Here is a 72089-nt window from a genome sequence, read left to right as displayed (position 1 = left end):
CGAGGCACAGGGTTACTTCAGTCTAGTTTTGTGGACAGAAATGCCTTCATAACTTTCTCTATATGCATCTGTTGAATATTTTTAATGCTTATTTTTATATTTATTTACTTTTGAGAAAGGATTTCGGTGTGTCGACCAGGTTGACCTTAACCCAAGAGATCCACCTGCCCCTGCCTCCTGAGTGCTGAGATTAAAGCTGCCTGCCCCGCTTATTTATTTATTTATTTACTTCTGATTTTATGGAAGACCTCTTTTGTCTCTGGATCGGACTGTTTATCTTGGATTCTCTCCTTTGCTTGCTTTCTTTTCTGAGATCTAATTGTGATCATATGTAAGAGCAGAACGGATTCTGACAGCTTTTAGGAGTTTCTGACTATTGTATTTACAGATTTGTTTTCTTGCTGGCAGTGGGAGAACTATCCATAGGAACTGCCTACACACAGGAAGGGTCATCATGATCATGCCAATGACCCAGGTAAACCTCCAAGTTTCAGTGGCTTTTAAAATACACATGCTTTTCTCCCGTCCACATCAGAGTCTAATGTGCGTGTTCCCACTCGGCAGGTGCTTTCTGACATTCAGAGACCCAGGCTTCTCCCACTGGCACCACTAGCATCTCCGTGGGCCTTGGTACCTTCTACTTCTGGCTTGTCAAAAAGTAAACTGAGTGTTAAAAGAATCCTTGCTTCCTTCTTTGCTCCCTCCTTCTTCTCTCTCTCCTCCTCCTCTCCCTCCCTCCCTCCCTCCCTCCCTCCCTCCCTCCCTCCCTCCCTCCCTCTCTTCCCTTTCTTATATCGGGGACTGAACATAGTACTGTACAGGCTAAGCTTGGGTTCTAGCCCAGAATTACTTCACTGGCTCCACCCTTGTTTTCTCAATAAATGTCACACATCACGTCTACTAGCATTCCATGTAGTAAGATGTTACCCGTGTCTGTGACCAAGGCCACGGAATGAAGGTCCTGTCCTGGTCTGTCTCAGGGTTAAAGAATGAGGAATACAGGCCCTCGGGGGAGCGCTAGGCTCTGCTTTCACAGAGTCTCACTCATTGGTTGTCTGTGCTGTAGAATCCCGGAGCAGTTAGCTCAATGGTGGTGGTGGTGGTGTCAGTGCAGGGATAGCGTTAGGAGTCCAGAATGCAAGAACAGGGAGAGATTTACCTGGGACACCTGCTCTCAGTACTTCTAAGTTTTCATCGAGGATACTCAGTTTCTCTTCACCTCTCCATCCTTTACCCCCCTTTCCTCTTTCTGTTTTCTTCTCGCCTCAGCCGTTCCAGGAGCTAGGATGATGGGAGGACACTGGCCAGAGCCGGCTCAGCTACTTAAAAACAGTTACTGTTGTGAATGCGTTGGCTAGTCCTTGGCTTAGCTCTCCCTGTTCCTGAAAACGCCTCAGCTAAGTTGGGCTTTGCCACTCTGGTCCTCATTTGAACAAAACAGTTGGCAAACAGCTCCCTGTTGTTGCAATTATTTTAGGAATCTAGAGAAGATGTGGCGTGATCTTTGTCACTCAGTGATATGTTGAAAAAGAATTCATTGCTTATAAAAACCTCGGCTGTGTCCAGGAGGTGGTGCATTGATTCCTTTTGTGAAAACGAGATTTAGAAAACTGATTTTAGAATCATGTGGCATAACAGTGTTTTGCTTAACAGCAGACAGACCTCACACACTAAATACGGCTAAATGCAGCAGCCTGGACCTGTTGTCGACTATAGTGTAGGTTTTTGTGAGAACACTTTGATGTTTTATGGAAACTTTCCATTTCATTAAGTGACTCATGACTGTATTTTCTCACGTCCTGGCTCTACTCAAACTAAAAATTGTGAAAATGTTTCTAGGGTAATATGAATAAGAATTAGATTAGAACTTCGCTCCCAAACTTCATTTCTATAAAATTCTTAAGTGAGGACTGGCTAGTGGAGTTTTCTACAGGCGAAGGGTCAAGAAATGTATGTTGTGGTTACTTGGGGTTATTTTCTTTTTTTCATTCATTAATTATTAATTCAGTTTACATCCTGATTGCAGCCCCTCCCTCATATTCTCCCAGTCCCCCTCCCTCCCCCCCTTCCCCCCCACCAACCCAACCTGGCACATCAAGTGGCATCAGGAGTAAGCATATCCCCACCCCCCACCCTGAGGCTGACAAAGCAGCCCAGCTAGGGAAAAGGGATTCAAAGGCAGGCAAAACAGCCTGAGTCCAAGACAGCGTCCGTTCTGGTTGTTAGGGACCCACACAAAGACCAAGCCACACATCTGCTCCATATATGTAGGGGACCTAGGTCAATCCTGTGCATGGTTTTTGGCTGGTGGTTCAGTCTCTGTGAATCCCAGTGGGCTCAGGTTATTTGACTCTTCTTGTGGTGTCCTTGACCTTTCTGGCTCCCTTAGTCCTTCCCCATACTCTTCCACAAGACTCCCGAGCGAGCTCCGCCTAATGTATGGCTGTGGGTCTCTGCATCTGTTTCCATCAACTGCTGAATGAAGCTGTTAGATGACTGTCATGCTAGGCTCCTGTCTGCAAGCACTGCAGAGTATCACTAATAGTGTCAGGGGTTGGCTCTCTCCCATGGGTTGGATCTCAAGTCGGGCCAGTCATTGGTTGGACATTCCCTAAGTCTCTGCTCCATCTTTATCCCTGTGTATCTTGTAGGCAGGGCAGATTTTGGGTTGAAGGTTTTGTGAGTGGTTTGATGTCCCCCTCCCTCCACTGGAAGTTTTGCTTGGCTCTAGGAGGTGACCACTTCAGGCTCCGTATCTTCTGCTGCTAGGAGTCTTACTTAGGGCCACCAGTTGGGGTTATTCTCAACTCAGTGTGCAATATAAATTGTAACTATTGGTCTATTTTTTTCGTAGCTTATAAAACAGAGTAAAACACACATTCACTGAAAGACTTCTTGAGGCACTCCCTGCCAGCCTTTTAATAAGGTGAAGGTGAATTTTTATAGATAAACTCTGCATATTGTAAGGATTTTGTTGTATCTTCCTTTCTAACTGAATCATCATTGATCCTCCAGAGCTAATAAAAAGTACACACTAATTGTAGACAATGAATAGCATTCATTTTATATTGTATACAGTATATATTAATTATTTTATAAGATACTTGAAAACCTCTGCAGAACAGGCAACAAATAATATAAACATAAGAATTTAAAATAAAATTGAGTCTGATTGAGTGTGGTGGCAAATGGCTTTTATTCCATCACTTGGGGCAGACACAGGAAGAACTCTAGGAATTTAGGGCCAGCCTGGTCTAAACAGTGAGTTTCACATTAGCTAGAGCTGCACAGTGAAGACCTTGTCTCAATAAATAAATATGTAAATAAAAATAAAAAATCCACTTATTTGAGTATATGTTGCATCTATTCTGAAAATAAAACACTCGGCTGTCCACACTACTTCCATCGAGGCCAGCATTAGTTTTCTCTTTCATTATTTCTTCAGAGGGATAAAAAGTCTTACTTCTTGTGCTGGACTAAATAATGAGTTTCCTCAATATTCATGTCTACCTGAAACCCTAGGATTTAATCTTACCTGAAAATAGAGCCTTGAAGGAGTAATTAGGATGAGGCGACAGTGGATTTGCGTGAGCGCTAAATCCAGCGATGAAAGTTCTCAGAGGTCTTCCGAGGAGAGCGACACACACAGGGTTAGCGCCTGGGCACCGGAGGCAAAGCTCAGAGTAAGGCAGCTATAACCCAAGGGCAGCCAGAATTTACCTCAACTGTGGGAAACCAGAAAGTCTGGGGTGACATTCTCCCTCAGAGAGTCTGATTGCCTTGATTTTTTTCCAATAACATTTTAAAAATTCTCTTTATATCCCAATCACAGCTCCGCCCCAAGTCCCACCCTTACAAGTCCCTCTCCCCCACACCCCCACTGCTTAGATTTTGATCTTCTGGCCTCCTGAACTCAGAGTACATTTTCTGTTGTCTTAAATCACCCGTTTCTGGTAATTTACTGTAGCAGCCTGAGAAAACTGCCTTAACTCAAACTTAAACAATCCCCCACCCCACCCCACCCCAAACCAAACCAAACAAACAAAAACAAACAAAAAAAAAAAACAAAACAAAAAAACCAACCCAAAGAAACCCAAACCAAACAAAAACAAAAACAAAAACAAACAAACAAACCCCCCAAACCCAAAAAACAAAACAAAACAAAAAAACCCAACTCTTTCTGAATATTCATAAACTCAGAGTCAACTGGGTACACCACAAATGACCGCAGTAGATGCACTTCCCACGTGACCGTGAACGAGAGCGGGGCTTGCACAACAAGTTTGAACAACAGAAGGACAGTTTCTCTTCTCCCTCAGTACAATCGGTTAACACACAGCACTTTGCTACAGATGAAACCTTAAGACCACGTGGGTATTCTCTGTATGAAAGACAGCCAAAGGAACCGATACAAGTAAGGCTTATCACTTTCCAGTGCTGTGGAGATCCACTGCTCACAGAGAAAAAACCTGGGGATTTTCGTCTTTCAGCCGCTGTAGTTGGCTTGATGTTCCTAACTCTGGCTTTCACTTGATCATTAACTTGGAAAGATAGCAGTAAAACGAATAAACTACCACCTTTGTGAGAAAACTGATCAATGCATTTCCTCGGTTGATCAATTTTCATGATATTACAACGTAGAGAGAAAAATATAAAAAAAATTAATAAAACAATAACAAAAATTACTTTAAAATTTACGTTGGCAAATCGTGGGTGCATCTTAATCAGAACAGCTTTACATACTTTCTATAGTTATAGCTAAGCTATGCCATTGATTCTGAGGGGAAAGTCATTGAATGAATATAGAAAAAAGTCTGTGGTGGCCCACAGAGGACTCCTTAAGTTGTCGTTCTGTTGCTTTGGTGCCCTCTGGTGTCCAAGATACAAAATTACACCTAGTCTACTCGGCCCTAAATTGTTTCCACAGTGCAATAAAATTAAAAAACAAGATTGTTCATTTGCTAAATTTATAGAATCTGTTCACAAACAAAATAAATAATACTTCAACTAAGCATACACAAAATAGCATCTCTGTTGTCTCCATAATGTTAGGGGCCCTTGTTTATTCTTCTTATACCTATCAACAGCATTCTGCTTATATAGTGCTTTTTTTAAAAAGCCAGATTAATTAAATTCTGAGACAATTTCTCAACTTATTGTTCTCATTTTTCATCAAAAGCTGTTTATGCATACATAAAAATCAATGAAACATATTTCTGACATACTAATTCCATTAAAAACACTATAGTTATTTGAGCAGTTTCACATTTGTAATTAACAGTCACATTGACTGTAATCTAAATTTTGTGCTTTTCTGTCATTCTGGAGAGGTGTGTATTAATAATGGAGATTTTTCTTGGTTATATTTGGGTTCATCCACGGGAGACAGAAAATTCCAGGGGTTTAAAGTCTGAGCCTATCTGTCACACGGCCATTTGTTCAGGTCTAGGGCTGAAGTGACCCTTCCATTGTCACCATGGTCCTGTGTCCTCCTGATGTACTGTTCCTTTTGTTTCTATTTGTCCATATTATTTTAATACTTCTCCACTTTTAAATACTGGTTTTAATTTTGTGATTGTAACATGGAAGATCCATCTTTTATATTTTAAAAAACATCATCAGGATCATAAAGCTATGATAGTTACACTCTACACACTCCCAAGGTACTTTAAAATGATTATGTTTTGAGTCTGTAGATGAACGATGACAACAATCCAAATACATCGTCTGTACAGGCTGGACTACATACTGGTCACGTGTCTGGTCGGACATACAACTGATGTACTGCTCCATCACATGAATCAAGGAGAACAAGTAGGCGCACAACCTCCGTGGAGTAGACTAGGTGATGTCTTAGCCAGGGTTTCTATTCCTGCACAAACATCATGACCAGGAAGCAAATTGGGGAGGAAAGGGTTTATTCAGCTTACACTCCCATACTGTTCATCACCAAGGAAGTCAGGACTAGAACTCAAACAGGTCAGAAAGCAAGAGCTGATGCAGAGGCCATGGAGGGATGTTCTTTACTGGCTTGCTTCCCCTAGTTTGCTCAGCCTGCTCTCTTATAGAACCAAGACTACCAGCCCAGAGATGCCCCCCCCCCCAAGGGGCCTTTTCCCCTTGATCACTAATTGAAAAAATGCCTTACAGTTGGATCTCATGGAGGCATTTCCTCAACTGAAGCTCCTTTCTCTGTGATAACTCCAGCGGTGTCAAGTTGACCCAAAACTAGCCAGTACAGGTGAGTGCATCTCACAGCAACGTGGAACCGGCACTTGCATTTCTGACAGAAGCTCCTGGTATAGTGGTCCATGACCTCTATATACTGATGGGCACATGCTCAAATCTGAGCTACACAGTGTTCTGAAAACCGATGTCCTATCAGTCCACTACCACAAATTAGTGCTCCCAGTGGCTGGAATTTTACCTGGTTTCTTTTGTACCACAGCCTTCTCACTCTGCATAATAACTGCCTCTGGTTTCTTCTGTCTTCAAACTTCTGGTCCTTGATGTCCATCCTTCTGATGTTCTTTTCTGTACTTTATTCTTCTCTGAAAGAATAGAAGCCACTGGAATCATTTCCATCGTCTACCATGTTCACAAGCTCTTACTGGGCCTTGCCCCTGCTCTTTGGTTACACTGGAAGAGTGTCTGTAGACAATGACAATGAATTCTCAATAAGTATGGAGAACCAAGGGTATGGTTTTGTCAAATGGGTAAAGAAACGAGAGCAGGGTCATGGAGTGAAGGGGTGTGGGAGACACTGATTAAGATGATGAAGGGCAATACTGTGTGAAAGGGAGGGAGGAGGGATAAACAACACTAAGGAGGTTTGAACATAACATAGGGTGACATATTTATGCTTATCCCAAAGCTGTATACGTTTAAGTGTATGTGTAGCTCATCTACTGTAAAGCTGTGTCTTCCATGTGTAATAGGGAAGCTGTGCCCACAAACTCTCAACAACACCACAGTTTAACTGAGACTTGAGCGATGGCATGGTCAGCTGACATGCAACGATGGCTGACAGAGATCTCACAAGACTCAATTCCTAGAGGAAGATCTGGAGGCAATTAATGACTGCCGACAGGAAAGAATCAGCCCTCCCCAAGGATGCGGCCCTGATTGGTTATCCAATACTAAGTGCTTAGCTCTAAAAATTGTGTCCATATAAGCAGCACTACATGGACTCATCAGGTGGTGTTTATATATAACTCATTCTATATGTGTAATAATAATAATAATGGAAGAAAGAGAGGGAACTGATCTGGAAAGAAGTCAAGGGGATTAGGAGGAAATGTGAACATTGTGTACTTATATGAAATAAAAGTCAGATGTTAGGATATTTGTCATGTTTTTCTACTTTCCTGTTAAGTTGTGAGACTTATAATTATATCCAGGTAGTTGGTAGGCAGAATTATATAAAAGTAACATTCATTAAATACTATATATAGAAAAAGATGACTCTTAGTTTCTTAGTGTTTCATTGCTATGAAGAGACACCATGACCAAGGCAACTCTTATAAAGGCAAACATTTAATTGGGGCTGGCTTACAGGTTCAGAGATTCAGTCCATTGTCATCATGGCAGGAAGTGTGGTAGTGTGCAGGCAGACATGGTGTTGGAGGAGCGAGAGTTCTACAATTTTTTTTTAAAATTAACTTTATATCTCCATAACTGCTCTCCTTCTACTCACTCTCTCCCACAATTCCTCTCCCTTCCCCTCCCCTTCTCCTCTGAGAGGGTAGAAACCCCCACTGGGTATCCTGCACCCCAACCCCTGCCCCAACATCAGGTTTCTGCTGGGCTAGGCACATCCTCTCCCTCTGAGGCCGGATAGGGGAGCCCAGATAGAAGAAAATACCCCATAGACAGGCAACAGCTTTTGGGATAGGCCTCACTTTAGTTTGGGATCCATATGAAGACTGAGCTGCACATCTGCTACATATATGCTGGGGTGGGGGGAGGGCTCTAGATCGAGCCCTCGTGTATGCTTTTGGTTGGTGTTTCAGTCTCTGAGAGTCCCAAAAGGGTCCAGGTTAGTTGACTCTGTTGGTCTTCCTGTGGAGTTCCTATCCCCTTTGGGGCCCCCAGTCCTTTCCCCAGCTCTTCCATGAGAGTCCCCAAGCTGCATCCACTCTTTGTCTGTGGGACTCTGCATCCTTCTGAGTCAGCTATTGGGTGGAGTCTCCTAGCAGATGGCCACGCTAGACTTCTGTCTGCAAACATAACAGAGTATCATTAATAGTGCCAGGGATTGGTGTTTGCCCATGAGCTGGGTCTCTAGTTGGGCCAGATACTGGGACATTCCCTCAGTCTCTGCTCCAACCCTAATCCCTGTATTTCTTGTAGACAGGATAAATTTTGGGTTGAAAGTTTTGTGTGTGGGTTGGTGTCCTTATCGCTCCATTGGGGTTCCTTCCTGGCTACAAGAGGTGGCCTCTTCAGGTTCTATATCCCCAATGCTGTGAGTCACAGCTGAGGTCACCCCCATTGATTCTTGGGCACTTCCCCTATCTCCAGATCTCTGGCATGTCCTTGATATGAACCCCACCTCCCCACCCCCACCAGTTGCAGATTTCTATTCATTCTTATGGCTATCTCTCCTGTCCTTTCCCATACCCAATCCTGAATGCCCCCATTTCCTTCCCCAAATCCCCACTCCCACCCAGAACCCTCCATCCCTCTGCCTCTTGTGACTATTTTATTCCCCCTTCTATGTGAGATCCAAGCATCCTTGCTTGGGCCTTCCTTCTTGTTTACCTTCTTTGGGTCTGTGGAGTGTAGCATGGGTATCCTGTATTTTATGGCTAATACCCAGTTACAAGTGAGTCCATGCATGTCCTTTTGGGTCTGGGTTTATTCTAAAGTTCCATCCATTTATCTGCAAAATAAATTTTGTCTTTGTTTTTAATAGCTGAATAGTATTCCATTGTGTAGATGTACTACATTATTTTTTATCCATTCTTCAGTTGAGGGACATCTGGGTTGTTTCAAGTTTCTGGTGATTACAATAAAGCTTCTATGAACATAGTTGAACAAGTGTCCCTGTGATATGGTAGAGCATCTTTTGGGTGTATGGCCAGGAGTGGTATGACTGGGTCTTGTGGTAGAACTATCCCCAGTTTTCTGAGAAATTGCCAAATTGATTTCCAAAGTGATTGTACAAGTTTGCATTCCCACCTGTAATGGAGGAGTGTTCCCACCAGTAATGGAGGAGTGTTCCCTTTAATCTATACCCTTGGCAGCATCAGCTGTCACTTGAGTATTTGTTCTTAGCCCTTCTGCTGGGTGTGAGGTGGAATCTCAGGGTTGTTTGGATTTGCATTCCCTGGTAACTAAGGACTTTGAACTTTTCTTTAAGTGCTTCTCAGCTATTCGAGAGTCCTGTGTTGAGAATTCTGTTTGGCTCTGTACCCCATTTTTTAAAACAAATTTTTTTTAGATATTTTCTTCATTTACATTTCGAATGCTATCCCGAAAGTCCCCTATACACTCCCCCTGCCCTGCTCTCCAACCCACCCACTACCACTTCCTAGCCCTGGCATCCCCTGTACTGGGGCATATAATATTTGCAAGACCAAGGGCCTCTCCTCCCAATGATGGCTGACTAGGCCATCTTCTGCTACATATGCAGCTAGAGATACGAGCTCTGGGGGGTACTGGTTAGTTCATATTGTTGTTCCACCTATAGGGTTAAAGACCCCTTCAGCTCCTTGGGTACTTTCTCTAGCTCCTCCATTGGGGGCCCTGTGCTCCATCCTATAGATGACTATGAGCATCCATTTCTGTATTTGCCAGGCACTGGCATAGCCTCACAAGAGACAGCTATATCAGGGTCCTGTCAGCAAAATCTTGTTGGTATATGCAATAGTGTCTGTGTTTGGTGGCTGATTATGGGATGGATCCCTGGGTGAGGCAGTCTCTGGATGGGCCTTCCTTCCATCTCAGCTCCAAACTTTGTCTCTGTAACTCCTTCCATGGGTATTTTGTTCCCCATTCTAAGGAGGAACAAAGTATTCACACTTTGGCCTTCCTTCTTCTTGATTTTCATGTGTTTTGCAAATTGTATCTTGGATATTCTAAATTTCTGGGCTAATATACACTTATCAGTGAGTACATATCATGTGAGTTCTTTTGTGATTGAGTTACCTCACTCAGGATGATATCCTCCAGCTCCATCCATTTGCCTAAGAATTTCATAAATTTATTGTTTTTAATAGCTGAGTAGTACTCCACTGTGTAAATGTACCACATTTTCTGTATCCATTCCTCTGTTGAGGGACATCTGGGTTCTTTCCGGCTTCTGGCTATTATAAATAAGGCTGCTATGAACATAGTGGAGCATGTGTCCTTATTACTAGTTTGTACCCCATTTTTTACTTGGGTTATTTGGGTTGTTGGTGTTTATCTTCTTGAGTTCTTTATAAATGTTGGATATTAGCCCTCTGTCAGAATTAGGGTTGATGAAGATCCTTTCTAAATCTGTAGGCTGATGCTTTGTTCTATTGACAAGAACTTCAAGTCCCTGAAGAAAGAAAGTGAAGAAGATATCAGAAGATGAGAAGATCTCCCATGCTCATGGATAGGTAGGATTAACATAGTGAAAACAGCCCTCTTACCAAAAGCAATTTACAGATTCAATGCAATCCTCATCACAATTCCAAAACAATTCTTTACAGACCTCGACAGAGCAATTTTCAACTTCATATGGAAAAACACAAACAAAAACAACCAAACAAAAAGCTCCAGGATAGCTAAAATAACCCTGAACAAGAAAAGAGCTTCTAAAGGTATTGCCACCCCCGACCTCAAGCTGTACTACAGAGCAACAGTTATAAAAACCATGTGGTATTGGAAACAGACAGGTGGATCAATGGAATAGAATTGAAGACCCTGAAATAAACACACTCCTATGGACACTTGAATTTTGATAAAGAATGCAAAACCATACAATGAAAAAAAAAAAAAAAGAAAAAGAAAAACCCAAACCATCTTCAACCAATGGTGCTGGTCTAACTGGATGTCTGCATGTAGAAAATGCAAATAGATCCATACCTGTCACCCTTAACAAAACTCAAGTTCAAATGGATGAGAGACCTCAATGTAAAACCAGATACACTAAATCTAATAGAACAGAAAGTGGGGAACTGCCTTGAACTCATTGGTACAGGAGACAACTTTCTGAACAGAACACCAATGGCTGTAAGATCAACAATTGATGAATGGGACCTCATGCAACTGAGAGTTGTACATCTTGTTCTGCCAGCAGTAGGGAGACTTTGTTCCACACTGGATGGAGCTTGAGCATAGGAAACCTCAAAGTCCATCCCCATGGAGACACCCTCCAACAAGGCCACACCTACTTTAACAAGGTCACACCTCCTAATAATGCCACCTCCCATGGGCCAAACATATTGAAACATATGAGTCTATGGCAATCTTCCTATTCTTTTTTTTATTGGATATTTTATGTACTTATATTCCAAATGTTATCCCTTTTGCTATATCTATTCAAACCATCAAACTTAGGGATTTTTTAGTACAAGGCCCTCAGTTCAGTCCCAGGTACCAAGAAAAATTAAGTAGATGTTGGAGCCTGTTATCAAAGTTGGAGCGAAGAGGAAATGAGGGCATGCTGAAGTGAGTACTGTGGCTATGTAGAAATCTTTGTAGGCTATGTGGGCCCTATTCAGATTGTTTATTTATTAGATCATTCGCCTTTTTCTTACTAACCTATAGAACTCCTTATGTTTTTGGAACACTACTATTATGTTATAAGTAAGGCCTGTAATTTTTGTTTTCTTTGTGGCTTTTATTATCATCATCATTATCATCTTTTGCCTTACAGAAGCTTTTCAGTTTCATGAAGTCTCGTTTATTAATTGTTAATCTTAGTGCTTGAACTATTAGTGTTCTGTTCCGGAAGTCGTCTCCTTGGCCAATGCATTCATGGCTATTCTCTACTTTCTGTTCCATCAGATTTCATGTATCCTGTTTAACATTAAGGTATTGATCCACATGGACTTGAGTTTTGTACAGAATGAAAGATATGGATTTATTTGCATTCTTTCACCACGCAGACACTAAGGAACAATGAGGGCCCAAGGGAGGGCCTTGCTTATTGCTTTACCTTTATCACTGATGAGTCCCATGGGGTGTGGCTAGGCAAGGTGCCTTAAGCTATTTTGAATGTGGTTGATACCCTCTCCTTAAAGTGTCTATAAAATTTTAAGGTATTTGACCCTGGCTGATGGATATTTGTTATGTGTAATCTTACCTCCAATTAACTCTAAGGCCAGGAGCAAACCTTTGTGTTTAGGGATAAACTATTCATCTCAGCATTTGCAGTGGTTTTCTTTATTATCAAGCCACATTAACTTATTTATACATAAGCCTACTCAGGAGTCTATAGGAAAATAAGTGTTGACTATGTTAATTTGGGTCACATTAGATTTCTTATTAATACTGAAACGTAAGTTATGTTTTGTGAATTACTTGAATCTCACTGAGAAGGGGAAATAAATTAGACATAATGGGTGGATAGAGGGAGGAAAGTAGGTGGATAGAGAGAGGGGATGAGAAGGGGAACAGGAGGGATCAAGTGTGGGGAGGATGGATGGAGAGAGAACTAGAATCAATGTGTGTGGGGGGCATCTCTGGGCTGAGCTAGAAACCTAGTACAGTGGAAATTCCCAGGAGTCTATGAGGATGACCTAAGACTACTCCTAACAATAGGGGATATAGAACCTGAAACAGCCTTGTAACTAGGCAAGTCTTACAAGGAAGGGATGGGGACACAAACTTACGCACAATTGTCCTGATTACAAGATGTGTCAGGATAAAGCTGGAGCAGAAATTGAGGCAATGGCCAACCAATGACTGGCCCAACTTGAGGCCCATGCCAGGAGAGAGAGCCCACCACATGTTATTCTGCTATGCTTGCCAACAGGAGCCTAGCATAACTATCATTTGAGATGCTTCATCCATCAGCTGATGGAAACAGAAGCAGAGGCCCACAGCCAAACAATAGATGGAGCTCGGGGAATCTTATGGAAGAGGGAGAGGAAGGATGGAAGGAGCCAGCGAGGTCAAGGACACCACAGGAAAACCTACAGAATCAACTAACCTCAGCCTAGGGGGCTGAGACTGAACTACCAGTCGGAGAGCATGCATGGGACTGACCTAGGCCTCCTACACACATGTAACAGATGTGCAGCTTGGTCTTCATGTGGGACTCCTAGCAGCAGGGACAGGGGCTGTCTCTGGCTCTGTTGCTCTCGAGTCCCTTTCCCCTAACTGGGTTGCCTTGACTATTCTCAACAGAAGCAGATGCACCTAGTCCTACTGCAACTTGATGTGGCAAAGTGGATTGATATCCAGGGGGGATATATTTTTTTAAAAAGTTGCTGCTATGAGATATCTCTCTCTCTGTGTTTCTCTCTTTCTAAATGTAAGCACTTAGTGCTATGAACTTTCCTCTTCGTATTGCTGTCACTGAGTCCCATAAGTTTGGGTATGTTGTGTATTCATTTTCATTGAATTCTAGAAAGTCCTTAATTTATTTCTTCTTGACCAAGTTTCCACTCAGTAGAGAGTTGTTCAGTTTCCATGAGTTTTTAGGCTGTTATTTCACATGTGCAACTGAAAGGAAAAAAATAGATATTCTGCTATTGTTACATGTAGTGTTCAGGAAATCTTAATTGGTTGGTATTGTTATTGAAGTTTCCTATTTTCTGGATGAAAAGTCAGCCACCACACTGATACACACACACACACACACGCACACACACACACACACACACACACACACACACACACACACACACATATATATATTGAAAACAGATATACTTTACATATAATGCAAAGAGGTTTTAGCATATATTTTCCTTTACAACTTTTTTATTATTGCCATACATTTAGTTCTGACATGTTATAAACTACACAATATGCTGTTTATGTCTTACAATTATCTTTTAAAGAAAAAAATGGTCTTTAATAATTATAAATGCCCAGCACTTACATTTTTGAAAGTTGTTTTAGTAGCTTTGTTTTATTGTTGACTTATGAATTTATCCAATGATATAATACAAATACATATTTTATGACATTTTTGACTACATATTTATTATAGCACTTAGGATGCATTTCACTCTAGAGTATATTAGATGTTGACTGTTTATGAGAGCTGATTCAATGTTATGTTATTTATATTATATTTTAGCACTGAGAAAAAACATGTGGTATAACACGTATAAATAACATAAGAAAACACATGTAAAGCAGTGCTATTTTAAGAAATAAATGAGCTTCATGACGTAAGATTTAGGCTTGAACAAGAAAACATAATTCATTTAAAAACACGTGTCACACACTTCCCCCTCCCCCAAGTGTCAGGGGTTGGAAAATCTTTCAACTGTTATTAAGAGCTGTTGTTGCTCTTCCAGTTATCAGAGGTCTGCTCTCAAGTCCACAACTTCTGGTAACTCCAATTCCAGGAGATTCCACACTATTTTCTGGCATGTGCTGGCACGCGCGCGCGCACACACGCACACACGCACACACACACACACACACACACACACACACACACACACACACACACTAAATTTACACAGACACTTACATATAAAAAGATAAAGCTTTAAAAACAACTGGGGCTATTATACTCTGCTGCTAGCTTTCAAAGAACCTGATCAGAGGGTACAAAACTTCACTGCAATATTTACTGAGCTATCTTTCTGTCCTTAAGTGTATCTATGGCAAATTTTCAAGGCCTCATGTTTAGAATATCTTGGGCTCACAAAGGAGCCGGGGGTGTAGGAGAGAGAAAGAGGAGAGTCAGAAGCTCATAATGTCCCAGAAGGCGCAGGAGATGTCTCAGGACGAAGAGCATGGCCAGCAGCTTGTAGGCAAGACCTGGGTCAAGAAATCAAAGCATTTTGAGTATGTATTGAGTTTTGTGATATCCGGAGGTTCAGTAGGCAGGTGGTGGTGGTAATGCGTGCACTCCCCAACCCCTGAAGGTTTTTCTGTGTAGCCCTGGCGTCCTGGAACCAGCTCTGTAGACAAGGTTATCCTGAAGTCAGAGATACGCCTGCCCCTGAGACTGCATTAAGAAGAAAGTGAGAGACAAGGAAGAGGAAATGGGTCAGTTGGAAACCACTCGGTCGAGACAGGTGCAAGGACAAGTTCCTCTCTTCCTTCTTCAGACCAGGTAGGGAGTGTCTGCTCTTGGTCCAGATGCCCACTTGCTGATCTTCCCTGGCATGAGGGGGCAGCCTTAGGGCACTAGATACTAAAGGGAAACGATTTCATTTACTCAGCCCTCCAGGCCTCAGCATGAGGCATAGCCGCTTCACTCATGGCCTGACTCAGTCACTATCTTTCCCAGGGCGGCACTGCAGATAACGCTAATTTTGAAAAAGTTGCCACCTTGTTTCACTGGGTTGTATTAAGGTGTAAAAGATGGGGAGGAGAACCCGACCCTTACACCACGGACCTTTGAGAGAGGCTCCAGGAAGCTTCTTGGAAATGATGTGAGGAGATTCAGGAGGCCCAGCTGCACTTCCTGAGAAATGTGCTCCCCTTAGCTGCACTTCATAGGACTTGATATTCACACACTCTTCCGAGGATGCTTCTAAGGTCTAGAGGGTCATAGTCTCAGGTGCCCCCATACCAAGCTTATGGTGAGAGAGGCCTGGAGCATACATGGCACACGGTGCCAGGTTCCCTCCTGGCAGTGCTTTCCCAGTTCTCAAGGTTCCGTGGGCGAACGGGGGTGGGGTGGGGTGGGGTGGGGGTGGGGGGGCTCGCGTCTCAGGCGGTTGGGTGTGGCGCGCCCCAGGCGTAGACCCGTGGCCCTGGGTGTAAGTGCTGTGGTCCTCAGGGGTCGTGGCGGCCACGGTCTCCTGCTGGACGATGCTACGCAGGCTGCAGGACTTTCTGCTGCCCTCTGAGACCTGCCAGGGTGATTCTAACCGCCTGGCCTATGAGGTCCTCTTTGAAGACCTGGACCGCAATGGAGATGGCGTGGTGGACATCCAGGAGCTCAGGGATGGGCTGAAACACTGGAACTCCTCGTTTAGCGAAGACACGGAGAAGGTGAGCCACTGAGAGAATGTGGCCCTGAGAATGTTGGAAAGAAGTTGCACAGAGCTCAGAGCCAACCTGCCGACCTGTCACTTCCAGAAATTTCCAGAGCTTTTGGAGTAGGTGTGAAATTTTTTCTGTGGGGTTCTTCATGAAGAATACATAACCCAGTGAAATGTGTTGCTAACACATTTATAGTTATGTTATAGTTATAGGTATATAGTTATAGATAATGACTCAAAATAGTCATTTTCTGTAATGACAAGACAGCCTGGGCTTTTGCAGAAGAACCCGAGGTTCTGAACAGTTCCTGTCCATAAGGGTCAGGACTGTGTTAACCTTTGTCTAAAGTAAACTTGCTTTTCTCAAGAGGCTTTCAACCTAGGGAAAACTTGCCTCAAGATCTTCTGCAAACTCTATGCAGATGAGTATCCCAGAGGTGGCATCTTTCTCACTTAACAGTAGACAAATCTATGGCGAGTCAACAGACTTACACTCTACTAGCGTCTTTCATAAACTAGTAGTGTCTTCCTTTTCTACAATGGCCACCACTCCAATGGCCCCTGGTCTACAGGTCCTCCAAGTTAAACACGAATGTAAAGATTTGCAGCTCTGATTCACATGTGTGAGGATAATCTTTCTGGTCTGGGTTGACAAAGTGTAATTTTTTTTAAAGTTCTGTCTATTTACCTGCATAGTTCATGAGTTCATTCTTCTTTATGGCTGAATAAAATTCAGTTGTGTATATGTACCACATTCTCATTTTCCCATTCATCAGTTGATGAACATCAAGGCTGATTTCACTTTATAATTATCTTGAACAGAGAGACAATGAACATGGCCAAACAAATATCTCTGTGGTATAAGGATATAAAGTCCTTTGTGGATATATACCTGTCAGTAGCATCACATGATAGATCTATTCCTAGCCTTTTGAGGCTCCCTCCCCTGATATTGATGTCTGTCCTGGTTGCTTTAGTTTTCACTCCTACAAATAACAAATAAGGGCTCTCTTTCCTTTCACTGCCGCCAGCAACTGTTACTCGCTTTCTTGATGACAGTCATTCTGACTGGGGTACAGTGAAATCTCAATGTCCTTTGATTTCCATTTACGTGATAGATAAAGATGTTTAACACAAATGATTTCCTAGCTATGTGCATACCTTCTTTTAAGAACTCCATGTTCAGTTCATTAGCCTACTTTTAAAGGGTTTGTTTGGTTTCTTGAGTTCTTCATGTGTTCTAGACACCAATCTATCAGATGTATAACTGGCGATGGTGTTTTCTTTCTTTCTTCTAGACTGCTTCTTTATTAACAGTTTGCAGTTCAATTTCATGAATTCCTATTTATCAGACCTTGGCTCAGTTTCCTTCATGAGGGATCCTATTAAGAAAGTCTGACTCTAGCTTATAGCCTTAAGTGCGCTCCCTACTCTTTTTTTTCTAGAAATTTCAGTTTTATATCTAACATTGAGATGTTTGATCCATTTGGAACTGCCTTTTGTGCAAGGTAAGAGATAAGGATCAAATTAAATTCTTCAAATACATATATATCGGAAGTACTGCTTCCTGGAAGCAGAAAAACCTGGTCTGTGGAGCTTAAAACCAAGTAAGCAGTAGATATCCTCCACCAAGCCTTGCAAACTGACTAATTTCAGTTTCAGTATCTTAGTATCCTGATGTCAGCTTCTAACAACTTAGTCTTCTGCACATTAGCTCTAGAGCCTGCTGCCAGGAATACTCTCAAGCCTGCAATCTACTGCATGTCAGAGCATGCTGGGCTGTTGCTCTTCCCACTCAGTGATCTGGTTGTCTTTTTGTCTTGTAGGAGCTTGGGCCTGAAGGGATTCTATCTGGCCTTGTACTGACATCAGGGAGTAGGGAGAGGCACCATGCTTGAAGTGAGAATGTTGTTCTTGCTTTTATTATTCAGTTCTGCTAACTGTATAGGTGGTTTCAGGCTTGATTCTAAATCTTAGGGGTTTCAAAAGATGTTCTGTTCTTTGTATGGTCACTAGTTATGCTTTCTGGTATATGTACCTCTGGTGGAGGGGAGCGTAAGAGTGTAAGCATATTGTTAATATCACTCTTAAAAATGAAACCTATATGTTTCTGTCATATGAAATCTAGTAGATTATAAATAACCATAAAATGGGCATTTTAAAAGTTAATATTTTAAAATTCTGTTTAAAAACTATATCACCTGGTGACATTGAGTCTTCTATTCTGGTGTGTTTTTCTTTCAGTTGACAAGTTTTGAGGCATGTTAGAACACTACAGACATTTCTCATGATATAATCAGGAACAAATGATGCTTGAAACAAAGACTCATTTTCTCAAACTGTGATTTAAGGTTGTTTAATACTGTTTTCCTGTGAGCACTATATGTGTCCTGCTTACTGGGAATCAACAACTTGAACCATTAATTTGAGATAGTTTTTGCAGTGTATAAATCTCCTCAGGAGATCTTTCTTTAACTCATCTTCCACTTTCCTTTCATGCTCCCTTGTCTTCAGCAAATCAGATAAAGAGGAGATGAACTTAGATCCATAACTTGCTTAGAACGAAGCTCTCAGGAAGTCTTGATTGTTATTATCGCCATTATTATTGCTGTATTTTTATAATTAACACCTGTTCCACTGCCATGCAAACATTTCACATATATTGAAATGTCCACTCTTGTTTATCTGTCTAGCACATGTTTTTCCTTGTGAATCCAGTCCCAAGCAGTCTTTCTTTATGAAGCATTTCTCGATTCTTTCAGCATTTTAACCTCACTTATTATCTGAAAGCTTACTTTCAGAGAGAAGGGACTACCTTGAATTCCTTGCATTACTACACCTAACATATCTGCCTTTGGTATATGTATCATCACTAGTAGTCTATAATTTGCTTCATACTAGAGACTTTAACTTTTTGCTTTTTTTTTGTCCCAGTAATGTGTCCTGCGTGGTTTGTGATGTACAGTGTGTGTTATGTAGTATGCAATGTATGGTGTATGCAGTGTATGGTGTGTGCCATGTGCAGTGTGCGGTGTGCACTGCGCAGTATGTGGTGTATGCAGTGCAGAGTGTGTGATGTGTGCTATGCAGTGTGCAGTGAGTGGTATGTAGACTATGGTGTATGCACTGTGCAGTGTGCAGTATGTGGTGTATGCAGTGCTATGTAGTATGCAGTGTGTGGTGTGTGCTATGCAGTGTGTAGTGCATGGTGTGTATGTGATGCAGTGTGCAATGTGCAGTGCGTGGTGTGTGCTATGCAGTACGCAGTGCATGGTGTGTGTGATGCAGTGTGCAGTGAGTGGTGTGTAGTGTGCAATCTATGGTGTGTGCAGTGTTTAGTTGTGCTGTGCAGTGTGATCCAGTTTTCAGCTCATAACATTTATTTTCAAATTCAATAAATACTAAGTATGAGTTATCTAGTCTATTAAAGGCCTCTCTATTTTATACTTTATACTAGATTTGATGGTACAAAAAATGAATAATATATAGCCAATGAGGTAAGAGTCTGCTGGGCTTGGAATATATGACATATTTTTACATACGTTTTTGAAAGATTTATTTATTTTTCTGTATAAGTATTGCCTCACTTATGTAAGTGAGCTGGGCTGTGTCCAGTGCCTGTGGAATCCGGAAAGGGTGCTAGATCCCTCTAAACTGGGGCTACAGGTAGCTGAAAGCTGCCATGTGGGTGCTGGGAACTGAACCCAGGTCCCCCAGAAGAACAGAAAGTGTTCTTAACTGCTGAGCTATCTTTCCAGACCTATAGTGTTATTTTTTATGTTAAAAAGGCTTAAGGACTTAGTGAGACTTGAACGTACATGCTTACTTTATAGATAGGTCCCAAACCATTAATCTGGGGAATATTAGAATTTCCTGTTTATCACATTAGTGGACATATTTTTTGTCTCTGATGGAAGAGGCTACATATCTTGGCATCTTTAAGCCCTAATGTTAACCTGACATAGGGGCTCTACCATGACTGTTGCAGTGAGTCTTTTCTCTTGTAGGAGATTTTTAAGGATGCAGATTCCAATGCTGACTCAGGACTGGATTTTGAAGAATTTGTGCGGTACCTTCAAGACCATGAGAAGAAAATGAAACTGGCGTTCAAGAGTCTGGACAAAAATGATGATGGTGTGTGTATGTTTCATCCACAGTTGGCTCGACGGGTCTAAGTGCTAGCATCGACAAGGACTTTTCTGTCTTTCATTTGCTCCTACTGTCAGATCCAATTTACTATCTAGCAATAATTTTTAAATTACTGAGAATAATATAATAGGTGTCCTTGGGTTTCTATTGCTGTGATAAAACATAACCAAAAGCAACTTGGGGAGCAAAGAGTTTATTTCTTATTAAACTTCTAGGTAACAGTCGATCACTGAGGACGTCTGGGCAGGAACTGAGCAGATGCCATAGAAGAGCACTATTTACTGACTTGTGCCCTTGGCCTCTTCAGTTTGCTTTCTTATATACCCCAGGACTGCCTGTCCATGGATGGTGCTGTTTACAGTAGTCTTGTCCCTTCCACATCAATAATTAATCAAGAAAATGTCCCACAGGCTTGTCTATAGGCATATATGGTAGGGGCATTTTCTTAACTGAGGGCTTTTTTTCCCCCTCAGATGACTCGCTTGTGTCAAATTGACAAAAAACTAGCCAGCAATAGGTATTATAATTTCCCCAAATCATATGTGTATGTACATATATGGTTTGTTTGTTTGCTTTGAGACTTAGGCTTGCACTAATGACTAGAACCTATGTACTGGACAGTTACGGAAACCATAATTACGAGTGAAATGTGCCAGGGTTAGCATGATATAGTGGCTTTACATATGATTGGTGCGATGATTTCCTTCACTTTTGTAGGAAATTCTTTTTTTTTTTGCTTTGTATTTATTCCAGTGTTTCAGTGCAACCTAAAATAGACTTAAAAGGAGATCAAAGTGAAGACTAGAGACTTTGTGTGTGCTCCATTGTCATTCTGTATTAATTACCTTAATTCTGCACATTATTCACCTATAGGTGATTATCTAAGTACAGTGTACAGGTTTTCTGTCACAAAAATGTATAATTATAACTTTTTTTTATTACGTATTTTCCTCAATTACATTTCCAATGCTATCCCAAATATCCCCATATCCCCCCCCCCCACTTCCCTACCCACGCATTCCCATTCTTTTGGCCCTGGCATTCCCCTGTATTGGGGCATATAAAGTTTGCAAGTCCAATGGGCCTCTCTTTCCAGTGATGGCCGACTAGGCCATCTTTCAATACTTATGCAGCTAGAGACAAGAGCTCCAGGGTACTGGTTAGTTCATCATGTTGTTCCAACTATAGGGTTGCAGATCCCTTTAGCTCCTTGGGTACTTTCTCTAGCTTCTCCATTGGGAGCCCTGTGATCCATCCAATAGCTGACAGTGAGCATCCACTTCTATGTTTGTTTGGCCCTGGCATAGTTTCACAAGAGAGAGCTATATCTGGGTCCTTTCAGCAAAATCTTGCTAGTGTATGCAATGGTGTCAGCGTTTGGAAGCTGATTATGGGATGAATCCCTGGATATGGCAGTCTCTAGATGGTCCATCCTTTCATCACAGCTCCAAACTTTGTCTCTGTAACTCCTTCCCTGGGTGTTTTGTTCCCAATTCTAAGAAGGGGCACAGTGTCCACACTTTGGTCTTCATTCTTCTTGAGTTTCATGTGTTTAGCAAATTGTATCTTATATCTTGGGTATCCTAAGTTTTGGGCTAATATCCACTTATCAGTGAATACATATTGTGTGAGTTCTTTTGTGATTGTGTTACCTCACTCAAGATGATGCCCTCCAGGTCCATCCATTTGGCTAGGAATTTCATAAATTCATTCTTTTTAATAGCTGAGTAGTACTCCATTGTGTAAATGTACCATATTTTTTGTATCCATTCCTCTGTTGAGGGGCATCTGGGTTCTTTCCAGCTTCTGGCTATTATAAATAAGGCTGCTATGAACATAGTGGAGCATGTTGCAAATTGCACTTTGTAGCCCTGGCTGGCCTGGAACTTGCTATGTAGACCAAGATGGCCTCAAACTCACAGAGATCTGCCTGCCTTATGCGTGTGTGTGTGTGTGTATATATATATATATATATATATATATATATAATATATAATGATTGTTTTGCTTGAACTATATGTCTGTGCATCACATGTGTGGCAGGTGCTCATGGGAGCCAGAAGAGGTCATTGGATCCTCCCAGGACTGGTTTTATAGACAGTTATGAGCTGCCACAAGGGTGCAGGAATTCTGGGTCCTTTGGAAGAGCAGCCAGTACTCTTAACTACTGAATCATCTCTCTAGTCCAGTGATTCTCAACCTTCCTAATGCTGCAACCCTTTAATACAGTTTCTCACGTTGTGGTGACCCCCCCCCCCCATCACAAAATTATTTTCATTGCTACTTCATAGCTGTAATTTTGCTACTGTTATTTATCACAATGTAAATGTCTGTGTTTTTCAGTGGTCTTAGGTGACCCCTGTTGAAAGGGTCATTTGGGTCCCAAAGAGGTTGCAACTCATAGGTTGAGAAGCACTGTTCTAACCCCTCCTTTAAATTTTAATTATTTACTTTTGGAGACAGAGTCTCACTGTGTAGCCCTGGCTGGCCTGGAACTCACTATGTAGACCAGTCTAGCATCAAACTTAAAAGGGATACATCTGCCTCTGCTTCTTGAATGCTGGAATCAAACCATTAACACCATATCTGATACCTTATATTTTTAATAAAATCAGTTTTGCAGAGTCTTATATCCTCTGAATTTAAAGCTTTGTGTATTGGATAGTCCTTCTATTTTTTTCTTTGTAATAAATGGGAAATTTGGTGTGTGAGTTTAATAAGCAGCATGGCTTTGTGGGTGGAAGTACTTCCCCACGAGCCATGTAGTCCTAGTTGATTTCTGGAACTAACAACAGTACAAGAAGAGAGCCACTCTTGAAAGCTATCCTCGGACCTTCACAAGTGTCCTGTGGCACATGTGCCTGACATCCCACCTTTCCACACATCCCTCCCTTCCTCTCAAAAATAAGTCTTGATGATTTTGAAAATATATTTATTTCAGGAAATTTAGTTAATGCAGACAAACTTCTGAAAGAAAATAAAAATTGCTAAGAATCCCACTCTTAGTCTCTTTTCTCATTGCCATGATGAAATTCTTTGGCAAAGCGGGTGCGTGAATCCTACTCATCCCCAAATCTGAACTCTTGCCATTGCTCTTGTCTACTAGAAATGGATGGTAAGAGTATTGCTGAGGACACCCCACTCTTTGGTCACAGAACATGGAGAAAGCAAGCTGGTACTGACCTGTGAACATCCTTCCTCCTGGCTAGCTTTCGTAGTATAGGAAGGTGTGCTGCAGGCTTCTGGGGAGAAAAGCCAACTCAACTGTGACCTTTGAGCTCGACAGTAGAGACTGGTCAGGCAAGACACAGCTTCTTCTTATTGCAGTGGGCAGGGGTTGATACAGACTTATAATGGGCTGGTGTAATGCTGAGCTGTTAGTAGGTCCTCTATATTACCCGCTCCAGGACTCAAGGGAACACTGTGGAAAAGATGAGTAGAAAGCACAGAAAAGCTGGGGGATGGCGAGATGTGTAGAATGAATGACCTTACTGTTACACTCACGAACTCACCATCCCTGTGGTTACCGGCACAAGAGCTGTACTTGATTGAGCCTGCCAACCTTTCATCACGAGGCCCCCAAACCCTCCTTTAGGAATGGACTATGAGCAGTTAATGGTGGTGAAGGGAGGGTGTCACTGTTTTAAGTAATTCCCGACAAGTTGCCATGCTCCAGAAAATAACCTCCTACTCAGCCTCACAAAAAACCCTAAGTAACAAGACATAGAAATAGCAGAGGAAGTTTTGGGGGAAAAAAAGGTTTCACTAAAGTTACTAAAGTGTATTATGTGCATATAAGAAACCATCAAAGAAAAGAGAACAGACCAAAGCAACTGAAGGGATAAAAGGCTTATTGTGATTCAGGGTTCAAAGGAGTGGCCCATCCAGGTGGGGGAACTCGCGGTGGCAGAGCTTGAAGCAGGTGGCTGACACAGAGAGATGATCTTTGAATGTGATCTCTTGCCAGAGCAGCAGTGTTGCTGGATTAAAATTCCTCTACATACAATGTTACATACAATGTTTCTATTATCTCTGCTGTAATGATTAATCTTGCTCATCAACTTGAATCAAATTGTAGTCTACTAAAAGATAAGCCCCTGGGCAAGTCTGTGAGGGTAATTTTTGGAAGGATTAAATTAACTGAGGGTGGGGTAGGAGAATGGGTGTGTGGTGTGTGGGGTAGGTTGGTGTGTGAGGAGACAGATGGGGGTAGGGAGACACTCCCTTAGCGTGTACAGCACTATTCGGTAATGTCCCAATTCAATAGAGGTCTGAGGTAAAAGAAGTTCTGGTTTGGCCTGCCAACTTTTACTCTTTTCTTGTGAATTCATCTACTCTTGTCACTGTTACTGCTACTGCCATCCCTTGCTGACACTGGAAGCTAACTTCTTTGGCCTTTGTGGTGGGTTGAATGCAAATGGCCCCTATAAGGTTCATATGTGTAAATGCTTGGTCCCCAGTTGGTAAAAGTGTTTGAGAATATTTGGAGGTGTGACCTGGTTGGAGAAGGTGTGTTAGTGGTTAGGGGCTTGAGGTTTCAAAAGACTTGAAGCCTCATTCCCAGTGTGCTCTCTGCCTCTTACTTGTGAATCAAGATGTGAGCTCTCAGCTGTTCCTTTGCTCTACCATCATGGACTCTAACCCTCTGAAGGCCTAAGCATTATTAAACATTTTCTCTTGTAAGTTGCTGTGGACAATGTGTTTTATTACAGAAACAGAAAAGTAAGACAGCCTTCAAAACTGAAGCAAAGACCAGTGGCTGCATGAGTCAGCAAGGCCTTTGGCTCTAAGACAGGGCTGATGAGCTAGTCAGCCTCATAGACTAAGCATCTCTGAAGTTTTCAGCGTCTCCTGCATACAGACAACCTGTTTGTCTACCCAGCCCATGGATCGTGAAATATTAAAAATGCAATCCACCACGCTAAACTGGCAGTGCACCAGCAGGCTGTTCTCACCTCGTGGAGACTCTCTAACCCCGAGCTCCGAAATCTCTCCACCCAGCTTGTAAAGTTCCCACTGGTGGGTCACTGCCACGCCAGCCCCATGCTTCCAAATTCCCATGGCCTTTTGGGGTGTGCTTCTTGCAAACCCACACCTCTGTACCTTTCTCTCTGGAACCCAGTTGAGTTGCTCCATGAAGGAAAACACCATATAAACAATTCAGAATCAACAGGTAACTCAATTGCAGGGTGCAGTAACTAGCATCCTAAATTTGTAAGCTGTACTAAATAAAACCCCTCTGGTGGCAAATCCTGGCGGATCCACCATCTAAACCTCTTGTTAGTTACATTTTGGCTTCTACTTGTCTTCAGTCCAAAAGCCCTATCTCTTCCTTCCTCTCTTCCTCTCTCCAACCTGGAAGTCCTGCCTGCTCCTTGCCCAGTGATTGGTCCCCTGAAGTCTTTATTCATTAGGGGGAAGGTCCTGCCACAAGCCCATATTGTGTAAAGCAATGTAATAGATCCCTTTTGTAATATATGTCTATCGCATCAGTTTTGTTCCTCTATAGAACCTTAAGTAATATATCTGTTACTATACCTTGGTAGTAGAAAAAGGCTCCTGAGGCAAATAAGTTTCACATCATGAAGAAATTCCCAAGCTGATGTATTAGCATCATACTAGGTCTTGGCAAGTCAGCCTGGAATATTGTAGCTCAGCCTCGGCTTTTAGAAATATCATTCTAGAAGCATTACCATCTGCCTTCTACTGGCTTCGTTGCTTTGAGAAACTCAGTTGTATAGCAGTAGGTATAATTATCATTAGGAATACTACTTACCATGCACAGTGCAGAGCTCAGGCCCTGGCAACCCATCAAAGGTGCTGCCTTGATTGAGCTGCCTGCTCTGTGTTGCCATCTTAGTCCCAGTTACTGCGCATGTCATAGTCATTCCCTTTGTGTAGAGTTTGACCAGGGCAGTTGAAGGTGAGAAAGAGAATACTGCACTTGTTATGGCTGAGTTGTGTTCTTTACAATACTTCATTTTTATTCTGCTTATAACCCTTCAGGTAGCATACATTTAATGCAATGTCATATACTTTATCGAAGTAGCAAGTGCTACTGGAGTTCCTAATATAAAATATACTTTCATACAAAATTGCCAAGTCCTTGGGGGAATTAATTAATCTTTGAACTAGATAACATTTAGTACAGAGGTTGTGCTGGGTAATATGTTCAGTTGACACAAGCTAAAGTCATCTGAGGAGGGGACCTCAACTGAGAATATGCATTTATAAGATGGGGCTGTACTCAGGTTTATAGGGTATTTTCTTAATTAGTGATTGATGGGAAAGGATCCAGCCTATTGCGGCTGGTACTATCCATGGACTGGTGACCTCCGGTTCTGTAAGAAAGGAGGCTGATCAAGCCATGAGGAACAGGTCAGTAAACAACACTTCTTTATGGCTTCTGCATCAGCTCCTGACTCCAGGTTCCCGCTCTGCTTCAGTTCCTGCCCTCACTGCTTTTGATGGTGAACTGTGACATGGAACTGTGAGCGAAATAAATCCTTTCCTCCCCAAGTTGCTTTTGATCATGGTGTTTTATCTCAGCAACAGTAACCCCAGTGGAGATAGTGATTTACATAGGAGGTTGACAATAAAAAAAATATTGAACTTAACAGATGAGCATTTGTTAAGTAAAGAGCTGTCATTTGAAGACACTTTGGCTCGTAGGCCAGTACACTCCCTTGTCTGGAGCTTGGAACACCTGAGTCATAAAAAAAATATGTGACTCTGTCTGAAAAAATGTCTTTGTTGATGAATTAATACCTCACATGTACATAGTTTCTCATACATAATTTCTGTAAATGGTGTATGGAAATGAAATGTATGATTAAATTTATAGTAACATTTTGATGTATTTTTAAGTCAGGAGATATTAAGTTGATATAAAGAATGATATATATACACACGCACATTCAAGAATTATCAGGGCAGATAAGATGGCTAAATGGGGAAAGGTGCTTGCTTGCAAGTCTGACAACTTGAGTTTGATCCCTGATACTACAGTGAAAGAATAGAACTGATTCTTGAAACTTGTCTTTTGACTTCCACATACACACTGTGGCACTTGGATATGCCCATGAGCTACAACAATGACCAGCATGCACAATAACCCTAAGGGTACAGTAGTGATATACAGACCTTGGTGATAACCAATAACTCTCTTATTGGACTTAAGACCTGCTCAACAAGAGAGAAATCATGACTGGTACTGGAAACCTAGCCAACTGCCAAAGGCTAGTGAAGTCATGGATTCTGGAGAACACCTACAACTGTGACTTTACTAACTAGCATAATCCCTAGTTATAATCTAAATATTTGTCCTTATACTCACAGATAAGTGTAGTCTTTACTCCTCATCAAGGAAATTTCTTTTTGCAACAGATGGAGACCATTACAGAAGATCACATGCAGAGCTGTGGAGCCAAGTCGCAACTGATAACATCTGCAACACAACTCCTGCACTTAAGATTCAGGGGTCATTATTGAAGAGAGGGCAGAAAGTTATAACTATGAAGTCTCACCATGGCTGCCTAAACAAGACCTGAACAAGGACAACACCAATAGACACACTAATATGGAAGGGGGAAAAATCTCAAGAAACCTCAACCTTAGACAAAGAGTGACAGGCATCTAAGGGATCTGAAAGCTAGATAAATAGTCTTCCTCAGGGAAGAGCAGACCAATTGGTTATCCAGTACCAAATGGTTAGTCTTAAAACATGTACATACAAGTAGCGTTTCATGGACTTCTCAGGTTGTATTTATATATTTAAGAACACATACACATATAAGTATTAGTAAGTAAACACACACTCAATACTTCACAACAATTAAAAGGAGGCCATATAGCTGAGAGAGTTAAGGGGTTGAGGGAGGAAAAGGAAGGGTGAGATGATATAATTATATTACAATCAGAAAATATAGAAAAAGAGGGGCTGAACAGATGGCTCAGCAGTTTAGAGCACTGGCTGCTCTTGCAAAGGACCCAGGTTCAACTCCCAGCATCTATATGGTGACTCTCAACTGCCTGTAACTCCAGTTTCAAAGGGTCTGACACCCTTACACAGAGAAATATTCAGGCAAGACACCAATGCATATAAAAATAATAAATAAAACATTAAAATGAAAAAATAGAAAAATATATGATAAAAATAAAAAGAATGTGATTTTTTTTTTTAAATTTGGAAAATGTGTTACAGTTGTGTTCTAGAGTTTGAGGAGAATATGGAAATTTTAATTTTCCCTTCACAACATAGAGCTATGTGAACATGAACTACATAGTAGGCATATGCCTTAGGGTTTCATTGCTGTGAAGAGATACCATGATCAAGGCAACTCTTATAAAAGAAGACATTTCATTGGGGCTGGCTTGTAGTTTCAGTTTCAGACATGGTTTGGGAGAAGAAGATGAGAGTTCTACATCTTGTTCTGAAGGCAGCCAGGAGGAGACCTGCTTCTGCCCTGGATGGACCTTAGGCATAGGACCTCAAAGCCTATACCCACAGTGACAGATTTCCTCCAACAAGGCCACACCTACCCCAACAAGACCACACCTCCTAATAGTGCCACTTCCCATGGGCCAAGCATATTCAAACCACCACAGCACACACACACACACACACACACACACACACACACACACACACACACACACACACACACACACACACACATATATGACACACATACCTTGGTAAAAACCAACAGCTCTCTTATTGGACTTAAGACCTATTCAACAAGCGAGAAGCATAATATAGTACATGTTTCTGTTATAAGGATGTTGGATCTTTTACTTTATAAACAGAGTCCTTCATTCTTTTGCCCCTGAATCAGGTTTTCAGAATTAACTTTTTCAGCTCTTTTCAAACAGGTACAATAGTCAAATGTGTTACAGTCTTTCGTCCTCAGGGACAGATGTCGTTTGAAATGTAGAATTTGGAGTTTATAAAAATGCATGCAGTGTGCCTGTGATTTGTAATATTTCAAGTGATGTCTGAGCTATTCATAAATATTTTTGTCCTGAAGCATGACTGTTCATACCTGGACAAATAACTAGGTAAAACAGCGGTCGTTTCAGTTTAAAGAGACTTAACTACCAAACGTAAACTCGGTGGCAACATTTCGGTGTTTTTAGGCTTTGAGGAATGGGTTTGGGAGTAAAGACACCCACCAAACACAGACTTTCCAATCCAGGGTGGTCACATTCTATAGTGTATTTTGTTTTGTTGTTGTCTCAGATTCTTAACTTGGTGTTTTCACTTTTTAAAGGTGTAATAGATGCTTCAGAAATAGTTGCTGCCGTGAAATCATTGGGAATCCACATTTCTCTCTCTCAGGCCAAAGACATCCTGAAAAGGTCAGCCTGTGTTCTCATCTTTGATACCCTTTGAGTTTTATCATCTATGCTGGACGTTAACTGCAATACATGTGGCATTTCAGATGCCATCTCTCATTTTTGCAGAGAGATTTTTAAAAAATTCATATGGATTCATATGTATGAGATGGTTGAACGTGTATTTCTTTAGTCTTTGTGTTATATTATCCATTTTTCTTTATTAATTCATCTGTATCCATTCCTGTGGCAAACACATTAAGATGTTTTTTCTCTGGGGGGGGGGTCTGGGGAAGATGGCTCAGTGGGTAAAGTGGTGCTTGCTGCGGAGCATCGGGATTTAAGCTTGATTCCCAGGATCTGCATAAAGTCTGTGTATAATGGTATACTCGGGAATATAGAGGCAGACTCATTCCTTGAGCCCATTAGCCAGCCAGCCCAGCCTAATCAGCAAACCCCATGTCCTGCTCTCTCTCTCTCTCTCTCTCTCTCTCTCTCTCTCTCTGTGTGTGTGTGTGTGCACATGTGACACAATCTAAAGTTATTGGGGAAGAGGAACCTCAACTGAGAAAATTCCTTTATCAGATTGCTTCTAGGCAGCTCTCTGGGGGCATTTTCTTCATTAATGATTGATGAAGGTGAGCTCAGCCCCCTTACGGGTATAACCCTGTGCAGGTGGTCCTGAGTTGTAGAAGAAACCAATGTTCAAGCCATGAGGAACAAGCCAGTAAGCAGTGTTTCTCCATGGCCTCTGCTTCAGTTTCTGTCTCCAAGTTCCTGCCCTGAGCTCCTGCCTTAACCTCTCTCTGTGCATCTGCCTTGTAAGACACAAAATAGAATTGGATTATTATCCTAGTTATGTCTCTTGTTGCTGGGATAAAATGCCTTGACAAAAGCAACTTAAAGGAGAAAAGTTTTACCTGACTCACAATTCTGGGTGACAGTCCCTCGCTGTGGGGAGTCAGGGTAGTGGGTGTGGAGCTGCTGGGCACATGGCGTCCACCATCGAGGGCAGAGCACATGAACATGAGTGCGAGCTGTGCTCAGCTCACCTTTCCACTCGAAGTCCAGGATCCCAGGCCTGGAACTGTGCCATCCACAATGGGTGGGTTTTTCTATGTCAATTAACATAATCAAGATAACCCCCCAGAGACAATCAGAGGCTAAGGTTATCCAAGACAGTCCCTCAGGGCGTGGCTGGAGTCTTGTCTCTTAGGTGTTCAGTTGACAATTAATACCAATAATTACAGTTATCTATTTCTTAGAAGCTTAAAAGAACTTACACAAAACTAGCTGAGATTTCTATTCCCTATGTTTGTGTAGTCTAATTAAATTTCATTAACAGTTATAAAACCACTCATACTTTCAAGTCCTTAAGTCAGCTTTAAAAAGCTGTGTTTTTAAAGCTGTGTGTGTGTCCTACAGAAAACAATCTACAGATTTAGTCCAATACTTGTCAAAATTCTAGCACTATTATCCATAGAAAGGAAAAAAAATTAAATTTTATCTAGAAGCATAAAAGACCGAAGGCAATATTGATTAAAAGAACAGTGCTGGAGGTATCACTAACTGATTTCAAATTATACTATAGAGCCATAGTAATAGAAACAACATGGTACTTGCACAACAACAGAGAGATCAGCAGAATAGAATAGAGGACCCAGCTATGAGTCAGGCAACTGCAGCCACCTGGTTTTTGACAAAGATGCTAAAACTACACATTGGAGAAAACACAGCCTCTTAGGGTGTTGGAGAACTGGGTGTGCTGAGGAAAAACCTGTGCATTCATTCAGAAGCAGATCCTTATGTCGTACCCAGCACAATAATTTTTTATTAGATATTTTCTTTATTTACATTTCAAATGTTATCCCCTTTCCTAGTTTCCTCTATGAAAAACCTCTATCCTCTCCCCCCTTCCCCTGCTCCCCAACCCACCCACTCCCATTCCCAGCCCTGGCATTCCCCTATACTGGCGAATAGAACCTTCACAGGACCTAAGGCCTCTCCTCCCATTGATGACTGACTAGGCCATCCTCTGCTACATATACAGCTAGAGCCACAAGTCCCACCATGTGTTTTCTTTGATTGGTGGTTTAGTCTCAAGGAGCTCTGGGGGTACTGGTTAGTTCATATTGATGTTCCTCCTATGGGGCTGCAACCCCCTTCAGCATTTTGGGCACTTTTTCTAGCTCCTTCATTGGGGACCCTGTGCTCTGCCCAGTGGATGATTGTGAATATCCACTTCTGTATTTGCCAAGCACTGGCAGAGCCTCTCAGGAGACAGCTATATCAGGCTCCTGTCAGCAAGCTCTTGAAATTCTTAGACAAATGGATAGATCTGGAGGATATCATCCTAAGTGAGGCAACCCAATCATAAAAGAACACACATGATATGCACTCACTGATAAGTGGATATTAGCCCAGAAGCTCAGAATCTTTCTTAGAAGGGGGAACAAAATACCCATGGAAGGAATTACAGAGACAAAGTTCAGTAAGAGACTGAAGGAACGACCATCCAGAGACTGCTCTACTTGGGAATCCATCCCATAAACAACCACCAAACCCATACACAATGGCAGATGATAACAAGAGCTTGCAGGCACAATGATTAACTCAAAGTGCCTCCTGAGAGGGCTGGAGGAAAAAGCAGGAAAAACACTCCAAGATATAGGTTCAGGCAAGGACTTTCTGAACAGGACTCCTGTTGCTACGTGAATAAGGGCAGCTATTTACAGTGGAAAGTTGGAAAAAAAAATCTTTATCACCTGTACCTGACAGAGGGTTAATATTCAAAATCTTTAAAGAGTTTAAAATGAAGGAAACACCAATACACAAAGAACTGAATCAGACAGTCTGTGGGGTTGGGGCAGTGGCTCAGTGGAGAAAGTTCATGCTGTGTGGACACAAAGACCAGTTCTGTCCTCAGAACTCAGGTACAGTTGGCATTATTAAGGTGAAATTCTAATTTTTATTATTTTGTGTGTGCTCAGGTGCATGTGTTACGTGTGAAAGGTGGAAGACAACATTTAGGGGTCAGTTCTCCTTCCACCGAGGGTTCCAGGAATTGAGCTCAGGTCATTAGACTTGTGCAGCAAGCACTTTGACCTGCTGAGACCAGAGGACAAGCTCAACTGTTGTCCACAGGCTCCATCCACTGTTTTGTTTGCTTATTTTCTTTTGTTGAGATGGGGTCTCCCTGTGGCTAGAATGTTCAGTGTATGTTAGGTTGGCTGGCTAGTGAGCCAGGAGAACCTGCAAGTTTCTATCTCCTTAGCACACCTATCTTGCTTCTGCATGGGTTCTGGGAACTGAACTCAGATCCCCGTGGTTGCAAGGCAAGCCTTTTACATGCTGGGCTGTCTCCCCAGCCACTGATCATCAGTGCTCTTTGGAAATGTCAATATTGTTCAAAATAAGAAAAGTCTGAAAAATGCCATAGTTAGGACCTTAGGGACACGTGATATCTGAACAGAATGTTATATCTCAGTGTGATGCTGAAGGGGAAAAGAACATTAGTTTAAAATGTAGGATGGCTTAGTAAAGTATAAAATGTAGCTATGAGTAATGTGTCAACCATTAGTCAGGCATTGTAACAAACAAACCACAATTATGTAAGATGTAACCAACAGGAGAGCCTAGGTGTGGGGAGATCTAAGAGTTGACTATATATTGTCATCTCAATTTCTCTTGAAGTATGACATTGATCTAAAAGATAGTCTGTTCTTTAAAAGAGGAATTGGAAAATACAGTTATATCCATGAAGTCCAAAGGAATGGCTTCAGGAACAAACACTCCACAAGTGTTTGAGTAGTGTAAATAATGGTAGTATTATAAGTGTGGTAAACACCATTTAAAATTTCATTTCAGCATGGATTTTGACGGGTCGATGACAGTAGACTGGGATGAATGGAGAGATTTCTTTTTCTTCCATCCTGCAAAAAATATCACTGACATTGTTCGTTTCTGGAAACATTCTACTGTAAGGTTATTTTGCATTTTATTCTGCATTTTTACTTCCTTTATTTTTCTTTAATTGTTGTTATTGTAAATTTCATTTCATTGTCCCTATTTTAGTTTTAGCCCCAGTGGCAAAGAATGTATTATTTCCTTTTAACAATATTCTATTAATTTTGGAAGGACAGGTAGTATTTTATGTGAAAACATAGAAACCACAATTTGTTTTACTTACTAAAACGACCCACACTATGTTATAAGTCATGTTGTTATGTATAATTGGATAGTCCTAGAAAAGTGGGAAAAAAAGTGTTTTCCTTTCGTTTTTTAGATTGAGTGGACTTTTTGGCATCAGAAATATAAAATTACATATTCAGATTTCAGAATTTAGAGTGAAAAAGCAACAAATGTACAAGTTATCAACTCTTTTAATTGTTGCACCTGACCTAATGTTGTAAGGAGTGTGTTTGGACCCAAATAATTGCTACTCAAATCGACTCCGGCGGTGGCAGCGGTGCTCCTCGCTACCCTCCCCACAATGTTCTGGCTTCCCAAATGAAAGACACACACCCAGCCATATATTTTAATATGCCTTAAACTGCTCAATAGTTGGGCTACTTCCAAACTTCCACGTGGCTAACACACTCCCCTCCGATATTCCTGAGTTATTGCTTACTAAAACCTATTATCCATCTTGGCTGGCCCGGACCCAGACCTGCAGCCCTCTTGGGCTGAGTTCCTCAGCACCTACAGGATGGCTGTGTTCTCTGTCTGGCACACCTCCCGGCATGGTGGTTATCTCCCTTCCTCCTCCCTCCTCAGTCTCTTGCCCAGGACTCCTAAAATCCTGCTTCTGTCTCTCTGTCCAGCCATTGGCCACCAGCAACTTTACTCCAATCAAAACCAACTGGTGAGTGTGTCCCCCAGTGTCTTGTGTGTGGCAGTGTGGCTACTTGTGCAATTTTGGAGACCAAATTAACACAATAAAGCAGCATTAGACCATATCCACCACATGGAGTAAAGGAAAGTCTGTAGTTAAAGACTTTTGCCTTCTTTAGATGTACGGTGGGGAAATTGAAATCCTAATACTGCGTCCACAGCATCGTGTTCTTAGTGTCCATCTTCCTCCATAGCTGACACACAAGAAAAGGCTATTAGCTCTGCAATCAGAAGGCCCAAGTTTGAACCCTACATCTTACACCCCCTTGCCCCAGTTTCTTCAATTAGATGGTGGAGAGAGTATTTTGTTTTGAGTTGTTTTGTTTTGTCTATTCTAGACATGGTTTCTCTGTGTAACCCTGGCTGTCCTAGAACTCAGTCTGTAGACCAGGCTGGCCTTGAACTCAGAGACCTACCTGCTTCTGCCTCCCAAGTGCAGGGATTAAAATCCTTTAAGGGCTAGTGGTATGAAGTTTAAGAGTTCAAGTAATGTATTGGTAAAACAAGCTAAGAATAAAAGTATTGAATACATGTTACGACAGGCACTTGGTTTCATCTGTGTTTGTGAATATTTGAACATATGTGAGGACTATGTTACATCATTTCATACTTGGGTTTTGATTTATATAGTATTGTGATAACACATTTGATTTCTTACTTTTTGACTGGTCCTTCAATGTTCATTTTGTCTCCTGTAACTATTGCCCAGGATGCATCACCAGATCATTCTTCTATTGCAAATAGGTTTTTTCATGCAATATATTCTGATTCGTTTCCTCTCCCCCAACTCCTTCAAGTTCCTCCCCACATCTCCTTCCCTCTGGTTCCATACCCTTTCTATTTCTGCTTCATTCAGTTGAGAGTTGTTCAGTTTTCATGAGTTTGTAAGCTCTCTGTTGTTTCTGTTGAAATACAACCTTAATCCATGGTGGTTTTATAGGATGTGGTGGGCGGTTATTTCAATTTTATTGTATCTGTTGAGATTTGCTTTGTGACCAAGCATCATGTTGTCAGTTTTGGAGAAAGTTCCATGCGGTGCTGAGGAGAAGGTTTGTTTGTTTGTTTGTTTGTTTTTTTAATTTTTTTTTTTGTATTTGGGTGAAATGTTCTCTCTCTATCTGTTAGGTCCATTTGGTTTATGATGTCAGTCAGTTAACTCTAGCATTTCTCCATTTAGTTTTTGGCTAGATGACCTGTCCACTGGTGAGAGTGGGTTATTGAAATCTTCTACTGTAAATATGTGAGGGGCATTAAGTGGTTTAAGCTGTAGTAATATTTCTTTTATGAACTTTATAACCAACCTAGCAAAATAGTAACTATTTCAAGCTCTTGGTTTGGTTACTCCAGAATCTTTTTGATTTCTAATCAATATTATATATATCCTTTAAAAAGAAATTAAACCTAGTGTGGATATTGTGCTATGCTGTGGTGTGCATGTAGAGGTGTCAGGATACTGGCCAGAGCCAGTTTTCCCTTTGAACTGCATACATTCTGGAAAGTGAACTCAGGTTGTCTGGTTTGGCAGCCATCGCCTTTATCTGCAGTGCCATCCCACTGGCTTTTGCCATTTTATTTTATTTTATTTTATTTTATTTTATTTTATTTTATACATTTCTTTCCATGACTACATATGATCTTGTGGTTCTTAACATGAGTGATATCTTCAAGCGTATCATTTTCATTGCCTACAACATCCCTGCTTATATAGAAAGGCGGCAATAAGATTGTGGCCTCTGAAGTCATGATGCCTGGATTCAAAATGGGCCTTTGAGGCTTTAAGTTACTTTAACTATAAAGAATTTATTTTTCCCTAAACATTGAAACTCACTTTCTTTTAAAATTATTTTTTTTTAAATTTTTAATATTTTTTATTACGTATTTTCCTCAATTACATTTCCAATGTTATCCCAAAAGTCCCCCATACCCCCCTCCCCCACTTCCCTACCCACCCATTCCCATTCTTTTGGCCCTGGCATTCCCCTGTATTGGGGCATATAAAGTTTGCAAGTCCAATGGGCCTCTCTTTCCAGTGATGGCCGACTAGGCCATCTTTCAATACATATGCAGCTAGAGACAAGAGCTCCGGGGTACTGGTTAGTTCATCATGTTGTTCCCCCTATAGGGTTGCAGATCCCTTTAACTCCTTGGGTACTTTCTCTATTTTTAAATTTACAATTTCTATTTCTAAAATATTATATTTTTATTAGTTCTTTGAGATTTTATGCGATGTGCTTTAATCATACTTATCTCAACCCAACTTCCCCCAGATCCATTCTTCTTTCCCTGCCTGACCAATGTTGCCTCCCCTTTCTTAGTCCAGCAAGTCCAATTCATTTATGCATCCAGTGCCTCTGTAGGATTTTCTTAGGATGCCTTGGTTGTAGTTATTGCTCTGTATTGTAGTTGATTGTATCTTTTCCTGTGCCTTTATTATAGAGATAATAACAAAGGTTTCTAAATGTCAGAGGCAGAAACCAACTTCTGCATGACCTGCCATGAATACCAAGCCCAGGGCTAGCAACTGACTGGTCACTTCAACAGTATTTATTGAGCACACTTATCTTAAGCTAAGATCTAGGTCTCCAACAGTACACAAAGGAGACCAGGTTGTTGGCCTCATTGGACTTACTTTGTAAAAGGGTGGCCAAGCAATAAACAGAAATGAATTGATCAATCAAGACTGTGTTAGAGAGAAAGCAATTGAGTTATGAAGAAATCCTCAGGGCAGAGGGAAAATAGTTTGAGAAGGTTCCTGAAAGGGCAATAAAGGAATGAAGGAATAAATGTGGGGAAGCTAAGAGCAGTAACTTGCCTACTACATCAACAGAAATAAATAGAACCCAAGTCTTCAAGTCTAGTTTGACACTCTTTACCGAAACATAATGCTTTAACACTTCAAAAATACTCTTCAGGACACAAAATATGGTTGTTAAGGTAAAATTGCTGCATATAAATTCATTGTAATAATGTATTTTTAAAGAGAAAATTGGTCAACAAAAGATCACTGCAAGTAGTAAGTTGGAGCATATAAGATGCTGTTCTTGACTCCTGACTTAGGTTACAGCTAAGAATTTGGGATAAAGTGTGGTAATTAATTTATTCAGTATTCCTTCCTCAGCTACTGCGTGGCAGACATCATGTGAAGTGGTGTGTTCCCTGCTCTCAGGTTTACATTATTTTCATGGAAGAGATTTTACAAATAGTTTGATAATTATTTTAAATTAATACTGAATTTAATGAGTAGTTTAAATCTTCATGTGAATATTATTCAAAATCATTTGCGTATAAGCACTGTGTACTAAGTAAATTGTCAATCTTCAGTATAGGAGGTGATCTGAAAAAGAAATGTTGAGTTTTCCGTCTGTGTGAAAAGTTTTTCTTGATCTTTGTAGAAAGTTATGCTCTTATTTCTCAACTGTTTACACTTCACTGTCTAATTATTTTTGTGTTTATCAGATAATTGATATAGGAGAGAGTATAAGTATTCCGGATGAATTTACAGAACAAGAGAAGATGTCTGGAGAATGGTGGAAGCGGTTAGTAGCAGCAGGAATAGCGAGTGCGATCACACGGACATGTACAGCACCTTTGGAGCGCTTGAAAGTCATGATGCAGGTAGTTCGCATGCCTTGCCCACTCCTGAAGAGTGGAGTAACATGAAGAGTCCTTGATAAGTTTAACGTTGATTTTAAGTGCCTGGCAGATTTCTTAGTACCTTCTCATTGAAACTTCAATGAATTAAAATTTGTAATTACAAATCAATACTTGTTAGATACTTTTTTCTATAAGAATATAAACATCAAGAAAAATGTTATGAATTCAAATTTGTAATTAAAAAATATATGGTTGTTTTATTGTCCTTTGTTGTTTTGGTGATATTGGTAGCCTTGGGTGTTAAATTAAGAATGATTATTATAATATAGCATGATAATTGTGTAAAACTGTAATGTTACCTAGTTAAGAACTTTGTAAATTATCTGTAATTATTCTTTGTTCTTTCAAAACCTGTAACTCTGCTTAAATATTCAATTTATATGCCATTTTAAGAAAATGCTGTGTGTTAAAAGGACATTATTTTGGATTAAGGGAGCTTCATTTATTCGTTCCATACACACTCAGCAGGTGTGCTAGGTATTAGTAGTTTAATGGGCATTAGGTACTATAGTGGGTTAGACACACTTTTTACCATTAGAAGAATTCTAATACATCAGAGAAAAAAAATTTGATAACAAATATTAAAACACCATTATATAGCCAGACCAAAACCACACTAGTACTGTGGAAATACCAAGGGAGAATATATACCATTTATTTCTCCAGTAGATATATAATGATATCTTAGATAATTTATCCAATGGAAATGAAGGCTTTAGTTTAATAATCTAAATATAGAGAATACACATAGTATATGGAAATCGGACAACTAACCCATTGTCCTTCTATGTGTTTGACTCCACGTGTAACCCATACTCTATTCAACCAGGAAGCTAAATTTGAACCATTGTTAGGAAAGGCAAGTTGAAAATGTTGTGAAGCATATTAGAGAACTCAGTTTCCCCAGTAACTGGACCTGTAAGAAAATTTAAAAATTACATGTAAAGGAAAAACATAGACAAGTACATCACTACACAAATGGAGACATGTATAGCTCTATATAGATGGAGACATGTGCAGCAGTACACAGATGGACACATGTACAGCAGTACCCAGATGGACACATGTACAGCAGTACACATATGATCACATGTGCAGCAGTACACAGATGGAGACACATGCAGCAGTATATAGATGGAGACATTGTTGAATGGTGACAGAGATGGGAATAGAACCAGGAGGGTAAAGTAAGATAGAAAATGTCCTATTGTGTGCAAGAAATGCAAAGATGGAAGATTGTAGTTCTTATTTCCTAGAATGTTACAGACATATAGAATCAGCCTGCGGAGATGGTATGATGTTGGAAATAGTAACCGTCACTTCAGAGATTTTACTACAGGGCAGGGATAATCATGGGTCGCTGGATTAGGGAGAGTGCAAAAGCATGGGGCAACATTTGTTGGTTGTGATAGGGTGCTGCACACATGAATCCACAGCAGCTGTGACAGCATAAACAAGACCCGTGGAAAATCAGGCCAGCTAAAATTACAGCACAGACAGGGGAGGCTCCCTCATGAAATGCCATCTCTGAGGAGCTATTGGAGAAGTGGATGGCTGCTGTGGGAGGGGGAAGAGTTCTCTCCAAGGATGTGAGCCTGAGACTCTCCCTGTGCTGCAGGAGATGGCCCTGCACCCATCTCATGCAGGTAGCATCAAGAAGACATGAAAAACACATGAAATGGAGGCAGAAAGGTGATGGAGGGGTTAGGGGCAGAGATGGAGGGGAGGAAACGAGGGCAGATCTGATCAAAACACATTACGTATGTATGAAATTATCAAACAATAAAGAAATCTTAAACTAAAATTATGGAGCAAATGTAGTTTAAGGAAAAGAATGAAAAACGGAAAGGAATAAAGCAGACAGAGTAGGAGAAGGATGTGAAAAAGAAAAGGAAACTTTAGAAAAAAGTTGAGAATAAGAAGGAATTGTAAGTGGGAATTAAAGCCAGGTGTGGTAACAACACCAGCACCGAGGAAGCAGAGGCAGGAGATCAGGGGTCTAAGATCAACCTAAGTCACATACCAGGTATTAAGCCAGTCTGTCTCCCTCCCTCCCTCCCTCCCTCCCTCCCTCCCTCCCTCCCTCCCTCCCTCCCTCCCTCCCTCCCTCCCTCCCTCTTTCACACACACACACACACACACACACACACACACACACACACACACACACACACATACACACACACACAGACACACACACACACACACACACACTTTTTTTAAAAAAAGGAAAACATAACACAAAAACTACAGAAAAGCATAGAGGCAGACATTTGCTGACCTGTGTATCCCGCATATATGTTGTTAGGGATTCAGTGACAAAGCACCACACCCTGGCATAGAAACAGAAAGGTGTGGTAGTTCTGCAGCCTGGAGGACCAGTCAAGTAGCCAGCAGGGCTGGCTCCTCTGAGCTTAGGGGGGTCTGCGCTGGGTGTCTCTCCTTGACTTGGATATGGCCATCTTCCTAGCACTTCTCATTGCCTTCCTTTATGGTGTGCTAGGTCTCTGTGTCCAAACCTTCCTTTTATAAGAATAAAGGTCATATCTGTTTAACTTTATTTCATCTGCAAAGACCCTATTTAAATAAGACCACAGCCCTTGGGCTGTGGACTTGTACACATTAGGACTTCAACAAATGAATTTTGAGAGCTACAATTCAAGCCACAATACCTTGAAACCTCATTATATTCACTGTTGAAAGTTTGATGTATTCACATCAGTTCTGTTTTCAGGGCAAATTTCTTTCTTTCTTTCTTTCTTTCTTTCTTTCTTTCTTTCTTTCTTTCTTTCTTTCTTTCTTTCTTTCTTTCTTTCTTTCTTTCTTTCTTTCTTTCTTTCTTTCTTTTTTTGAGACAAGGTTTCTCTGTGTAGCCCTGACTGTCCTGAAACTCACTCTGTAGACCAGGCTGGCCTTGAACTCAGAAATCTGCCTGCCTCTGCCTCCCAAGTGCTGGGATTAAAGGTGTGCACCACCATGCTGGGCTGGGCATATTTCAATATACTCTTTAATAATTTTTCAGTATTATTTGTTTGTGCTAAAGGTTTCTGATAATTGAATTATTTTTGTCTTTCATAACTTGTCTTTATCCTCCTTTGATGCTTAAGGAAAAATTTCTATTAGTGACCTTATACTGTGAATAGTAATAAATCCTAGACTACTGTATTTTATCCTATACATACATACATACATACATACATACTTATATATATTCACACACATGATCATGTTTAACTTATAATTATGCATAATAGATTATTAAGGTAGTACAGACATGATCATAGACTCTAATGCAAGTTACATGGCTTTCATCATGTTTCTTAAGGAAGCACTTTGTTACCTCTGGCATCTGCACCTTGCAAATACCACTACTGCTGAGCTTTGGGGCCTTAATGAAATGAAATGAGGGATACTGGAACATATGTGCTATGGTAATACTGTAGTCGTAGATTTGAGAACTGATTCCTGGGCAGGTAGACTATAGTGCATAGCTACAGTGTACAGAGTTACTCAAGAGCCCGGAAGGCAAAGTGGAGCTGAGTGTGGATGCCTTCACCACCTATGCTGAGCAGCGTGCAAGGTAAAACACACGGAGTGTTTACTTCTGTGATTCTCCTGTATTTGAAGCACGGGATCCAAAACAATGGATAGAGGGAAGATGACTTGATTATGTGTAGGGGACAAGAAAAATACTAACATCGATTTTACATGACTGAAGGAAAATGAAACTGCTGTTGAAAGCTATGAAGTATCTGGTATAATTGTTTCACCAGCAATGACATTATTATTTTATATTACCGGCAAAATAAGCTGATGAATTTGCCGGTTATTTCTAGGTTCAAAGTTCAAAAGTGAATAAAATGGGCTTGACTCATGTGTTCAAGCAGATGGTAAAGGAAGGAGGCTTTTTTTCTCTTTGGCGAGGAAATGGTGTAAATATTTTTAAAATTGCACCAGAGACAGCAATCAAGATCGGGGCCTATGAACAGGTAAGATGCTATTGACCTTAATCATCTTTTAAACTCAGTTTTTAAAACTTTAGACTTTTGTGAAGGAGAACACACGTATGTATAAGCAGTAGTTGTCAGTGTAAAACATTACTGCTTTATTTTCATTTGGTTTCTTGTGCTTTCTTACGCTATGGTGTAGGTTACACTGTAGTACAATGACAGGTCTGTGACTACTTCTCTTCATTGTCACAGCTGCAAGGTGTCCATAAATCACTTAATACTTGCTTTTTTTTTTCTTAGAACCATTTGAATGTTTTTCAGATATTTCAGTCTATTTATTATTGAACCAAGGATTAGTGAAGAAAAAGTTGAGAAATGTGTACTGAATTTCAGGGTTTCTCTGTGTAGCCCTGGCTGTCCTGGAACTCACTCTAGACCAGGCTGGTCTCGAACTCATAAAGATCCACCTGCCTCTGCTTCTGCCTCCCAAGCGCTGGGATTAAAGGTGTGTGCCACCACTGCTGGGCCTGATTAGAACTCTTAATTCTATCTTGAGCAGAAATGAGTGAGAGTTTTTGTCTTGTCCTGGGTCTTGGGGAACACTTTCACTTTTCCCCACTGACCATAAGGTTTCTTTTAGTCTGTCTACATCCATCTTATGCTTATAGAACAGCTGCGAGGCACTCAGTAATTTATAAAGAAAAAAGATGTGTGTCTTACGGTTCTAGAGGCTGTGAAGTTCATGTCTACCAACTCTTTGAGAGTCTTCAAGCTCCACAATTGTATGGTGGAAGGTGGGAAGTCAAAGAATGCATGTGAAAGAGTAAATGACAAGAATGGCTGCCTAGCTTCATTACACTCCACTCTAGCAGTAAGCTTTGACTCATTCCTGTGATAATTAGGTTATCAAGCCGTTGATGAGAGAGGGGCCCCTGTTACCTAATCACTTCATAAAGGCCATACTTGTTAGTAATGTTACTGTGTGGGATGGTTAATTTTAAGGGGCAACTTGATACAAGTTAGAATCGTTCAATTGTGAAGAAAGTCTCAGATTGTATAGATTGTCTTGTCTATGGGCATTTCTGTGGAGGGTTCTCTTCATTACCCCAGTCAATGTGGGAAGACTTAGCTGGAAAATGGGTGGCAACCTTCCTTGGTTTGGGGCCATATTATTTAAGAGTAGAGAAAGCTAGCTGCACAGTATGCATGCATGCATTTTCCCCTCTTTCTGATCTTTCCTGTGGATGGTACTGGCTGTGCTGCTTCAAGCTCCTGCTATTTTGACTTCCTTGCTGAGGGACTGTACCCTGGAATAGTGAGCTCAAATAAACTTTCTCCACTCAGTTGCTTCATGTCACAGCAACAGAAATGAAAGTAGAACAAATGATAATTAAATTCCATCATGAGTGGAGGAGGGAGGGGCCACTCAAGCCACAGTGTTAGGTAGGAGGGCTTTTCCTGTTTGACCTTTACTGAATGGAGACAAGCTCCTTCAATATCTATTTGGAAAAAATTCCCCAGGATTTTAATCATGAGTGAATGTTGGCTTTTTCTGTCTATTTAGGTGATAATGTCTTTTTCCCTTTATCCAAGTGTTGTACCACATTGATGTATGTGAGCATGCTGAACCTTTATCTTTGATAAAGAGCCTCAGTCCTAGTATATGATCTTTTGAGTGTGCTATTAAGTTTGGTTTGCTAGTGTTCTATTGAGGATTCTTTCCATATACATCCACTGAGGATACTATTTTGTCTTATTATGTGTTTGGCTTGGAATCAGTGTGATGCTGGCCTCCTAGTAGGAGTGTTCTTTTCATTTATAAAAAAGTTGAGAGTGACATCAGTTCTGTAAACTAAAGCAATCTGACCATTGATTTCTTTTTGTTTGGAGATTTTTCATTGGTGATGCTGTCTTATCTGTTATTGGTCTGTTTAGACTTTCTATTTCTTCTTAATTCAGGTAGTGACTTTATTTTATTAGGGGGGGAAGGTTATGCAGGTTATTGGCATACAGTTCTTCATACTAGGCTTTTATAATCAATTTTACTTCTCTAATACCAACTGTAACATCCTCTTTTCATTTCTAATTCTAGGTTGTTTTTTTTTTTTTAAAGACTTTTACCTCCCCCTCCAATTTTTAAAAAAACCTTGCTGTTTTGAGGTTTCCTCAGTACCTTGGCAGCTGGGGTTATGGCTCCTTTTTAATGGCACTGATCTTTAAGCAACTTTTCCACTCTGCTCAGACCCTATCGCTGCCCCAGTTCTTATGGTATGTCTGGCTAACCGTGGCCAACACATGTTGCAGCCTGAATGCCTTTCTGCTTTGAAAATTTTCCTGCCAAATAAACCATTCTGTCACCTTTAAAATCCCAGCGCACAAACAACATGCATCCTAATGTTTTTACATGTGTACGCATGTTTTGCCTGCATGCATGTATGTGTATTCTGTGTGTGTGCCTACTGCCTGCAGAGGTCAGAAGAGAGTATGCTAGAGCCCCTGTAACCAGAATTGAGATTGGTTGTAAGCCTCCAAGTGGGTGCTGGGATCTGAACCCAGGTCCTCTGCAAGAACAGCAAATTCTCTTAGTCATTGAATCATCTTTTTATTTCTTTTTACACCCTGATTCTTTTATACAGTTAACAAGGGATCCCTGTAGGTTAATTCCCAATAGAGTTCTCATAAGCTTTACTGTTCTGTTCTTCTTTACTGTATACCCAGTAACAAAAGAGTCCATCATGCTGTTTCTAACTATCTAGCTACCAAACACATTGTCTTTCACGTATAAAGCAGGATGCTAAAAAGAGATAAAAATACAACTTTGTTTATATTATTTACATGATCCTTATAATGATGTAATACATTCAAGGATTGACTTAAGTAATTTAACATTGCTATTGAATTATTCCACAGGGAAAAAAAAAAAGAAAAAAGCTGAATAGAAATCATCTATTGCATAGAAACTAAAATTTAGTATTATACTAGGTTGTGCTAATATTAGGCACCTGATATAAATTTTAATATAAATTTTATACTATTAGTTAATGTTATAAAACTTGAAAGGCATATATTTCAGTAATATTATCCATTTCAATATTTTTATTTATACAGTACAAGAAACTTCTTAGTTTTGATGGTGATCATTTAGGGGTTCTTCAAAGATTCACCGCTGGTTGCATGGCTGGCGCAACTTCCCAAACCTGTGTTTATCCTATGGAGGTATGAATTATAACAGCTTAATTAAAATCATGCTTCTAAGGCAACCAACAGTCAGAAATGACGTCCAGATCGCTGTAACAGTTTTGTAAAGATTTTAACTGTGTATAAAGTGTCAATCCCAATAGACTTTATTGTTGTTTTAGACAAATGGTATTGTAGATAGACCAAGAAAATACAGTTATTTACGTAGTCACCTGTTAGGCAAGTATGGATTGTATGCAAGCAAAGTTTAAGGTACTTTTCTAGTACCATGTGGGATCTGAGGGAGTCTCAGATGGAGATTTTGATCACCATGTATTTCATAGTCTAAAAGGAAAAAAAATCTACAATGATATTAATGATCCAAAAATTTAAAAAAAGTTCTAGAAGATAGCTCAATATATAGTGCTGTGGAAACTCAAAGGGGAACATTTATTTATTTCTAGTTAAGAACTCCATCAAAGATATGAATAGAGTGTTATCATTATGGCATAGGCTTTGAACAGGAGGGATTATGAAGAAAGGCATTTTAGGGGGAAGTAACTGGTTGAATAAAGGGAATTTAATAAGTAGACATTTAATTTTAGACTGTTTTGAGTGTTTTTATTGTTGCTGTTTATGTTTTTTTTTTTTTTTTAAGACAGTGTCTTACTCTAGTACATGTTAGCCTGGAAGTCACTATTCAGCCCAGGCTGACATCAGGCAGCCCCTTCCTGGTCTTCCAGGTGTTGAGACAATGGGTGTAAGCAAGCCACCAGGAATTCTATGATTTCCAAAAAAAAAAAAAAAAAAAAAAATTGTAAACACGGTAGATATAGCAGACTTAGATTGGAACCTGAGTTAGGCAAATCTAATCAATATGTTTTTATTACATTCTTTCACACATAGGTGATAAAGACCAGGCTGAATTTAAGTAAAACTGGAGAGTATTCTGGGATTATTGATTGTGTCAGGAAACTTCTGAAGAGAGAGGGGATTCAGGCCTTCAGCAAAGGTTATGTTCCCAACCTGTTGAGCATCATACCGTATGCAGGCTTAGATCTCACCATCTTCGAGGTGAGTTCATTCTCAGAAGCCTGGCATTATGCAGTACATTTGGAAAGGAGAAACAATATTTCTATTCTGAAATATAGATATGGCTTTGTGTGGTGTAGCTTCTGATCAAGAATCAAGCTGAATATTTTTATTTGTCTTTCTCTTAGACACCTGATAATCTAGTAATTTTTGTTTGATTTTTTAAAACTCACTTCTTGGCTATGATGATGATAGACATAAATTCGTATAAAATAGTAGTTTTAAGCCCCAGATATGCATCAGAACCACCTACTCGTAGATCTTTAAAAGAATAGAGCCCCTTAGTCATCCTGAGGTATTCTCATGGTGTAATGTTATCAGTTAAGGTCATGTCTTTTCATGGTCCTAACCATGTTATCTGTCTCAGGACAGATTTGATATTGGCATAAAAATGGTATTGAATTAGTTCCTGAAAGAATATCCAGAGTTTTTGCTCTGGACTTTAAAACCAAAACAATAAAAGGGAAACAAAAAGCAAATCCAGTCAAAGAGAACATAAGAAAACATACAAACACAGACTGTGAACTCAGGTGCTAAACTTTATTCTACTTAGAGTTGCAAGATCAAAGGTCCTTTCTTCTCTACCAGCTTCTGAAGAATTACTGGCTAGAACACTATGCAGGAAACTCCGTGAATCCTGGAATAGCAATTGTGCTGGGGTGTAGCACACTGTCACACACTTGTGGCCAGTTAGCCAGTTTTCCACTGACTCTTGTTAGAACTCGCATGCAGGCTGGTGAGTTTTATTGTTATTGTTATTCTTCTTATTATTACTATTATTATCATCATCATTATTATCATTATTATTATAGTTTAATGAAGTCATCACTGAGGTAAGAAATATGTTTTAAATAAATATGAACTGATAATTTTAAAGGCAGAAAACTCATACAATTGAAAAATGAAGAAACTAACCAATTTAAAGCACTTTAAGGATTTATTTATTTATTTATTTATTTATTTATTTATTTATTTAATGTGTATGAAATCTTACATGTACTACATACAAGCAGTGCCTGACATGGCTAGAAGAGGGCATTAGATCCCCCAGGAACTGCAGTTATAGATGATCCCGTGCCTCCACATGGGTGCTGGGAACTGAACCTAGGTCCTCTGAAAGAGCAGCAAGTGCCCTTAACCACTGAGCCACTCTCTTGAAACCTTTTGTAAGTTTCAGTTTTCTTTTTCTTCTAAAGTTCTGTCTGGGGCCCTCCACATTTGCTTCAGTTATCTCTTTAAGGAGATTTTAATTAAGAAGGGCATGTAGAACAATAGAAAAAAATTGCATTCTTTCAATCAAACCAGCAGCTAATCTACAGAGGCACACCATCCTTGGTCTTGCTGTCACTGCAGTGACCTGCTTCCAGACTCTCTGTTCTTCCATCTGTTCAGGGAGGTAATGGCAAACACTATGTGTTTTGTTTTTCTTGGTGAAATGTTAGCGATTTAAAATTTAACATTATTTATTTTTAAAAATCACTTTTCAAAGATGATCAAAGCAGCAACACAGTGCTATTTTCTTCCTGAGTAGATCAAGGGTCTCACGGTGGGTAATATGCTTTTCCTTTCTCTCTCCCACTCTTTCTTGGTTAGGCTTTGGATTTAATTTATATTAAATTAATTAACTTGAGATGGAGAATTTCTTTCTCCACTATCACTCATAACATCTATTAAACTACCCTTCAGTTTAATGCCTCTGTGAAGTCTCTCATGAAAGACTTGCAAGTTGTTCCAAGGAACTTTCTGTAGTGATGGAGATCATTTCTATCTGTTCTTCCTGGTGTAGAGCCATGCATTATATCCATACATGTCAGACATATTACTGAGGAGTGGAAATTTAATTTAATTTTAATTAAATTTAAATAGCCACATATATAGTCACTACATGTGGTGGTTTAAATAAAACAGCCATCATAGACCCATAGGAAATGGCACTATTAGGAAGTGTGGCTTTGTTGGAATAGGTGTGGCTTTGTTGGAGGAAGTTTGTGACAAGTGGTGGGCTTTGAGGTCTCAGATGTACATGACAGGTCTAGTGGATCACAGTCCGTTCCTGCTGCCTGCAGATCCAGACATAGAACTCCCAGCTCCTTCTTCAGCACTATGTTAGTTTGCATTCACCATACTTTCCACCATGACCATATAGACTAAACCTATGAAATATAAGACAGCCCCAATTGAGTGTTTTTCTTTGTAAGAATCTCTGTGGTCATGCTGTCTCACAGCGATAGAAATCCTAAGACAGAAATTGGTACCAGGAGTGGGGTATTGCTATGATAGGATTGACCATGCTTTTGTTTGGAGGAATGTGTATTTTTGATTTGAAAAGCAGTCAAACACTTTAAATGGGCCTTAATGGTCCATACTAGTCCAGTATTTCCTCACTGTGCTCCTTTTGGAACTGAAATATGCACCTTGTGCCTGGAAGTATGTGATGCGTTTTGATTTTGATTTTGATTTTATAGGGGATTGCAGTTAAGAGATTATATGGATTTCCAAAGAGATGTTGAACTTTGGACTTTTAAACAAGTTTTCGGCTGTTATAAACTATGGGGACTTTTTGAAGCTGTACTAAATGCATTTTGCATTATGATATGGCTACAAGCCTATAGGGGCCAGGGAGTGGACTGTGGATATTACACTATTGATGTATAGCATCATTCTGTATATGAGTATCCTGGGAAACGATTTCCATTTCTATAATCTCTCATTATCTTTGTGCTAGATTGATATGTAAATATTAAATACTGAGTTATACCTTTTTTTTTTAATTTGTAGTCATGCTGGAAAAGGAAACAGTGCGCATGATGCAGCTCATTCAGGAAATATACACTAAAGAAGGGAAGAAGGGATTTTTCAGGGGCTTCACCCCTAATGTCCTCAAGCTGCTTCCTGCAGTGGGCATTGGCAGTGTGGCTCACGAACTAGTGAAAGGGCTTTTTGGATTAACCTAGAAGTGGAATACCAAACTGTCATCATTGCCATCATCACCAAGGTATCAGATCACACCTGGGCTAGACGGTGATCTTATTCTTCCTAAAAAGAAAAGGCATCAAATACTTGTACAAAATTACTTTGTCTTTGTCTATTGTAAGATATACAAATTAAATGGTAGTTTTGGTAAAATTATTCGATACCTTAAAATCCCTTATTAGTCACAGAATTCTTTTTTTTTCTTTTTTTTCACTTTTTTTATTTTTTATTTTTATTATTAGGTATTTATTTCATTTACATTTCCAATGCTATCCCAAAAGTCCCCCACACCTTCCCACACCCACTCCCCCACCCACCCACTCCCACCTCTTGGCCCTGGTGTACCCCTCTACTGAGGCATATAAAGTTTGCACGACCAATGGGCCTCTCTTTCCACTGATGGCCGACTAGGCCATCTTCTGATACATATGCAGCTAGAGACATGAGCTCTAGGGGGTACTGGTTAGTTAATATTGTTGTTCCACCTATAGGATTGCAGATCCGTTTAGCTCCTTGGGTACTTTCTCTAGCTCCTCCACTGGGGGCCCTGTGATCCATCCAATAGCTGACTGTGAGCATTCACTTTTATGTTTGCTAGGCCCCTGCATAGTCTCACAAGAGACAGCTATATCAGGGTCCTTTCAGCAAAATCTTGCTAGTGTATGCAATGGTGTCAGCGTTTGGAGGCTGATTATGGGATGGATCCCTGGGTATGACAGTCTCTAGATGGTCCATCCTTTCATCTCAGCTCCAAACTCTGTCTCTGGAGCTCCTTCCATGGGAGCCTTGCTCCCAATTCCAAGAAGGGGCAAAGTATCCACACCTTGGTCTTCGCTCTTCCAGAGCTTCATGTGTTTTGCAAATTGTATCTCATATCTTGGGTATTCTAAGTTTCTGGGCTAATATCCACTTATCAGTGAGTACATATCATGTGAGTTCTTTTGTGATTGAGTTACCTCACTCGGGATGATGCCCTCCAGGTCCATTCATATGCCTAGGAATTTCATAAATTCATTCTTTTTAATAGCTGAGTAGTACTCTATTGTGTAAATGTACCTCATTTTCTGTATCCATTCCTCTGTTGAGGGGCATCTGGGTTATTTCCAGCTTCTGGCTATTATAAATAAGGCTGCTATGAACATAGTGGAGCATGTGTCCTTCTTACCGGTTGGAACATCTTCTGGATATATGCCCAGGAGAGGTATTGCAGGATCCTCCAGTAGTACAATGTCCATTTTTTGAGGAACCGACAGACTGATTTCCAGAGTGGTTGTACAAGCTTGTAATCCCACCAACAATGGAGGAGTGGTCCTCTTTCTCCACATCCTTGTTAGCATCTGCTGTCACCTGAATTTTTGATCTTAGCCATTCTGACTGGTGTGAGGTGGCATCTCAGGGTTGTTTTGATTTGCATTTCCCTGATGACTAAGGATGCTGAACATTTTTTTTCAGGAGCTTCTCAGCCATTCGGTATTCCTCAGGTGAGAATTCTTTGTTTAGCTCTGAGCCCCATTTTTTAACAGGGTTATTAGATTTTCTGGAGTCCACCTTCTTGAGTTCTTTATATATATTAGATATTAGTCCCCTATCTGATATAGGATAGGTAAAGATCCTTTCCCAATCTGTTGGTGGCCTTTTTGTCTTATTGACAGTGTCTTTTGCCTTACAGAAGCTTTGCAGTTTTATGAGGTCCCATTTGTCTATTCTCAATCTTACAGCACAAGCCATTGCTGTTTTATTCAGGAATTTTTCCCCTGTGCCCATATCTTAAAGGCTTTCCCCCACTTTCTCCTCTATAAGTTTCAGTATCTCTGGTTTTATGTAGAGTTCCTTAATCCACTTAGATTTGACCTTAGTACAAGGAGATAGGAATGGATCAATTCACATTTTTTTGCATGATAACCGCCAGTTATGACAGCACCATTTGTTGAAAATGCTATCTCTTTTCCACTGGATGGTTTTAGCTCCCTTGTCCAAGATCAAGTGTCCATAGGTTTGTGGGTTCATTTCTGGGTATTCAATTCTATTCCATTGGTCTACTTGTCTGTGGCTATACCAGTACCATGCATTTTTTTTTTAATCACAATTGCTCTGTAGCACAGCTGTAGGTCCGGCATGGTGATTCCACCAGAGGTTCTTTTATCCTTGAGAAGAGTTTTTGCTATCCTAGGTTTTTTGTTATTCCAGATGAATTTGGAGATTGCCCTTTCCAATTCATTGAAGAATTGAGTTGGAATTTTGATGGGGACTGCATTGAATCTGTAGATTGCTTTTGGCAAGATAGCCATTTATACTATATTGATCCTGCCAATCCATGAGCATCAGAGATCTTTCCAACTTCTGAAATCTTTGATTTCAATTCTTCAGAGACTTGAAGTTCTTATCATACAGATCTTTCACTTCCTTAGTTAGAGTCACACCAAGGTGTTTTATAGTATTTGTGACTATTGTGAAGGATGTTGTTTCCCTAATTTCTTTCTCAGCCTGTTTATCCTTTGTGTAGAGAAAGGCCATTGATATGTTTGAGTTAATTTTATATCCAGCTACTTCATTGAACCTGTTTATCAGGTTTAGCAGTTCTCTGGTGGTATTTTTAGGGTCACTTATATATAGTATCATATCATCTTCAAAAAGTGATATTTTGACTTCTTCCTTTCCAATTTGTATCCCCTTGATCTCCTTTTGTTGTCGAGGTGCTCTGGCTAGGACTTCAAGTACAATGTTGACTAGGAAGGGAGAAAGTGTGCAGCCTTGCCTAGTCCCTGATTTTAGTGGGATTGCTTCCAGCTTCTCACCATTTACTTTGATGTTGGCTACTGGTTTGCTGTACATTGCTTTTATCATGTTTAGGTATGGGCCTTGAATTCCTAATCTTTCCAAGACTTTTATCATGAATGGGTGTTGGATTTTGTCAAATGATTTCTCCCCATCTAAGGAGATGATCATGTGGTTTTTGTCTTTGAGTTTGTTTATATACTGGATTATGTTGATGGATTTCCGTATATTAAACCATCCCTGCATCCCTGGGATGAAACCTACTTGGTCAGGAAGGATGATTGTTTTGATGTGTTCTAGGATTTGGTTAGTGAGAATTTATTGAGTATTTTTGCATCGATATTCATAAGGGAAATTGGTCTTAAGTTCTCTATCTTTTTGGGTCTTTCTGTGGTTTACGTATCAGAGTAATTGTGGCTTCATAGAATGAATTGGGTAGAGTACCTTCTGCTTCTATTTTGTGTAATAGTTTGTGCAGAACTGGAATTAGATCTTCTTTGAAGGTCTGATTGAACTCTGCACTAAACCCATCTAGTCCTGGGCTTTTTTTGGTTGGGAGACTATTAATGACTGCTTCTATTTCTTTAGGGTATATAGGACTGTTTAGATCATTAACCTGATCCTGGTTTAACTTTGTTACCTGGTATCTGTATAGAAATTTTTCCATTTCATCCAGGTTTTCCTGTTTTGTTGAGTATAGCTTTTTGTAGAAGAATCTGATGGTGTTTTGGATTTCTTCAGGATTTGTTGTTATATCTCCCTTTTCACTTTTGATTTTGTTAATTAGGATGCTTTCCCTGTGCCCTCTAGTGAGTCTGGCTAAGGGTTTATCTATCTTGTTGATTTTATCAAAGAACCAGCTACTCATTTGGTTGATTCTTTGAATAGTTCTTCTTGTTTCCACTTGATTGATTTCATCCCGAGTTTGATTATTTCCTGCTGTCTACTCCTCTTGGGTGAATTTGCTTCCTTTTGTTTTATTGCTTTTAGGTGTGTTGTCAAGCTGCTAGTGTGTGCTCTCTCTAGTTTCTTTTTGGAGGCACTCAGAGCTATGAGTTTCCCTCTTAGAAATGCTTTCATTGTGTCCCATAAGTTTGGGTATGTTGTGGCTTCATTTTCATTAAACTCTAAAAAGTCTTTAATTTCTTTCTTTATTCCTTCCTTGACCAAGGTATCATTGAGAAGAGTGTTGTTCAGTTTCCACGTGAATGTTGGCTTTCTATTATTTATGTTGTTATTGAAGATCAGCCTTAGTCCATGGTGATCTGATAGGATGCATGGGACAATTTCAATATTTTTGTATCTGTTGAGGCCTGTTTTGTGACCAATTATATGGTCAATTTTGGAGAAGGTACCATGAGGTGCTGAGAAGAAGTTATATCCTTTTGTTTTAGGATAAAATGTTCTGTAGTTATCTGTTAGATCCATTTGTTTCATAACTTCTGTTAGTTTCACTGTGTCCCTGTCTAGTTTTTGTTTCCTTGATCTGTCCATTGATGAAAGTGGTGTGTTGAAGTCTCCCACTATTATTGTGTGAGGTGCAATGTGTGCTTTGAGCTTTACTAAAGTTTCTTTAATGAATGTGGCTGCCCTTGTATTTGGAGCATAGTTATTCAGAATTGAGAGTTCCTCTTGGAATATTTTACCTTTGATGAGTATGAAGTGCCCCTCCTTGTTTTGTTTTGTTTTGTTTTGTTTTGTTTTTTTTGATGACTTTGGGTTGGAAGTTGATTATATTAGAATGGCTACTCCAGCTTGTTTCTTCAGACCATTTGCTTGGAAAAGGTTTTTCCAGCTTTTCATTCTGAGGTAGTGTCTGTCTTTTCCCCTGAGATGGGTTTCCTGTAAGCAGCAGAATGTTTGGTCCTGTTCATGTAGCCAGTCTGTTAGTCTATGTCTTTTTATTGGAGAGTTGAGTTCATTGATATTAAGAGATATTTAGGAAAAGTAATTGTTGCTTCCTATTATTTTTGTTGTTAAAGTTGGCATTCGGTTCTTGTGGCTGTCTTTTTTTAGGTTTGTTGAGGGATTACCTTCTTGTTTTTTCTAGGATGTGGTTTCCACCCTTGTATTGCTTTTTTTTTTTTCTTTTCTGTTATTATCCTTGAAGGGCTGGATTCATGGAAAGATAATGTGTGAATTTGGTTTTATTGTGGAATACTTTGGTTTCTCCATCTATGGTAATTGAAAGTTTGGCTGGGTATAGTAGCCTGGGCTGGCATTTGTGTTCTCTTAGTGTCTGTATAACATCTGTCCAGGCTCTTCTGGCTTTCATAGTCTCTGGTGAAAAATCTGGTGTAATTCTGATAGGCCTGCCTTTATATGTTACTTGACCTTTTTCCCTTACTGATTTTAATACTCTATCTTTATTTAGTGCCTTTGTTGTTCTGATTATTATGTGTCAGGAGGAATTTCTTTTCTGGTTCAGTCTATTTGGAGTTCTGTAGGCTTCTTGTATGTTCATGGGCATCTCTTTCTTTAGGTTTGGGAAGTTTTCTTCTATAATTTTGTCGAAGATATTTGCTGGCCCTTTAAGTTGAAAATCTTCATTCTCATCTACTCCTATTATCCGTAGGTTTGGTCTTCTCATTGTGTCCTGTTATTTCCTGGATGTTTTGAGTTAGAATATTTTCGAATTTTTTTGCATTTTCTTTGATTGTTGTGCCGATCTTCTCTATGGAATCTTCTGCACCTGATATTCTCTCTTCCATCTGTTGTATTCTGTTGCTGATGCTGGCATCTATGGTTTCAGATTTCTTTCCTAGCTTTCTATCTCCAGCGTTGCCTTACTTTGAATCTTCTTAATTGTGTCCCTTTCCCTTTTTAGGTCTAGTATGGTTTTGTTCATTTACATCACCTGTTTGGATGAGTTTTCCTCTTTTTCTTTAAGGACTTGTAACTCTTTAGCAGTGTTCTCCTGTATTTCTTTAAGTGCGTTATTAAAGTCCTTCTTGATGTCCTCTACCATCATCATGAGATATGCTTTTAAATCCAGGTCTAGCTTTTCGAGTGTGTTGGGGTACCCAGGACTGGCTGAGGTGGGAGTGCTGGGTTCTGATGATGCTGAGTGGTATTGGTTTTTGTTAGTAAGATTCTTACATCTGCCTTTCTCCATTTGATAATCTCTGGAGTCAGTTGTTATAGTTGACTCTGGTTAGAGCTTGTTCCTTTCCTGATTCTGTTAGCCTCTACAAGCAGACCTGGGAGACTAGCTCTCTCCTGAGTTTCTGTGGTTAGAACACTCTCTGTATGCAAGCTCTCCTCTTGCAGAGAAGGTGCACAGATAGCTGTTGTTTGGACTTGCCTCCTCGCAGAAGATGAAGGCCCGAAACAGGGCCTGTCCCAGCAGCTGTTAGCTTCTGTCGTCCTCACTCTCACCTGTGCAGACTAGTCTTGGTGGGATTCGGAAACGAAGATGGCTTCTGCAGATGCTCAGGCAACGCCCTCCCGGGTGGGGTGGACACCTCTCCTCTGGCAGGGAAGGTGCCCAGATGTCTGGAGCCTGAAATGGGGCCTTCCTTAGAAGCTCTGTGGCTCCCACCTACCCAGAAGCTGTTAGCTTCTGTAGTCCACACTCTAACCTGAGCAGACTAGTCTTGGCAGGATCCGGGATCCAAGATGTCTCCGGTAGATGCTCTGACAATTGCCCCACAGAATTCTTATTTTACATTTCCTGTTACCTTTTCCAAAATCCTAAACTAGCTTTTGATTGGATGGTGTAATGTATCATGCAATTACATTAGGAAACACTTGGTATGCTACATAAGGGTTTTTTGTTAGAAATCTTTTTTAAGTTTAAGCCTGAACCTGTTTTACACAGTAAAGCAGAATTCAGTGCACTTAAATTTGATGTTACTGTTATTTTCTTCAGCAAAATAGACAAGCCACTTCATAATTCCATTTAGAGTGTTATGAGCCACTTCCCTTGCTAGTCCTATGTCCCCTTCAGCTTCTGTATATCTTATCCCCCTCACCCCATGAAGATGGTTTTTTCTTTCTAGACATCTTTGTAGACAAGAGCTACCTCCCTTCCCTCACCTGGGGGAAGACCTGTATACAGTTTTCACAAACTCTGGAGTGATTTGCTCAACAGCTTCTCTTTCCCTCCATGATGAGGAAGGCTGGCTAACATTTTTAAAGTGTTTCTATTTGTGCACTTATTTGAGCCCTCTCAGGTAATCTGACTGAAGCTGGCTGGTGGAGCTGGAGGTGGGGCAGCTGCCTCCTCCTGGGCAAGCAGGGAGCCAAGTGTATGACTCAGAGCAGGTTATCTCTAAAGCTCCTCTTCTGAGTCATTACTTTTTATTTGCAGTGTGAATGGGAGCTACAAGAGTCATGAAATTGACTGAAGAATAATGCTAATATTATAGTATAATAGCCTAATATTTCACAGTTACAATGAGATGACTATTGTCAGAACTCTGTTAATAGTTCCGTATTAACTTTTTTACTTCATTAGCAAATATCAATTGAACAAGATGAGCATTTCCTCTGTGTCATTTTAATACATTATACTATGCATTGTGATTACATTCCAAAACAAACTCTGGTTAAAAAGTGAGCAAAGGACTTGGATAGACATTTTCCCAAAGAGAGTATACAAATGACATAGATAAGCAAAGAAAACCTGTTTGGCTTTCCTGATCACAGGGAAAGCATCTCACATCACAGTGATGGCTATTGTTAAGAAACCAGCAAGTGCTGGTGAGGTCTTGGAGAAACTGGAATCCCGTGTACTGTGCCCAGTGCCATGGAGAGGAGTCCCTCAGCAGACCTCATACAACCAAAAGTAGAGTGATTATATGACCCAGCAACTTACACTGTTTCAAAAACAATTCAGAGCAGGGTCTCAAGGAGCAGTGTGCTCATCTCTGCTCATATCAGCATTGCTTGCAACAACCAAAATTTGCAAGCAAGCTGAAAGTTCATCTACATGTGAATAAACTATGGTATATGCATACAATGGAATGCCATTTCTCCTTTGAAAGTAAATCCTGATGCACATTACATATGGATGAACCTGGATGATGTTACCTTTAGGGAAATGAACTAGTCACAAAGATAAACATACGAGGTACCCTAGAGTGCTTAGACTCATAGAGGCAGGTGGAATGGTGGCTGCCAGTGGCTTGGGAGGGAGAGGTGACAACTGGAAGTACAGATGGTTGTGAGCTGCCATGTAGGTGCTGGGTAACAAACCCAGGTCCTCTGGAAGAGCAGCCAGTACTCTTTACTGCTAAGTCCTATCCCCAGTCCCATCCCAAATTTCTTATAGTGTCAGAACCCTTTTGAAACAATCATGTTGTTTTCTGTCTCCCTGGACTCGAACACAGACTCCATGAACCAGCTAGTTTTTTCCTTGTCATCTGTGCTATTTGGAGGTCTCTAGGTGGCACATAGCAGGCTTTCAATGACTATTTAATAGTGGAACGAGTAACATATATGGGAAGGAATATCTGTCTACCCTTGTTTTTTATATCACCTCTTGTTACTAGTCTTTATTCATTCTGGCCCTTCTTCCTTGAACACTGACTATCACAATATAGTACCTAACTCTAAGATAATTCAGGGAAGTCATCTGTATAAAATAATTAATGTTATTGTAGCTTCCCTGCCACGTTTTGAGTGTTCTTGTGAGTGTGTTCATATGGGTGGGTGTACACGTGGAGCCAGGAGGTTGACATCAGGTGTATTCCTTAATTTCTCCATACAGATAAACAAGTGCCAAGACATGTGCATGGAGGTCAGAGGTCACTTGCCTGGGATCAGTTTTTTCTCACCCTGTGGGTCCCAAAGGTTGAACTCAGGTCATCAAGGTTAACAACAGGTATCTTTACTTGCTGAGCCATAGCCCTCTACCTTATTTTTTTTGAGACAGTGTCTCTCATAAACCTGGAGTTTGCCTATTCAGGCAAGATTGTTTGGGAAGCAAGCTCTAGAGATCCCTGTCTTTGCTTTTACAGTGCTGGGATTACAGGTGTGCCTTGCCATGTCCATTTTGTTTGTTTTTGTTATAGATGTAGATGCTAGGGGATTGAACTCAGGTCCTCCCTCATGTTTAGGAAGCGGTGACCATTTTTACTGACTGAGACCTCTTACCAGCTCTCCCCATCCCAATCCTGTATTGCACTGTAACTTAATGTAAGTAGTGAACCTTCCTAGGAGCTCCATGCTCAGTAGCTCAACATTTATCACTGTCCTGTGTTGTAATTAAACTCTAGGCTAAGAGTTTTGACTTCCTCCAGCCTGTGGCCACGTCTATCATTGTTTGTGGCTTAAACATCCTTGACTACTCCCACTGGAACTCTGAACTGTATTTGCTTTGAACTTTCTCTCCTGCTGGAAGGTGGGAAGGCAGGCCTGAGAGTTAGGATATGACACGAAGCGGATGAAGACCATGGCTGCAGTACAGTGCATCAGCAGAGCTGAGAATGCCATCCTCTTACATTAGGATAAGAAAAAATTAATTATTATGTGTCCATTGTACATTATGACTTGCCTTCAATGCTTCTGTGAAATATCTCCAACATAAAAAAGAAAAAAAGAAATGTAGTTGGGAAGTCTAGTTTATCTTCATGGCTGATAGAAGATTCATGAAGGTTGGATTAAATGGAAGCTTAGTAAAACCACCACTGACTTAATCCCACTCTGTGATGATATTAAGTGAAGGATGGTCACGTGACACACCCTCAGCATGGGTTTCCTTTACCCTGATAGACCTCTGGGTGTGTAGACCAACCTCCGCCTCCATTCACCTCTTCATGCTAGCTAGCTTCCTAGCCAAATCCCAATCTCCCGTCTCTGATGCCACCAACATCGTAGAAGAATGCGGACCAGAGAGAACGCAGGCAGGTAAGTTCTCTGCTTGTAGCCTCATTCCTGGCCATCAAACTAAGCACCAGTGACTGCTGTTTCTTCCATCATCATCTGGATGGCGTTTGCTATACCAGCTGTGAAGGAGAGGGATGCTTGTTTGTTTGTTTTAAGGATAACGGGGCTTTGCTCACTCCAAAAGCCAGTTCACAAAATTTGCAAGCCCATGCAACACAGAAAAGAAGCAGCTGATGTGTGCTCTCACACAGATTCCAGCCGGGCTTCACCTATTCTGCACACAATATCCTTTCAGGTCTCACGCTGAGCTTCTCTCACTTCCTGTCTTCTTCAGCCAGAACGGTTTCAATCATTTTTCCACTTTCATTATCTTTACAAATCGAAAGGGTACAGATGGTGGGAGATTCTGTTTTGGTTTATCTGACAGCTCCTCGTGGTTACATTCAGGCTGTGCATCCGTGTTTCTCCTGTGGGGACTCCTCACTCAGTGCAGTCAGGCGCTCAGCTCAACCGCCTTTCACTCCATTCACTCCAGCTTGTCTCACTCAGAGCTGCCTGGTGGCTTTTAACTGTAAGGAAGATAGGAAAGCAAAAGGAAGAAGGGGTGTGGGGAGGGAAAGAGGGAAGGAAAGAAGGAAGCATAGAGGGTTAGGGATGGAGAGAGGAAGGGGAGAGGGACTCCAGTGTTTTATATATAAGATAGAAATATACAATATTGATCAATTGTCTATGGTTACTGTTATTAAAAAGATTCAAATTATTTACACTAAAATATAATTTTCAGGACACAGTTCAAATAAATGTTGAAACACTGAAGTCTTTTTTCCATTAATTTATTGCTCACTTTACATCCAGAGGGAGGGCCCCTCTCCTCCCATGCCCTCCTGACACAGCCCAATCTCCCCAGAAACAGGGAAGTCTTAACAGCTTGACAGCTTTTTCAATTTCAAAATGCTGAGGCATGGTTTTAATAAAGGCAATTGTAATTCTATTATTTAAAACAATTACAGTTGCTTTAAAATGTGAAGCATTCACATGAGTTAGTAATGACGGTGATTTCCATAATTTAGTGTCATGGTTTTACAACTGGGAATTGTTTACATTTATTTTGGGAATGGATGGGTTGATAGTCTGGGCAAGAGACAGAATTCCCATTTAATCTGGAATTTTGACTCCTAAATGACTTATAGAATTTCCAGTTAGCTTAATGTGATATGAATGAGCCAAAAACATAAAATGATTAATTTCCTCACTGTACTGCTAGGACATCCAGGTTCCTGTCTCACTGCACGGTGAAATCACCTTTCCGGTGATGATCACAGCTTTTTACGGGAGCTGTTTAATGCATGGCCTCCTTCATGATCACTCAGATTTGAGAGAGCATCAACGGTGAGGAATTTGGAACCGAACCGGTCCTTGTGCAGAGGCTGATGGTTTGTCTGCGATAGCACAGAGTAATTCATTAGTGGCTGTTAATAAAAAGGGTGAACATGTTTACCTGCTCAAACCATGAGACTCCGGGGTGGTTATTCAAGCAGATCCCTCACTACTCCAAGTGATCCAGAGTAAGTGCTGATGTCTTCAAGGACCAAAACTGACGGGGGTAAAATATCTGTGGTTCCCATGGAAGTGAAGGGCATGAGAAGGCAGCAAGTGTTTTAATGCAGAAGTACTGAATTAGGCTGAGCCCTAGACTTGTTCTTCCTGATCACAATCAATCAAGTAAAACTAAGTATGAACCCAGGTTTTCTCTGTGGCCTTTGTGGGAGCCCTTGGTTGTGGGCCTGACTAATGGACACAGGGAGAGAAGCCCTTTCATGGAGATGACTGGGGTCCGTGAGCATTTTCTTCTCCCATGAAGAAAAATTTCTACGATTGTTATCTCTGTGTTGGCCATCCTTCACCGTCACAGCAAATACTGGAGATAATGTTTATAAATAGGGAAAGGTTCACCTGGGCTTGTTTCAGAGGTTCCAGTCCATGGTTACATGACCTCATTGCTTGTAGGCCACGGCTGGGGGTGTGAGACCGCAACAGTGGGGAGCACAGGGTGGAATAAAACCACTCACCTCATATGCTGCCTTTTGCCCTTTAATACCACCCCCGGGGGAAAAAAGCCTCCTAACTCTTGCAGCACATATCTCCCGATATGTTTCTGTCACTATATAGCTCTGCTCTTTTCAGAACTTGCTAGCATGCGATTGCTTTCAGTGCTGAGAGGTAGCTCCTCGTTGGAACACAGCACAGGTTGTTCCACTGAGAAACCTTTCGGTTGTTTCTGGGTTGGCAAGCGTCCTCAACATCAGCTATTTCTAGAGAGGGCCTTAGAAGCCATTTTCCAGGAGAGCCAACAAAGACTGGTGGCATCTGAGAGCCTTTCCGGAGGAAGGGGCTAATTTCCAAGAGTACGGCTTGGAAGCAATAGAGGCCCAGAAACTGGTTACTGCAGCCCTTATCTGCAGACTCTATATGTATACACAGTATATTTTAATGCACAGAGTGGTAAGGAAGGAGGGAAGTTCAAGTCCTCCACTTTCGAAGAAACAAGTGGTTTTAGTGTTCGTTTTAAATACCCGAACACAACAAGACATAGCCACAGTTTCTGCTAAGCAGCAGTGATTTAATCGCAACTATTCCAGAGAAGGACATTTCACTTGATGGCAAAGCAGCTGTTCATATTCTCATTTTACTGACGGGAGACTATCCAGGGAAGCTACGTTAGGTCTTTGGAATTACACAGCCGAAGGAGCAGGTATTGAAGTCTCTGTAGTCCCAGTGTTTCTCCCGTTATCCCAGAAACTGTGTCTCATCTGAACTATAAATGGCAAACCTCAGGACCACACTTGTCTCAAAGGGGAAGAAGTTGAGGTTTCTTTGTGCGCTGTGGGAAGGTACCCACTGTGTTCCATCTTCTCTCCTTTCTCTAACGCCCTCTTGGGTGGTTGATGCTCCTCTCAGAAAAAGGCCTCTAGCAGGCCCCTTTCCTCTCCCTTTGGTCTGATAGCCATTTTCACTTTTGACTCGCTGTCCCAGATACCCACCCACTGCTGTCTTTCTGGTGAACTCTGCACTTCTCCAAGTCTTCCAGCCCAAAGGGCTTTTGAGGTTGAGCAACCTGCTCATCAAACTACCTCCAAACCCAAGCTTTAATAATCTGTTGGCGAAGCTTGTGCCTTTGGGCAGAGCAGAAACCCTCCTTACCTTCCCCCTTCGCCCCCTCCCCCCACCCCCACCCCCATCCCCACCCCAGCACCCTATCCTACCTGCCCGCAGGTTCTGGAGTCAGGAAGCTGGCCCATCCCCTCCTAGTCGCCAGCCCAGGCCTGGGCCAGCTCCGCCCCGAGCAGCAGCTGGGCGGCCACACCCTGTGCGGAGCTCAGTTCCTGCGAGCCAGAAGCCTCGCCCCCCGACGACGATCCAGGCCGCTGCCCCACCCCACAGGCCTCCGCACTCGGATCGCGCCCTACCAGCTCACGGTGACTTCCCCGGGACCATGCTGCGCTGGCTGCGGGCCTTCGTGCTGCCCACCGCCGCCTGCCAGGACGCGGAGCCGCCTACACGCTACGAAACGCTCTTCCGGGCGCTGGACCGCAATGGGGACGGCGTGGTGGACATCGGAGAGCTGCAGCAGGGGCTGCAAAGCCTGGGCATCCCGCTGGGCCAGGACGCAGAGGAGGTGGGTCGCTGTGGGGTGTTGGGGTGGCCTCAGGCGCTCCGGGGACACAGCCAGGTCCTGGGAGGGCGGTGGCCTGAGGCCAGGCAAGGAGGAGGAATTATGCCCGCCAACCCGCTGGAAGAGCTCCAAGGAGTTTGATCTGGAAGGCGGCGGGTGTATTCCCAGATAAATTAATGTTGCACACTTAAAACTGTCAACACTTTTTGTTCTGAGAGCATCTCTGGTTCTTGAATCACCTGTCCGGTCCTTTGCAAACTTTTCATGATCTGCTGTCAGACTTTAGTGAGTCCCAACTTTAAGTAACTTTGTTACAGCTAGAGTTTATTGTTTCAAAAAGGAGTTAAAACCGCCCTTGCTCCCAGCTGCTGGTTGAGGTAGAACGGCCACATTCCGTTTTTATGACGTTCAAAGTTAGTCCCCTGAGTGCACACATTGATCTGAAGGGCTGACCTGTTGCAAAGCAATTGGACTTTCTCTGAGTCATATGAATTGTGACCCTGACATCCAGGCTCCTTGGCAGGGTGGGGACACTAGATCTGGAACTTGTCCAGTCCGCTGTCTTACAAGAGTACGCTGGCTTTTCTATCTTAAGAGGAACGTGCTTGAGTTACTGAGTGGGCCACCAACTGTTCTGTACCTATATTTAAAACTCCTCTTTCAGTCACTGTCAATGCCATTAGTAGAAGCCTCTTCACTTTAGTTTGTCCTCTTGGTAAATTACAACTTTATTTTTTTTGGAAGCTACCAGTTTTGCCCAAGGCATTATTCTATATAACTTTACAGAACTTCTGTGTCTGCAGGGGTCCCTCTTCCTTCCTGATCTCAGTTCTTCCCCCATCTTCACACTGGCCATAGGTTTGCCTATTTGATGCACTTTCTGAAAGAACCAAGTTCGAGTGTGTTTCTTCGACTTGCTCCGGGTTGACTCATTTCCTCCCATTTCTTGAATCAAAGGCCCGCCTAGCTGCTTTTGAGTGACAGCATCTCTTCAGCCACCCCGTAACTGCATCTCAGAGGCATGTTTCAGGTTATTAGTTGTTTTTACTATTCTAATCACTTCCAGGTGTTTTCTAATCACCGACATGATGTCTTTAACTTATGTATCATTCTAAGTGTGCTTTAGGTTTCCCAATACATTTTTGTTCTTTGAAAATATGAATAAATTAGACAACGCATCCGGGGCATGCCTCCAATCCCAGGACTCTGGGAGCTGAGACTGGAGAATTATTGCTAGTTACAGGTCAGCTTGGGCTCTGTCCTCTCCTTATCTAAGTCAAACTGGAGTGAACTGAAACAAAGAGCAACAGCAGACCTCAAGGTCCCCAGCCCCACAATAGCAACAACTCCACAATAGCAACAACCCCACAATAACAACAACCCCACAATAGCAACAACCCCACAATAGCAACAACCCCACAATAGCAACAACCCCCACAGAGTCAGGAGGAAAGTCTGTAATTAAAAAAAATTATTACACATAAATTATGTAAAAACCTATAAGTATATAAACATATAGAACATAGCAACTCATGTTTGTCACTAATAAATGAATATATTTTGCACACATATGTATGTATTATATTATATTATATTAATTTTGTTCAGATGTATAGTGTCACTATTGGTGGTCATGCCTCATGTGGTCAACTATCCCCAGCAGTAACACATTCTTCTACAGAAGGTTAGTAATGCTTACTTTTCAACGATAAGAGTTTTTGTACTTTTTTCTTTACAACATTTGTAGTAGTTTAGGAAAATGAATGAATACACATTATTTTTACAATTAAGGGAAAGTTTTGACTTTCGGTCACCTCGTCTGTGGTATGTCTTCCTAAACCGTCTTTCAGAGATGAGCTGACTGCATGCGGCTGTGGGTGGCTCCCTTACCTCACGTGTCACTATTGTTACAATTCTTGAGTGATATTACTTATTTAATCATTGTACCCTCCAATAAGATCAGCTCCCAGTACTGGTGATTCTGCCTCACTCATTGGACCAACGTGATACTAAAGGATTTAGGGCTAGCATGTGAAATACACTGATGCAACAGTGACCTGTCTAGTAATAATAATAATAATAATAATAATAATAATAATAATACAAATTAAACTTTGTATCACTTGTGTTTCTTTTACACACGAATTTATTTATTTGTGCATATGGGTGTGTGCACATATGCTTGTTTGGGGGCCATTGTGTGTGTGGCGGTCAGAGGACAACTCACACAGTCACTTCTGTCCTTTTACACGTGAGCACCAGGATGGAGCTCAGGCCTTGGTGGCAAGCGCCTTTACCCTCTAAGTTGTCCTGTAGGCCACAGTTAGTGTTTCTGTTTTCATTGTCAGTAGAACAAGCTAGCCAAGAGCATGCTGGGGAAACCGGATAAATATGTGGTATGTGATAAGACAGGGAATTCCTTGGCCATGGGCCAACTTGAACACCATATATTCCCTGACTATGTTTCTTCTTCAGGCCATTTCTTCTCACATAAGCAGTGAGTGAATGCCCCTGTTCCCCCCCCCCCCCCAACACATTCTAGAAAGATTTTTCCTTCTCTTCACTTTCCCAAGGCTCCCTCAGGCTGTGGCTGTAATCTGGCGGTTCAAACCCTCAGTGATGCTCAGTTAACCAGGCTCCGGCTTTTCCTCCTCATTGGTGGGGGAGTGGGATTTGAAACGAAAGACCCAATATGTAGGGTCTCTTGAGAAGAAATAATTCCACCTTCCATGGCCATCATTTCCACAATACACAAAAACTTTCAAGATTGTAAAAGGACCTTAAGATCCAAGAAGTTCTTAATCCCTGCCATATGGTATTTTGAATGATTATATGAAATATACAACATCATGTTTATAATATACCACCAATACCCCAATTGCCATTTAGCTTAGCAATAGTTTCAAAACTGTGTCAAATAAAATCACACGAGAATCCCTTGGTTTTTATTTTTATTGTTTCATTTTACTCCAGTTATCTTCATAAGATACATTTAAAAAATTCTTTTGAACTAATAAGAAAATTACAACATTTCTCCTCTTTTTCCTTCCTATTCACTCCTCCTCGCCATCCTCTGGCTCTTACAATCTTTCCTCCCTCTCGTCTGTAGTGTTCCCTGAGCCTTAGGTGTGGCAGTGTATTGTAGACGTGTCCGTGAAGACTGGACTCCACAACTCTGCATTTTGATTGCTTGTTGTTGTCTGTTGCAAAGAGAAATTTCCTTGATGAGGGGTGGACACTACACCTATCTGTAGGTATGTCATAGAGTTTCTACTCCTGCAGTTGAACATGACCAAGAAGCAAGTTGAGGAGGAAAGGGTTTATTCAGCTCACACTTCCACATTGCTGTTCATCACCAAAGGAAGTCAGGACTGGACCTCATGAAGGGCAGAAACCTGGAGGCAGGAGCTGAGGCAGAGGCCACGGAGGGATGCTGCTTACTGGCTTGCTTCCCCTGGCTTGCTCAGCTTGCCTTCTTAAAGAACCAAGAACCACCAGCCCAGGGATGGCACCACCCACAGTGAACCCTCCCACCTGGATCACTAATTGAGAAAATGCCTTACAGCTGGATCTCATGGAGGCATTTCCTCAATGGAGGCTCCTTTCTCTGTGATAACTCCAGCCTGTGTCAAGTTGGCACACAAAACCAGCCAGTACAAGGTATAAGGATGAATGTCTAGATTGTTAGTAGGGACTATGCTGACTTAGTAAATTAGTGGATACAGATTCTTCTCCAGTAACCCTGATTTTACTAGCACTGGGTCATTAGCTAGGCTTCCTGTCCCAGGCATGTGTTCCCTCTTGTTGAGAGGGTTTTAAATTTAATTGGAGAGTGGTTGGTTATCACCAACATGTTTGAAACTACCGAACCCTTAGGCTATTCTGCCATTCTGGTTGCTACTGTGGTTCATCTGTGTAACAGCTAGAGCAGGTCAGTTCTGCCTCAGGGGCCTCTGTGCTGTTTCTGAAGTACGTGGTATCTTCAGCAATAGGGGCTCTGCCTTCCAACCCTGGGAGGCAGCCAGCGGCAACGGCAATAGGTTGTATGCTTCGGGAGTCTTTTTGATGGCATTGGCCAAAAACTCAAAAGAGGGCTTCTCAGGTCTACGTAGGTAGTTTTGGGTTCTTGGAGGGAGCATTGTCATCCCGGATGAGAAACGTTCATTAAAGCTATAAATGCATGTTTACACACAGAGTTACATGTCTTAGAGCTATTTTCAGGCAAATCGTTAATAGTATGATGGCCTTTGCAGACATCCTTACTGTTGTTTTACCCTCTTCCCTTTCCTCTGTATTTACCTTTCCCAGCCTCTGCCTCCCACCTCCCACCTCCCGCCTCCCGCCTCGGCATCCCTCTCCCTTTCACATATCCTCATCAGATCACTTGTGTCCTACCATTTCCCTTTACCTCCCTCCTCCTCCCTAGTGAGCCCCCTTTGCCCCCATCAGAACACTAGCACCTGGTATTCCTCTCTCTATTGCTCCCCAATACCCCTCTCCTGGCCAGGATCCTGATTTACTCTCCTGGTTTCTATTATTACTCCAGGCTATGTACTCATATCTGAAGATTTGGAAGTAGGAGCCCCCAACAAGAGGTGACATGGATGCTGGTCTTTCTGGGTCCATGTTACCTCACTCAACATGGTTGTTTCTAGTCCCTTCTATTTTCCTGCAAAATCCATGGTTTCACTTCCCCTTACAGATGAACGGTATTGCATGGTGCATATGAACTACATTTTCATTATCATAGGAAACATTTTGAGAAATGGAAATTATGAAGTCTGAGGATTACACATATCAATTGAATTGTGTGCTTCCTTGAAGAAACTTGGTTTTCCCTGGGCTCCACACTGACTGACAGTCTGTGCATTTCCAATTCCATCCACTTAGAATACCAGTTCTTATAAATGTTCCCATTCTGAAAGATGAATTCCTTTATATTTTTCCTTTTTTGTTCTGTTCTGTGGAGTGGCATATGCCTTCACACACAGTCTACTGATTCTAATGCTAATCTCTTCCAAAATTACTTACAAACACTCCCAGGAATGTCTTTATTGGCTACCTGGGTATCTTTTTTATACCAATAAAATTGGCACATAAAGCTCACATTATATCTGGGAAACTGGGGCCAATAACACTGGGGCTTTGATTTGATGACTCAGTCAAAGATACTGACCAGGCATGGTCTAGCATTGTTATAGTGTCAGGGGTTGAAGAGATGGCCTATTTGAGTATGCAGAGGTGAAAACTATGGAGTATTCCAAGTTCCAAGATAATAATAGTTTGCCCCTAAGATAGGTATTTACCTGGAGGGGAAATCCCCATAGATTTTCACCTAATTTTACCTCTTTCCCATATTTCCAAGCTTTTTAGAATAAATTTAGTACACAGAAGCGAGCAAATGTCTATTTACGTGTTTTAGATTTTATACTGTTTTTTTTTACATTTATTTATTATATATGTGCACAAGCCTGTGTTCCACAGTGCACACGTGGAGATCGGAGGACAACTTGTAGGAGTCAGCTCTCTGTCTGGGGAGAGCACTCAGGTCATGAGGATTGGTGGCAAGTACCCTTACCGTCTTGCTGGCTCTAGTGTCTTTATATTTTGGCACCAAAAATACCTGAGTAGAATGTAGAAAGCAGGCATAAAGTGCACATTGATAGGCGAACCATTGATAGGCATTCCAAAATTACTGGTGGAAGAGAAAAGACTATGGTGGGCAGTCCTGAGACAAAATTAGGAGCCAGCCTGGTATGAAATTGCTGTGTTACACTTTTGATGCTGTGGCCTCTGCTTTCTCTTTTTCAAGTTTATTCTTTGAAAAGTTCATACACGGATACAATAGGTCTTAGTCATATCCACCTCCACTCCCTCTCTTCAACTTCCTGTAGCCTTTTCCCCATTCAGCTTCCTCTTTTTTTTAATTAATTGATGAGCACAGCCCATATATGAGTGGTTGTGGGGTCATCCACTGTCTTGGCCAACATCCCAGTGGCCACCCAGCTAAAGACAGCAGCTGTCTATCAAATGCTCCCCAGCTAGGGGTGGAGCGTCAGGAACACACTCTACTCCATGCTCACGTTTTTTTCTAACAGACTGTGTGCAGCTAATCACATCTGCTATGAGTTCAGATGTGCAATAGCCACATCATGTCTGGAGGATGGCGTTTCTCAGCACTCCCTGCTACCTCTGGCTCTTAGGGTGTTCTTTGTGCCCCTGCTTCCATGTGTTACTATGAAGTTAAGAGGGACAAATTCATATAAGTTCTCCTAGGACTCAGGGTTATGAACCCAGGTCTGCTGCAGAAGGAAATAGTACTCCTAACTTCTGAGCCACCTCTCTAGCCCCACAAATGGGGGCTTTATTGCTCATGGGGAACTGTTAAGTATACTGCAAAGGATGTGGAGGCACATCTGACATACTTGAGTAGAGAACACACCTCTGTAGGAGAGACCCTTGTGACCACACAGAAAAGACCCAAGTTATGACCAAGATAATGAGGAGAGCCAGCTGATAGCATTTTCAAGATTGATAGGGAAGAATGAACACACGGCTGATAATATCATGTTATAATATGCAAATATTTTATCAAACATCTCTCTTCGCTTCTGGAACTTGCCCTACTTATTGTTTGCTTATTGATTTTTTATGTACTTAACTAATATACAGCAAGAGTTTCAGGGACACAATGATGGCTCCTCTTGGCCTTGTTCTCGCTGTGCCTCCAGCTTAATGGATATTGCCTTACGCTGTTCAGCGACTTCTGGGGGGATTTTCTAATCATTTCCACTTTATATTCGAAGCTTCTAAGAACTGAATGACTTGACCAAGACTCCGAATCTAGCAACTGGTAAAAGCATTTGAGCCCTCGTCTGATTCCATAGCCCATGACATACCATCACTAGCAAATGCATGCTAGACAGTGATCCATACTTCTCAGTGAACTTCATTCAACTCTTGACAGCAAACCCTTTTGCTGTTTTCATAAATCCAACCAGAGACCTCTACCTTCGCTGTTTAAAAGGTCAGACTTTTGAACTCAGAGTGAACGAGAGGTTTAAGTAGCATCTTACGGAGTGCTGCTTTGTGGAAGCGCTATATGTGTAATAACTAGAAAAAAATTATAAATAAATAGTTCTGAATTGATGAGGATAAAAGAGAGGAGATACTTCATACAACAATCATAGTAATTTACCTGGAAGAATGGGGGAAATCTGAGGCAGAGAAAATAAAAATAGATAAACTTGCTGTAGCGAAGTCGGGGGTGGGGGTGGGGTGGCGCACAGGCTGCCTCCTCACGGAAGCTCACACTCTGTCCATCCAGTGATCTTCTCAAGCCTCAAAGTAAGACTGAAATCAAGGCAGACAGCTTTGTCGTAAAAGGGCCTGGAACTTCCTAAGCTAACCAAGCACATTGATTAAACCCCTAGCACTGAACCTGAGTCAGAGAATACTCTGCTCTCTCCTGCCCCATTCCCCCTTTCTCTTCCAGACACACATAAAATAGTGCCACAAAACTAAGCGTGGACCAAAGAAAGGCCCTCCCCAGTGTAAATCAATCCAGGGCGTACTCCCCTTTGCTAACTGCCATTGCCCTATTTGTGAGTGCAACTTTTGGAAGTAGATGGGTGCTGTGCTTCTCAGCCTTCCAAGCGGAACCACGTGAAGAAGCACACTTCCCCCACCTACGTTCCTCAACTCTTCCTTCATCAGCATCTTGCTATGTTCCCCATGACTTCCGTGTCAAAACGTGAGATTTTGGACGGTTTCCTACATCTCCAGTGTTCCGTGACTTTTGCTTTTATCAGAGTATCCCAGATAATATGTAAATATTTCGGCCATCACTTAAAAAATGTGTAGTATAACCTTTGACTTAAAAACAAAACAAAACAGCTAGAAAGAGGTTGCAGAAGGAGAGATAGGTGAGGGCAAAGGAGAATATGATGACATTAAATGTGGCAGAGATTAGAGATTTATGGGAAATGAAGAGTAACAAAACACTGTCCCCTGTTCCTCAGACTGCCATGGCTCAGGACCATCTATAACACCAATTCCAGGGGACCCTATGCCCTTTACTGACCCCCAGTACCAGCATGCATGAAACAGACCTAAATACACATGCAAGCAAAAAACTCACACATACGAAATAAAAACATCTAAATTAAAGTAAGATCCTCTTTTGTGGGATAATTCACTCACAACTGTGCCACAAAGGTTTTGTGAAAGAGTCTTACATGTTAGCCCCAGCTCAGAAGCTCTTAGGAAAGGGTCTATTGCACAGTTTACGGCAGTACCTGTGCCTGGCCATGGTGCAATCTCATCCAGGAGGGCCTGTCTAGGATATGTGATGGTCTTTGCCCAGCTCTTTGCATTCAGTGTGATGAAGTATGGAGTCAAAGTTAACAGAGAATGGCAGAGTTAAAAGTTCTTGTGTGAATTTTAGTATCTAATTAAAATATTTATGCATTCATTTGTTTTTGAGTGAAGGTCTCATAATTGCTTCAGCTCAGGTTGGCCTAGCACCTTAGCATCCTGCTAGCTGATCCTCAAGTGTTAGGTGTGTGCTGTCTCACTGGGCGATACTCAACTTTGCTTTTCACCATTAAAAGTATTCAGTTTGGAGAATAAGTTACATAAAAGCAGGGAGTTTTTCTGTGAAACTGCATTTCCACATTTTTACTGGAGCAGGATGGGGGCCACAGATAAACAAATAAGGGGTTCAGGATGTCCCATGGCTCTGGAGGGTGAGGACTAAACAAAAAAACCATAGATACTAATACTTATATCTCCTGCCTTCTCACAGAGTCCAGCTGCCTTAATTTCTGGCCATTGGGGGATTATCCTCCCAGTGCCTCTCAACAGGTGCCCAGATGGAGCAGTTTTTTCCTCAGAGCCACTATAAATTTTGGGTGAAAGCAAAGATAAAAAAAATGGGTGTGGGAGGTGGAGATGGAGGGACATAGAAGAAAAGGTCCACATGGGCTATTTTCTCCGTTTTTAGTCCTTATGACAGTCACTCTGTTGGCCTCACCCTGAGAAGAGGATTCCTGGGCAGGTGTAACCTTCCTGTTGACTAAAACTGGTTGGCTCAGATCTGGCCTGAAGCTTAGTGGTGGAGTGATTGGTGGTTTCCCTGTGCATGCAAGTTCTAACATAGTCCTTCCCCAGCACCACAGGAAACAACAATAACAAGCCACAAAACACACCCACTCTTCCAAAAGTGGTCTGGTGACCTCTACTACCGTTAGCAGATTACAGAGCGGTAACCCAGTTCCGAAACTCCACTCTTGCATTTTTCAAAACAAAGATAAAACAAGACAAAGCACAAGCATCATTTTTTTAGACAATCAGGTCTCTGGAAGTTTCTGTCAGGAGGGTAGGGGAGCTGGGCATGGCTGACTCTGTCTTGCTCTTGTGGAGCCTCTGGTGGAGGCAAAACCTCCGGTCTGTGGACTTGTGTGCAGAATCTCTCTCCTTGAGTAGCCC

The 72089-nt window shown here is 41.3% G+C and overlaps 2 protein-coding genes across 2 annotated transcripts in view; both read left to right on the top strand.

The window, feature by feature from the left end:
* Positions 1–15846: 15846 nt before the first annotated feature.
* On the top strand, positions 15847–49302 carry LOC110291167 (mitochondrial adenyl nucleotide antiporter SLC25A24-like). Its single transcript, XM_021158148.2, has 10 exons — positions 15847–16107; positions 20105–20231; positions 29519–29606; positions 33450–33561; positions 37932–38090; positions 41966–42118; positions 45188–45295; positions 46163–46330; positions 46937–47084; positions 49127–49302. Exons 1-10 carry the CDS (start codon positions 15925–15927, stop codon positions 49300–49302), a joined length of 1422 nt encoding a protein of 473 aa, XP_021013807.1. The 5' UTR covers positions 15847–15924.
* Positions 49303–62355: 13053 nt separating this feature from the next.
* Positions 62356–72089, top strand: part of Slc25a24 (solute carrier family 25 member 24) — a 38102-nt gene continuing 28368 nt past the window's right edge. The window contains exon 1 of the mRNA XM_021157851.3: positions 62356–62603. Coding sequence (XP_021013510.1) covers positions 62421–62603 — 183 coding nt within the window. The 5' untranslated portion in view covers positions 62356–62420. The remainder of the gene's footprint in view (positions 62604–72089) is intronic.

Source organism: Mus caroli, unplaced genomic scaffold, assembly GCF_978045245.1.
Source record: "Mus caroli unplaced genomic scaffold, Mus_caroli_1 scaffold_3, whole genome shotgun sequence".
NCBI lineage: Eukaryota > Metazoa > Chordata > Mammalia > Rodentia > Muridae > Mus > Mus caroli.
Note: the sequence above shows the minus strand (reverse complement) of the source record. Positions and strands in the feature narration are given on the sequence as shown.

Excerpts from the sequence above, each read along its gene's own strand:
- LOC110291167 (XM_021158148.2), top strand. The coding sequence starts at position 15,925 with ATGCTACGCAGGCTGCAGGACTTTCTGCTGCCCTCTGAGACCTGCCAG. Across the intron at positions 16,108-20,104 it reads TTAGCGAAGACACGGAGAAG|GAGATTTTTAAGGATGCAGA; the intron begins GTGAGCCACTGA and ends TTTCTCTTGTAG. Across the intron at positions 46,331-46,936 it reads TAGATCTCACCATCTTCGAG|CTTCTGAAGAATTACTGGCT; the intron begins GTGAGTTCATTC and ends CTTCTCTACCAG.